At 37.4% G+C, this 72,089-nt stretch overlaps 3 protein-coding genes and 1 long non-coding RNA gene across 7 annotated transcripts; 1 reads left to right on the top strand and 3 right to left on the bottom strand.

The window, feature by feature from the left end:
- Positions 1-18,256: 18,256 nt before the first annotated feature.
- LOC107766706 (ADP-ribosylation factor 2) lies at positions 18,257-22,383 on the bottom strand. 2 transcript variants are annotated; one of them, XM_016585545.2, is made up of 7 exons: positions 22,202-22,383; positions 21,238-21,407; positions 20,361-20,431; positions 20,034-20,153; positions 18,791-18,909; positions 18,633-18,714; positions 18,257-18,518 (listed from the first exon to the last, which is right to left on the bottom strand). In XM_016585545.2, exons 1-7 carry the CDS (start codon positions 22,366-22,368, stop codon positions 18,513-18,515), a joined length of 735 nt encoding a protein of 244 aa, XP_016441031.2. In that variant the 5' UTR covers positions 22,369-22,383; the 3' UTR covers positions 18,257-18,512. The 2 variants fall into 2 exon arrangements, with proteins under 2 accessions (XP_016441031.2, XP_016441030.1); XM_016585544.2 differs by having other exon boundaries at positions 22,230-22,366.
- Positions 22,384-25,033: 2,650 nt separating this feature from the next.
- On the bottom strand, positions 25,034-29,011 carry LOC107766707 (1,4-dihydroxy-2-naphthoyl-CoA synthase, peroxisomal). The gene is made up of 9 exons (XM_016585546.2): positions 28,523-29,011; positions 27,786-27,908; positions 27,068-27,169; positions 26,848-26,886; positions 26,643-26,741; positions 26,280-26,327; positions 26,015-26,110; positions 25,626-25,748; positions 25,034-25,373 (listed from the first exon to the last, which is right to left on the bottom strand). Exons 1-9 carry the CDS (start codon positions 28,808-28,810, stop codon positions 25,257-25,259), a joined length of 1,035 nt encoding a protein of 344 aa, XP_016441032.1. The 5' UTR covers positions 28,811-29,011; the 3' UTR covers positions 25,034-25,256.
- Positions 29,012-38,678: 9,667 nt separating this feature from the next.
- LOC107802166 (uncharacterized) lies at positions 38,679-45,070 on the top strand. Of its 3 annotated transcripts, none has more exons than XR_001651780.2 (5): positions 38,679-38,842; positions 38,951-39,025; positions 39,888-40,242; positions 43,668-43,808; positions 44,400-44,538. It is a non-coding gene; the product is annotated as an uncharacterized LOC107802166 (long non-coding RNA). The 3 variants fall into 3 exon arrangements; XR_001651779.2 differs by having other exon boundaries at positions 38,680-38,842; positions 44,254-44,530; XR_012706501.1 differs by having other exon boundaries at positions 38,691-38,842; positions 39,888-42,007; positions 43,668-45,070.
- LOC107802165 (polygalacturonase At1g48100-like) lies at positions 41,057-44,866 on the bottom strand. The gene is made up of 7 exons (XM_016625614.2): positions 44,537-44,866; positions 43,643-43,774; positions 43,027-43,254; positions 42,893-42,940; positions 42,615-42,822; positions 41,791-41,981; positions 41,057-41,666 (listed from the first exon to the last, which is right to left on the bottom strand). The coding sequence occupies exons 1-7, from the start codon at positions 44,864-44,866 to the stop codon at positions 41,274-41,276; spliced, it is 1,530 nt and encodes a 509-aa protein (XP_016481100.2). The 3' UTR covers positions 41,057-41,273.
- Positions 45,071-72,089: the final 27,019 nt, after the last annotated feature.

Here is a 72,089-nt window from a genome sequence, read left to right on the forward strand (position 1 = left end):
AATAAATCGAAGTAAGTATTATGGTATAGTATGACCTACCTAGATGCAATAAAGGAATAAGGATAGATAATCGAGGCTATGAAACAAAATATAGCAATAATCGCAAGTTCGACAAAGTACCAAGCTAAGAACTTCATTACACTTATAGATGCCTAGAGGAACATCTTGTCATAATTCTGTATATGTTCACAAAGTGAGGCCTGGAGATGGGCTAAAAGCTGGAGGAAAAAGGAGAGAAGAGTCGCATAGGCGCACATACAAGGACAGATTCGTATAGGTTGCATGACAAAGGTTGCAACAGTTACGAGATTGGAAGAATTCCGACCATAAGTTGTGATATGAGAAAGAGGCCTAAAGGGGGGAATACCATGGCCTTTAGATTTATTCACAAGACGGTTTGCTAGATGCCAAGGACAGTATTAAAGTATTCATAAAATCTATAGGTTATGATACTGATAAGCGCACCATTCAACATTCGAGGAAGAATGTTCCAAAGGGGGGAATGATGTTACACCCCATGTTTTTGTACGTAAGAGTACGTCATAAGTCAATTGATGTAAACTCATAAATGAGATCATCTTTGAAGGTACATAAAATGAGTCAATCATATTACCTTGAAGGTTACAAATATTAAGATCATGAATAATAAGTACCAATAGGGTTGGAAGGCTTAGAAGCTAAACGAATTGAAGAAAATAAGATTCGTCGAAAGTCGACAAATTGGAAATGTTATAACATGTACTTTTGGGGTGAGCTAGGGCGCTTAACATGATAAGTAGGTTATGTTATCAGTTATTTTAGTCGTATGATAGTCGAGTGTTACGTTTTGCAGTCAAGCAAGTTGTAGAACAAAAGTTGGCAAAGGTCATTACAAGTTACATTCATAAATGTGCTGAAATTTTGGTCAAATATAGCTAAGATTTTCTCTTAAAATTGTAATTACAGGATGATCCACATATAAAATTGAAGATCTACAATTCTAGTTTACAACGCATTAAATCGTTCATCGATATGATATTGGAGTAGAGAGATATTTGCGTTTTCGCGAGACTGCGCAAGCAGCTCCCTATGGGATCCACTTAGGCACTTGAGAATATCTTGATATATATGTGATGCCTAAAGCCCGTTTTAACTCTTTATTTTTCACTCAAATTTCTCTCATGATCCAAGACCCAAACCAAGGGCAAACAACACAATCAAGTGTCGGAACTCCCGTGGCGCTATTGAGTTTCTTGTTCTTCTTGTGGTTGCTAATTTTGGTGTGGTTCCAGCTCGTGTGGGGGGCTGTTTAAAGTGGTTTAAGTTCTTTAAAATAATCTTCCAAGGTTTTCATATAAACCCTATGTGATTTCAAGTCTTCCAAAGTGATTCTAGTGCAGAGAAACCTAAATTGATTGCTAGTTTCGCTTCTTTGTTCTTGTGACTGTGTTAGAAGGATATTTCGTGGTGAAGTAAGCTCAAATTGGAGTTTTTATATCTGTTTAAAGGTAGGCAACCTATAACTCTACATTTATTTGAGTTTATCTAAGTTACATCTAAGTCGTTGAAGCTAGAACTTGTAAGATATCCATCGAAATTCTTGTTAGAAATTTTATTGATTGTTGGACTATTTGGGAGGTGTTCTTGCAGCGTTTTATGGCTGAAAAATTTATGGAATAACCTGAGTCTATTTTGTTGTTATTATAAAAAAATTCCAAAATATAAATAAGAGGGAAAGGGTTCAAAATATAGTATTATTAGTCATGAATAGAGTTTGCCGCTCGATGTGTTATTGTGTTGGTTTTGTTCTATATAGCTACTGGTTGTTGTTTGGGCTGTTTGGTGACTTTTAGTAACTTATGGGATGTAGTTAAAAACATGGAAGGTGCAATCCATTTTTTTGTAGAATATTGGTTTCGAAATATGAGAGTTACAACGCTTATATGATGACAACGAAGTCGGTTTACTCATTGTAGACGTAAGAATATCATATTGAGCTTGGTTGACGATTGGAGAGAAGATTGCAAAGGTATGTTAAGGATAAACTCTTCCTTCATTTTCGCATGATCTCATAACTACATGCGTTTGATAACGAGACATAAAGAGAAGTTTCTACTCCTTAATTTATGTACATTATCCTAGCCTCATAAGTTATAGTATTCTCCCTTATCGGGACTTTATATTCAGTTAAGTATTGTCTTCTTTCAGTCAAGAGAGTAGAATATATATATATATATATATATATATATATATATATATATATATATATATATATATATATATATATATATATATATATATATATATATATATATATATACACACACACACACACACACACACACACACACACACACACACACACCTATTAGGCAGTATTATAGTATTTTCACCACCATCGAGCTATAATCAGTGGGCGGGCCCTTATTGGGCAACCTCAGATCAGATGGTAAGTTATATACGAGCCTACTATGGCCGAGCGCCTATGAGCAAGCCCAGAATGGCCAAGATACAGAGCCTAGTATGACTGAGGGCCTATGAGCGAGCCTACTACGGTAGAGCAGTTATACGTACCGAGCCTTATAGGGTCGGACAACTATTTTACTTAATATATTGAGAGGGTTGAGTCAATATCAGTAGGTAAGCATATCTTCAGATTATCTTTGACTCCCAGTTACTTTCAGTTATTATATTATCAGCTCAGTTTCAGCTTTCAGTTATTTTATTGCCTTACATACTCGGTACATTATTTTGTACTAACATCCCTTTTGCTAGGGACGCTGCATTTCATGCCTGTAGGTCCTGATTGACAGCTGGATAGACCTTTGTGATGACCCAAAATGTCATCTTTAAATTTAATAATTAATTATGTGTTCTAAGACCTCGAAAAGCACTATTTATCATTCATCGACTTGTGTGCACAGTCCGTAAAATTTTCCAGAAAGTTTTTATGTGAAAAATGAATTAAAATGTGAATTAGAGCTTTAAAACTCAACTGAGTTGACTTTGGTCAACATTTTGAGCAAACGGACTCGGATCAGTGTTTTGACAGTTTCAGTAGGTCTGTATCGTGATTTGGGACTTGGGCATATTCCCGGAATTTAATTCCGAGATCCCTAGCCCGGGATATGCAATTTTAATGAAAAATTAAAAGTTTAAGTTCAAATAGTGACCGGATATTGAATTATGTGCAAACGACCCCAGAATAGAATTTTGATGATTCCAACAGCTCCATATGGTAATTTTGGACTTAGGAGCGTGATCGAAATTTTATTTGGAAGTCCGTAGTGAAATTAGGCTTGAAATGGCTAAAATAGGAATTTAAGTTTGGAAGTTTGACCGGGAGTTGACTTTTTGATATCGGGGTCGGAATCCAGTTCTGAAAATTTTAACAGCTCTGTTATGTCATTTATGACTTGTGTACAAAATTTGAGGTCAATCAGACTTGATTTGATAGGTTTCGACATCGAATGTAGAAGTTGGAAATTCTTGAGTTTCATTAAGCTTGAATTGGGGTGTGATTTATGATTTTAGCGTTGTTTGACTTGATTTGAGGTTTCAAATAAGTTCGTATGATGTTTTAGGACTTGTTGGTGTATTGGGTTGAGGTCCCGAGGACCTCGGGTGCGTTTCGGATGGTTAACGGATCAAAAGTGGGACTTAGCCGCTGCAATTTTTCTGCTGGAAATGCTGTCAAAATCGGGCTCCCTGTCAAAATCGGGCTCCCTGTCAAAAATCGGACTCCCTGTCAAAATCGGATTGCCTGTCAAAATCGGGTTGCCTGTCAAAAATAGGACTCCCTGTCAAAATCGGGCTGCCTGTCAAAATCGGGTTGCCTGTCAAAATCGGGCTCCCTGTCAAAAATCGGACTCCCTATCAAAATCGGACTCCCTGACAAATCGGGCTCCCTGACAAATCGAGCACCCTGACAAATCGAGCTCCCTGACAAATCGGACTCCCTGACAAATCGAGCTCCCTGACAAATCGGGCTCCCTGACAAATCGAGCTCCCTGACAAATCGCGCTCCCTGACAAATCGGGCTCCCTGACAAATTTAGCTCCCTGACAATCGGGCTCCCTGACAAATCGGGCTCCCTGGCAAATCGGGCTCCGTGACAGATCAGTTAGTTATAAAAACAAGGGACTTCGTCCCATTTGCCATTTTTGACGAATTGGAGATTGAGGAGAGGCGATTTTGATATATTTTCAAGGAAAAATATTTGGGTATGTGATTCTAACTCGGATTTGATTGATATACACGAATATATCATTATTTTCACCATTTAATTAGTGTTTTGAGATAGAAATGTGGGAAAATTTTAGAAATCTCATAAAAAAGAATTTTTGAGATTTCGGTGTCGATCCGGAGTCGGATTTGAGTGAAACTGGTATGTTGGACTCGTAATTGAATGGGTTCGGATTTTGTGAGTTTCGCTGGATTCCGAGATGTGGGCCCCACGGGCGATTTTTGAGCTAATTTCGGATTTTATTGAACAATATAGTATTTTCTTATGAAATTGATTTCTATAATTTTTGTTGATTGTATCGAATTAATTATGACTAGATACAAGTCGATCGGAGTCGAAAAATCGAGGAAAAAGCATAATACTTGATTAAATTGGAGCAAGTCGAGTTAGTGACTTGTCTAACCTTGTGTGGGGAAAATTTCCCTTAGGATTGGTATTGATGTGATTATTGAAATGTGTTGAAAGTCGTGTGCACGAGGTGACGAGTGTGTACACGGGCTAAATTGCGAAAGATTATATTTTTAAATTGTGTAGATCACTGTTGCGCATTTATTAAATTATTTTATCTTGTTATATTCTTCATCATTGATCTGAGATATATACTTCAAATTTGTTTGATCTTTTCTTACTAATTATTTTACCTGTTTAGTTGAAACTTGGTTTCTTTTATTCTGTGCATTATTTGAAGGTTGATTTTTTTTAAATTAAATATTATTAATATGAAGTATTTGACATTTTTAAACTTGATATTGAAGCAACGTATTAAAGATTTTAAAATATTATTTTCCTAAATTATATTCTTTATCATTGATCTGAGATATATACTTCAAATTTGTTTGACCTTTTCCTACTAATTGTTTTACATGTTTAGTTAAAACTTGGTTTCTTTTATTCTGTGCATTATTTGAAGGTTGATTTTCTTTAAATTAAATATTACTAATATGAAGTATTTGACATTTTTAAACTTATTGAAGCAACGTATTAAAGATTTTAAAATATTATTTTACTGAATTATTTACTCCTGAATATTTTTGTAAGATTTTTGTACTCATTGTGATGGAGCCGTGAACTCTTTATTATGGAAAATTATTATTGATGATTTATTTTGGCATGAGCCGTGAGCTCTTTATTATGGAAAAATATTATTGATGATTTATTTTGGCATGAGTCGTGAGCTCTTTATTGTGAAAAAATATTGTTGTTGAATTATTTTGGCAAGTTAAATTATTTGAGCACTTGAGGTGCAAATTGTGATATATTGTGATATTGATACGCATGCGGTGGTATAAGGTCTGGGTATTGAAACGCATGCGGTGAGATAAGGGTGGCTTGATACGCGTGGCTAGTAGGGGAAACTACTAAAAGTCATGCGGTGTGATAAGGATGGCTAAAACGCGGGATGCTATTTCGGAAAAAATATTTTCTTTCAAATAAATTGTGAAGGCTCCCGCGGTGAGATAAGTAAATGAGATATTGTGAATTTATTTATGATTTGGGACTACGAGGCGGTACCTCGGGAGTGCCCTTGTTGATATTGATTTATGGCTGCAGTTGCCTTTGATTATTGTTGTGATTTTCTTAAAGTTGAAAAGAATTCTGTTTTGTTTTCACGAGGTATTTATTTGCCATTATTTGGTGTAATTAAATGTGACATACTACTTGATTCATTTCCATTATCATTTTATCTTATAATATTATTTAAATATTTTACCATGCCATTATTTATTCTCCAGTCTGACCTGACCTCGTCACTACTCTACCGAGGTTAGGCTTGGCACTTACTGGGTACCGCTGTGGTGTACTCATACTACGCTTCTGCACATCTTTTTGTGCAGATCCAGGTACATCTTATCAGACCAGGCATCAGTAAACTAGTTGTACGAGGAGACTTCGAGGTATATCTGCCAGCGTCCGCAGACTCCGGAGTCCCCTTCTATCTTACTATGTTGTCTTCCTTATTTGCTTTAGACTCTGATGTATAGAGATATAGAGAATAAATTCTTAGAAGCTTGTGACTTATTTCTACCGGGTTTTGGGAGTTAAAATTATTTGAATTGTAGTTTATTTATTTCAGATATTTAATATTATTCCGCATTGATAGGCTTACCTAGTCTTAGAGACTAGGTGCCATCACGACATCCTACAGAGGGAATTTGGGGTCGTGACAACCTTCCCAGTAGACAAAGTCAAATATCAGCTTGGTTGGTAAGCTCCACTTCCTCGGAGTTACCAGGTTTAGACCTTGGAGTCCATTTTATATATACAGATTTGATGGGTAGGTCGAGGCCCTGTCCCGACCATGATATATTTCAGTTATCTCTAGAGGTTTGTAAACGAGTCTTGTTTATTTTGTATATTAGTATTGTGGCCTTTCCAGCCTCGTGTACATGTTCAGTTTTGTATTGCTAGTTGTAGACATTCATGGCGGCCTCGTCGGCCTGTACAGTTATGTGTATGAGCTTTTGGGTATGTTTACCCCTTAAATGAGAGAGACGTTATTTTCAGATGATTCAGAATATGGTCTCGTCGGCCTTGATTGGTATTGTTAGTTTAAAGGTAGGCCTCGTCAGCCTATGTTGAGGGTTACCCCTCTAGAGTTCACAGTTAAAGAGTGGTACGCTTGGGCCGAGTATGGTACCGGGTGCCGGCCACGCCTCCCCAGGTTTTGGGGCGTGACACTGTCGCGTTTTTCCTTAATTTCTTTTACTTGTATTTTATATGTGCTTTGATTATTTTGCTGTTTTATCACATGATTTCTCTTTGTGCTATTTATTTACTTTGCTTTCTGTTGCTAGCTTTATATTGATATTCTGCACAGGTTACTTGATTAGTGAGTGTCTTGACTTGAACCTCATCACTACTCCACCGAGGTTAGTCTTGATACTTACTGGGTACAGATCGTGGTATACTCATACTACACTTCTGTATATTTTTGTGTAGATCCAGATATTGGAGCTAGCAAATTCAGGCAGAGTTAGCTTCTTGATCGCGAGGATTCAAGATAGAGTTGTTTGGTCATCGCAATCGCTTGGAGTCCTTTCCTTTGGTTTATATTATCAATTCTCTATCAGAACAGTATTGTATCTTTGTTTTGAGATATTTATATGTATTCAGTTAGAGTTCGTGACTCTGTACTACCTAGTCTTGGGGATTTGTTGTGATTATCTCCATGTTGTCTTGTATCACCTTTACTTCCCGCTTTTATATTTAAACGCATCTTCATAATATCATGCATAATTGGTTTAGATATTGTCCGTGATCTTCTTACCTAGTTTTAGAGACTAGGTGCCATCACAATCCTTATGGTGGGATTTTGGGCCGTGACATGCCTAGGAACTGTAGCAGGTGAGGAGTCCAATGAAAAATGGCCACGTGTTCTGGCGTATTGAGTATGGACTGCGCACGAGTCGCATCGGTCCTAGAAATTGAGTTTTGTTGAAACTCTTTCTTACTAAGGAAGAAATCTCTATAAAATTGGTCCCTACCAAGAAAAGAATATTACCGCTTGTCGAGCATTCGTCATCGAATCGCCCGAAAAGTTGGGGGACTAACTGTGTGGGTAAACATTACCCTTTCCAACTGGCATGGCCAAAAGGTTTCACGCGGCAACTAAGGCCTAGATGTCAAGCAATGGGACCCAATTCTGAGTTCGGAAGGTGCTGAGATCATGGTCATTGAATGGACAAATACTCGAAGGGTGGATGATATTATTCGAAGACCCAGTCAACCTTATCCACAAATCGTGGATGTCAATGTTATGTCAAAACGGAAGCCATTATCGGAGGTCGCGCTCCCCACTACCTAATTCACTGGCGTGCTGGCTTGAAACTTGAAATGGCAGTTCACCTCTTATCACTATAAAAGCCGCCCCAATGCTCCAAAGCAGGGGCATCAAAAACACGAAAAAAAACTCCCTTTATAACAAAATATCATCTTATGCTAGCCTTTTTCAGATTAAACTTTGTAATCCAGTCATATTCTTGATTGGAGATTGCTCAGAACTGGAAATAAAGAAGAATTTTCTCTGTTGCACTATTCTTTTTAAATCTATTTTGCTACTTCTTTTTTGTATTGACTTATTATCCGCAACCGCTTCGAATCAAACAAATTATTAGTAGCCCTTAAAAAATATATATTTAATTGTTTAATCTCAAAATCAGTTTTTGGATCAAACAATTATGCTCTTCTTTACCCAATAATTCACACAACAAAAATAAATAAAAATATTATATTTGACATCGTTCAAAAATTACATACAACTTTCTAGTGAAGTAAACTATAGAACATTAGCAACAAAATACCAGTGAGAATTGTGGAGTGGGAATTTATTAGTGGGAAGCAAGTGTTCTAAAGTTCAAAATGTTACAACTAAACATTAGTTTGAAACTTTGAGCTACAAGTAATTTCACGAAATAGCATCCTGAAGTTCAAAGCACTACAACTAAACTTCAAAATACTGAAGCACTATAACTAATTTCGGGATGCTACATCCCGAAGTTTTGAACTATTACAAGTGAACTTTAGAACACAGTATCTTGAAGTTCAAAGTACAATAATTAAACTTAATGATATTGTGTCCTGAAGTTTCAAGCTTTATGACTAAACTTCAAGATGCTTAGTCCTAAAGTCTAAAGTACTATAACTAAATTTCAGGACGTTGTGTCCTAAGTTCGTATTGTTACCAGTGAATTTCAGCATACCGTGTCTTAAAATCCAAAGCACCACAACTAAACTTTAGGACGTCTAACTACCATAAGTGAACTTTGTCCCAAATTTCAAATTGTTAGTTCTTGATCTGAGGATGAAATGATGTGCTCAACTCAACCCGCGTACCCAACTCACGCTGAACTGCCCTCCAAAAATGCGAGGTAAACTGCGCACCTCGATCATAAATGATACACACGGGCACACCGTGAAGACGGACGATCTCACGAATATAAATCTCTGCCAACCTCTCTGAGGAATAGGTAACTGCCATAGGAATGAAATGCGCTGACTTAGTCAGCCTGTCCACAATGACCCAAACTGCATCGAACTTCCTCTGAGTCCGTGGGAGTCCAACAACAAAATTCATAGTGATACGCTCCCACTTCCACTCAAGAATTTCTAACCTCTGAAGTAAACCACCAGGTCTCTGATGCTCACACTTTACCTGCTGGCAATTTAGGTACTGAGCTACATAGGCAACTATGTCCTTCTTCATTCACCTCCACCAATAATGCTACCTCAAGTCCTGATACATCTTGGTGGCGCCCGGATGAATAGAATACCGAAAACTGTGGGACTCTTCAAGGATTAACTCACAAGTCCATCCACATTAGGCACACAAATACGACCCTGCATCCTCAAAACTCCGTCATCTCCAACAGTAACTTGCTTGGCACCACCGTGCCGCACTGTGTCTCTAAGGACAAGTAAATGTGGATCGTCATCCTGCCGATATCTGATGCGCTCAAACAAAGAAGACCGAGTGACTGTACAAGCTAGAACACGGCTGGGCTCAGAAACATCTGACCTCACAAACTGGTTGGCCAAGGCCTGAACATCCAATGCAAGCGGTCTCTCACCAACTGGAATATATGCAAGGCTACCCATACTGACTGACTTTCTACTCAAAGCGTCGGCCAACATGTTGGCCTTCCCCGGATGATACAATATGGTGATATCATAGTCTTTCAATAGCTCCAGCCACCATTTGAAAAAAATACCACCACCACCACCACCACCACCACCACCACCACCCCCTCAAACCTAAGACACTAAATAACTCTAGCAATTGGTAGTGAATTTCAAATATTTTACAAGTAAAATTCTAGCATAGGTGCTGAAGTTCGAAAAACTCTCTACAAGTGAAATTTCAATACACGATATTGGACTTTAGAGCTTTTAAAGGTAAAACTCCTGCACACTATACTGGAGTTCAAATCTTTATAGGTTCAAACTCAAGCAACAATTATTGGAGTTCAAATCTTTATACGTTCAAACTCCAGCCACGATTAATAAAGTTGAATATTACTAGCAGGGGCGGAGCTAGAGCTTTGGACACGGGTTCGGCCGAACCCAGTAGCTTTGGTCAAAATTCTATATTTTCCTTTAAAAATTTATTGAATATGTACAAATTATTAATTTAGAACCCAGTAACTTAGAATGAATAAAATTCCGAACCCATTAGTTTCAAATCCTAGCTCCTCCTCTGATTACTAGAGGCAGAAGCGAGAAGACCATCAAATAGGAGATTGAAAAAGTGTGCACTAGAAGCGGCCTCCATCACGTAATTTATCGACGTTGTTTTCTCCAGCACCGGCGCCATATTTGTAGAAGTGAGAGGCTATCAAATCGGAGACCGAAAAATGTGCACCAGAAGCTACCTCCATTGTGTAATCTATTGTCGTTGTTTCCTCCGGCATCAGCACCAAATTTGCTTCTTCTTTTCTGCTTAAAAATCATAGAATAGTGATGAACATGGGAAGGTCAAAAATAATTTAGTAATTTATTGGCAGAGGATTTATATGCAAATCCCAGTAATTATTGCATGTGTTTAAACCTATAAAGGTTTGAATCCTAGTAATCGTTGTTGGGATTTGAACCTATAAAGAAACTCCAGTAATTATTGTTGGAGTTTAAACTCAAGTATAGCGTATTGCGGTTTCACTTGGAAAAAGAATTTAAACTCTAGCAATGATAGCAGGAGTTGTTAAGTGTTTTAATTAGGGACTAAATATCATTAATCAGAGCAGTGGCTACTTTATTAATACATTTAAAAAGCTGAATAAATTCTAATAGCCGGCCCAAAAAGTGGCTAACCCAATTCCCATATATATATATTATAATAGAAACTTATTTACTTATTTTCTCTAGGTTTTGTAGTTTCCAATAAGTATCTATTTTTTTCTTACAAATTGTATACATTCCCTCTTAAAAGGCTCCCACCCCATTATTAGTGCTTTCAATCAAGGGATTCAATTACATCCTTTCCTTTCTTTTCTCTCCTCTCCTCTCTCCTTCTTTTTTTTTCTTTCCCTAATTTCTTCAGTTTGTATACCTAACACACTCATCCACAAATTGGTGCATTCGAAGATCAAAAATACATATGATTATCGAGCATAAATACATACAATTAGTATAAGTATAATTCTCGAGCATTTGATACATTAGCGAGATTCGATATCAATTCAACGTTGAATTATCTTCTTCTCTAAAATTCTATGACAGCATTAGCGATCATGTTTTAAAATAATCAAAAATGATTACTTTTTGTATGTTGATATTTTCTCAAAAAGGAATCTTATACAATTTTAAAGATCCATCGCAAAAATCACAAGGAATTTGAAAATTTTCTACCTATCATGTTTCTACTCTGAAAAAACTGATACAATATTGTATTATACTTGTATTAATATTGTATCAAGTATTGTTTCATATATTAATGCATCAGATACAATTCTGATACAAATTTGATACAATCCTGAAAAGAATTACGACATAATTATGATACGATTCTGATACAACTTAAAATCAATTCTAAACTTAAACTGATACAATATTGTATTATACTTGTATTAGTATTATATCAGGTATTGTTTTAGGTATTGATGTATCAGATGCAAGTTAGATACAATTGTGATATAACTATGATACAATTAAGATACAATCGTGATACAATTCTACAATATTGTGATACAATTTCTTCAGCTTCTTCATGTTTCAATCTGAAATTTTACCTAAAGTCAACTCTAAAATTAAGTAATGATATGGTACTATATTATACTTATATTAGTATTATATCGGGTATTATTTTAGATATTGATGTATCAGATACAATTCATATACAAAGCTGATACAATTATCATACAATCGGGATACAATTCAAAAATGTCTTCTTATTTGAGTTTAGATCTGAAGTTTCACCTAAAATCAACTCTAAACTTAACCAGTCTCCTTCAAAATTGAGATATAAATTTCAAAAAATATTCTCAATCGTTTGCAGAACACTCAATCTAAATAAATCACAAATTCGTAAAACCATAATATTGAATTCAAAGCTTCAAAATTTTTTTAATCGCTGTCAATGGTGAACCCTCTGTTGCTACAAATTTAGAGATAATGTCAATGGATTTGTCAATGGTTGAAGTTTTTTAATGATTGTTGGTGGAATTGATTTAGAAAAACATATGATGCTACAATTTTAGAGAGATAGTCACTTGATTTGTATGAAAGAGAGAGGTTTTGGTTGATTTGCATGAAAGAGAGAATGATTTTGAAATCTTTGAAATTGGAAAGAAAACCGTGCTTGTACGAGGGCAATTAAGTTGGCAGACGTGGGGAATAGGAAGGGGGAGGGTTACAATTACAATTAATCCCTAAATTTAAGGGATCCTTCTTTTATCATGGTTTTGTATATATATAGTAAACATAGATACACAATATAATTTTTAAGAAACCTACAAAAAAATGGTAAATAAGTTTCTAATATAATATATCTAGGTAAAAAATTCATTCCTCATCAATCCTATAACCCACCACTTAACCTTCGCCTGACCCATTACCCAGGTAGTTTAAATCAACTGACCCCTTTCTTCTTTCGTACTGCCCATGGAAATAGAGCAGTGAAAAAGGAAACATTATAAAAATTATTTCCAATTGTATGAGGTTTACAGAGACGGCCCATGAGATATTTTTGTTTACTGGAGAGGTGGGTTTTTATGTAATACAAATAAGAGATTTTTACTTTTGTATACACTATTTGAAACTTTATTACCCTCCCTACTGATTTTTACCTTCCGTACTACTTATTTGCACTATTTTATTTTAGTTTTAGCTCAAAAATACTTAAAGGTATTTCCGAAAACTGATAAAATGTGCTTACTTGCATGAGCATTAGAAAAAGAGCCAAAACGATGAAATTCAACTCAAGAAGGAGTATTTTTGGACAAGGACTAAAACCAAGCAAAAAGAGTAAAGTGCGGACCGCATAATATTGAGTGCGGCCGCAGACTATGAAGGACCTCTGACAGAATTCCTTTGCAAAGTGCGGACCGCATAATTATTGTACGGATGCAGGAGATGATGTTCAGAGAGATGGAGTTTTTAGTCCATGAAGAAGTGCAGACCGCACTATTATTGTGCGGCCGCAGAATTCAAGAGTGCGGCTGCACTCAAAAATGTGCAGTCCGCAGAAGTCCCTCCTGTCAAACTCAAATTCAAGAGTGCGGCCGCACTCAGAAATATGTGGTCCGCAGAGTCTGAAGACGTGCGACCGCAACCCAGAACGGCCACAGAAGTCCATCCTGTCAAGCCTAGCTTCAAAGTGCGGACCGCACACAGAATTGTGCGGCCGCAGAACCTCCGCAGGGGTAATTTTGTCGGATAATTTTATCTGATAATCTCTAGCTAGGGTTGTGACCCAACCCTAGTGTGGGTACCTAATGGGTGTTTGATTTAGGGCTTATTTAAGATTGGGTGTATGATATTTAACCTAGTTCTTGCTTGAATTGAGGAATTAATGGTTACAAACATTGATTCATGCCTAATTGACTTAGTCTCTACTTGAGAAATCGAGACTAAGTCTAGGAAAACTTGGCTAACAAGAATTTGGGGTGAACTCAAGAAATTGATAGCCCCAATTAAAGGGTTGAATCTAGAGATAGTAAGACCCGACTTGAGCATATATCAACAATTTTGTGAATTACCCATTTGGACTTGAGAAAGCCAAATTGAGCAAAATCACTCTAACTACCGAGAGGTATCGAGTGGGTAATCGCGTCTTGATTGCTATATTACTGTCCGACCAACGAAACATGCTCTAAAGCCTACAGCCCGTTAGGTAATCATCTAGGTGGAAGTCACAGCCCTAGATCTTTTATAAACTTGAAAAACAACAACACCAAAAATATCGTTCTATAGCTTTACATTTACAAACAATAGCATAAATTTTAGAAGTAGAATGAAACAACCAAGTATGTGGAAGTGCATTTTAGGCACGTCAGACACCTAGTCTAAGTATATACCCAATCCAATATAAGCTCTCTGGGGAATCGACCCCGACTCAAAGTTGGGTAATTATAATTGCATCGACCGCTTCACAATCCCAATCAGTGGTGTGAATTTGGGCGACATTACCTACTCAAGTTTCAATTTAATTACATAGGCATATACAATTTACCAATTATATACACTTTAAAAATTAAATGAGTATCCCTTTATATTAGGAATTGAATAAGGAATCAATTATTTCTCATCCTTATTCTCTCTCTCTCTCTCTCTCTCTCTCTCTCTCTCTCTCTCTCTCTCTCTCTCTCTCTCTCTCTCTCTCTCTCTCTCTCTCTCTCTCTCCATGTCTCTCAATCCCTAATTCCAATAATGTAGAGCAAAGGGAAAGAGAGCAGCAATTCCACGCTTATTGAAATTCCAGTAATATAGAGCTAAGGTGTTGCACAATTGATGTTCAAATTCCAGTAATGTTGTACAATTGGTATTCAAATTAAAATTGTCAATCAATAAATTTTGAAGGTGTTTGACTCTCCACCATTGATACCCATTAAAAAGCTTTGAATTCGAATTTGGATTTTCAAAAACCATTATATATTTTGATTGGGTGTTGTTGCAAATAATTGGAAATATTGTTTGGAGTTTATATCTCAATTTTGAGGGTATTTGGTTAAGATTAGACTTGATTTTGGCTGAATTTAAGATTGAAGAAGAAGAAGAAGAAGAAGAAGAAGAAGAAGAAGAAGAAGAAGAAGAAGAAGAAGTAAAAAGCTTTGAAACTTTGAATTCGAATTTGGGTTTTCAAAAATCATTATTTGTTTGGATTGGGTATTGTTGCAAATAATTGAGAATATTGTTTGGAGTTTATATCTCATTTTTTAGGGTGTTTGGTGAAGATTAGACTTAATTTTGGCTGAATTTCATATTGAAACTCGTCGAAGAAGAAGAAGAAGAAGAAGAAGAAGAAGAAGTAAAAAGCTTTGAAGCTTTGAATTCGAATTTGGATTTTCAAAAACCATTATTTGTTTGGATTGGGTGTTGTTGCAAATAATTGAGAATATTGTTTAGAGTTTATATCTCAATTTTGAGGGTGTTTGGTGAAGATTAGACTTGATTTTGGCTGAATTTCAGATTGAAACTCGAAGAAGAAGAAGAACTCGAAGAAGAAGAAGAAGAAGAAGAAGAAGATGATGATGATGATGATGATGATGATGATGAAGAAGAAGAAGAAGAAGAAGAAGTTATCAATACAATCTTTTTACATAAAGTTATTGATATATATCAAAATTGTATTAAGAGAGTAAGTTTTGGTTGGAATTTTAGAGAGGAAGAAGCACACACCACAGACGAAATATATACAAATCATATACAAAATAAATACAAAGACATATTGTATAAAAATTGTATAAAAATTGTATAAAAATTGTATGATATTGTAGTTGTCTATAACTGGGTATAAATAATGTATGAAAGTTGTAGGTAAGTTTTAAATAAGTTGTATAATATATAATTAGATGTATGAAATTTATTTTTACTATATATAAATCAGATACAAAATATACAAAAGACATATTGTATAAAAAATATATTTAAGTTATATGATATTGTAGTTGTATATAACTGGGTAGAAATAATATATGAAAGTTGCAGATAAGTTGTAAATAAGTTGTATAATATATATTTAGTTGTATGAAATTTATTTTTACTATGTATAAATCAGATACAAAATATACAAAAGACATATTGTATAAAATTTGTATTAAAATATCAAATATTGAACGCAGAAAATTCTACTAGTACTTTTATTTATTAATTTTAAAACAAAGGAAGATAAAAGAAAAGAAATGATCAAACAAATAGGGGGCTACTGATCCAGCATATCTCTTATTATTGATTTTGTTCAGTTATTTTCCAGGCAAGACTAACCAGTATGGCCCCTACCCTTAGATATAGTGTCAATAAAGTTACATAAATGTTAGTGTCAATAGAGTTTAGACACTTGAATTTATTTGATAGTTCCACTTCAATGGGATTGTCTGGCATCAGTGATTATGCGTGACAAAGGGGAAATGAGAAATCTCACTTTCTTAAATAAAAAAAAACATCTTCACATCAGAAGATTAAAAGAAAAATATAGAAGAAAGGGGAACTAACCGAAAGGAAAAGCAATTTTTTTTTACTCTCTTTTCAGAATATAATTAATATTACTAGTACTTTACAATAGATTAAAATTTTGGTGTCGAGATTTAAAAAGTTCTCAATCTCCTAGAGTAATATCTTGAAAAGGGTGGAAGGTCCGGATAGAAGAGGGGAGAGAGGAGAGAAAAAAGGAAAATGGTATAACTAAATCTCTTGATTGAAGACACTAATAATAGATTGTGAACCTTTTAAGGTGGAATGTATATATTTTGTAGCTAAAACGTGTTTAGGTCGGGTAAATACAAAAATTTGGATATTTTTCATAATAAGGTTTCAAATAGCGTATAAGAACGAAAAAATCCGAACAAATAATACACATGGCCGACAAGAAATTGCCACGTGGCGAAGTTAAAGTCTACCAAGTTAGGTCTGTTAGATATAGGAGTAAATTTGAGCACAAAAAAAGTTAGGGGCATTTATAGTCCAAAAGTTTAACGAAAGGTATTTTAAGCCATTTTTTATACGTTATGGGCGTTTTTAGCTCTTTTCCGTACTTTTAAGGAGATTTTGGTTGGGATTTAGATTCGTCTCTCTACAAAATTTATCACTAATTTATACAATGTTTCATTGCTATTATCCTATTCCTCATAAATGATAAATGATGAGTACTTACATAAGTTATGAGTATAGCTATTTACTATTTTATGCGGGTACAATATAAAATAAGAAGGAAGAGCAATACATGAATTAAAAACACAAAAATGACCCACAAAATTGTAAAGAAAATTTTATTTTGCTTAAAAAGTAAAGATAATATGCAATGTATACTAATATGTATTAGATCAAACTAAATATTGAATAGGAGATAATCCCTACATTATAATACATATTACTAATCCCTGCATTATAACCTCTACATAACTTGTCTCTAAAACAAACAACCCCTAGAAAGTACGTGACAATCCTTAGCCTCATTGGTACTTAACACACATATGGAGTAGTTAAGAATGCTCCATAAACGTATTCTTCCCAATGCATACTGAACCATACCACAAAAGAACTCTGGATCCATTAACTAAACCACAGCTAAAGTTGTGTGTGTGTGTGTTATGGTGAAAGAAGTTAAACTTTGGCGTCCAAGAATATCAATGACTTTTTGGTACATGTTATTTTGGAAACGAAAGATCAAACTTGAGAGGATATACAAACACATATTTCTCATAAGATGGACACAAAACGCATGCCTCCCACCACAATACCCTTTTCTTTACCTCCTATCACAGTAGCTCAACGGGAAGTTCTCTTATGGTAAGTGCAAAGTTCAAACCACAAGTCCTAAGGTATAGTACTCTTGGCTAAGTGCAAAACGTCACGGTTCAGATGCCCCCCTCCCTAACAGTTACTGTGATCATTTAACTGACACAAGAAAAAGAAGGGAGTAGAGGGTGCATGGAAGAAGGGTGCTGCAATTAGAAGGATGTTTCTGATCATTGCGAATGGATATGCTATTGAGAAGATGCACATGGGTTTCACTGGAAAGGAACCCTCTAGAAAGCATTCTTGACAAGACCAACCCTACCAAGAAACACCTTCATATCCAGGATTAGATGGTTTGACAAAATTTTAAATTTGATTCCTACTAGAAGAAACTAGTTTAACTTGGGTGCTACAAGGAAGACTCAAGCCTTTCAACTTCGTACCTTCCTTAATATGTCGTCTTCTTCGCGTACATATTAATGTTTGTAGATTTATAGTAGTACCTTTTCTCCTAATTCCCGATTTTCATTGCTGCTCAAATCACCATCCTCTATCAGGATCTCACATAAACTCTGCCCAACAGAGAGAAATGCAAACAGGAACTCACCAAAAAAATAAAAAAAGAGAAAAGAAAGGGAACCACAAGGCTTTAATCATTAACAAATGCTATGTCATATGAAAGCTAGTCTTTGTTATACAAATTTATGAAAATATACCTAAAACAGACAGCAATTACATATATTCCACCATCGTCTTACACAGTCATTACAAAAAGCCCTATCAAGACGCAAAATGCTTTTAAGGAGATGTTCATAACCACACTGACTTGAGAAGAAAAAATTAACTAGATAAAAAAAACCCGCCTGCATCCAGGATCAACCCGCAATAACAAATCTGCATCACTTTAGGCCTGTAAAAAGAGGTGGTGACAAAATAATCAGAGGCAACCTATGATTCCCCTTACCCCACCCAAAAAAATAAAGCAGCATATATTCCAACAGCTTTATAAATATGATATAACTACCTTGTTAGCGATGTTGTTAGAAAGCCAATCAAGTCCCTCATAAAGCCCCTCTCCAGATGTTGCACAAGTGCTCTGGATGTACCTGACACAGCAAAGAACCAATTTAGGAAGTCTTCAAAAGAATGCAAAGGAGTCACAAGCACTAGCAAAGCGCTTACCAGTGACGCTGCCTGAGGGAGTGCAGTCCAAGCTTATCAGTTATTTCAGCAGCATTCATTGCATTAGGAAGATCTTGTTTGTTAGCAAAAACTAGCAGCACAGCATCCCGAAGTTCATCCTGGGACAAAGAGTAAATGACAAAATGTAAACCACAGGTCACTCAAGAAAGTATAACTCAAATTATGAGATCTCCAAGTTCATCTTGCTCTTGTTATCTAATATATAATGAGAAGTAGCAATGAATGCAAAAACAGAAGACAGATAATAATGGCAAGTATGAGCTGCAGCCTGTAGGCAGCAAGAAAATTTCAAACTAGGTGGTTTTCTCATAGATTGCTACCTCCCGTACTGTCCCTTGCCTATTTTATCTGTGTTCTTGAAAAGAACAAAAATAAAAAGGAATGTAACATGCACATTGGGTGATGCAAAGCACAGTGAGACAAACTTCAACTACTCTGATATTTGCTTAAATGGCAAGTTGAAGGAAAATTTCTCTCTTCCCAAACCCATTCTTACAATTCCGAATATCTTCTAGATACATTACCAACTCATTAGCGGAGAATCTGAAATCTGAAATACGAGAAAGAAACAACCTGATGAACCACTTCAATTACTATTTCATTTCACCAACAAAAACATCTTAAAAAGTAAGAAACAAGGTCGATGAACTTTTAGTTCAATTATCATTACTTTCACCAATAATGACATCCTAAAAAGTAATGAATCAAAGAAAAGGCAAACAGCATGAGGAATATTGGGTAGTGAATCACACACTGGAACAGCACCTTTGGTTCATTTGAACTTAAGAGAATTGAATTGGATTAGATGCAATCTAATATTGTCAAAAACTATTTAGCATTTTTTACCCACCTTCACCCCCTCCTGGGGGGTGGGATCAATAGTGGTTTCCGACTTTCCAACCTTTGGTTACTCGAACCCCAACCTTATGGTTGGAGTAAAGGGCTCTATTACTAGAGCAAGCCTACATTGGCTTTAAGCCTTCTTTAAATTTGGATCAAAGTCACTTACCTTTTCTCTGCTAATATTGGAATTTACTTATATTGGTACTCGACTTTCTTGATAAGGATATGGGTACTCGATTATAATGAAAAACTGATATTCACAGAGAATTCTGTCAAAGCGGATCCAAGTACATTTACAATCAATCATCTTCTAGACGCCAGATGTTTACTTTCTGGAAACAATAATAACCATGAACACAGTGTGGGCAAGGATCATTACCTCATTCAACATCCTATGCAATTCATCTCTTGCTTCTACGACACGGTCTCTATCATTACTATCAACCACAAAGATGAGACCCTGAGTGTTCTGGAAGTAGTGCCTCCACAATGGACGGATCTGCCAAAATGAACCACAAAAGAAATTAGAACTACCAGATAATTGACCAAAATCTTCAGTCCATGTGAAAGAATAAAGCTACCAGCAAATACGAAAAAAGATGTATCAGACAGAAGCAGAGGTAAGGCTTATTTTTTGCTTATCGTATAAACAAAGGCCAAATCAACACAACTTACTGCCTTTGGGGAAAAAAAGAAGAGATTATACCTTGTCCTGACCCCCGACATCCCAAACAGTGAAGCTGATGTTCTTGTACTCAACAGTCTCCACATTGAAACCTGAAAATTGCCGATTATTACTGATAGCTTATCCAAGCGGTAAAGTATTATTTGCAAATCAGTGTACACTTTCTATAAGATGACAAGTATATCTCTCAGTACAAGTTATGTTTTCAATAGAAAAACAGACACTATTATCTAAATGTTAGCATCGTAAAAATTATCATACAGAATAAATTAACAATCATTATGAGTCTGCATGACAAACTGTCACTGATAAACTTTCAGATGTTTTAAGCACCAGTTAGTTGCTAAGACTACTCACCATACAGAACAACCAAAGCAGAGAGAGGCAGACGATAGGAGGGATAGGTTATTACCAACTAAACTTTTGCAGCAAACAACAGCAGGAAGAAGGATTTATAATGCTGCATACCTTCATTCATATTATTTATTTACTTAATCAAAATAATAAGTTGGTTAATCTTTCGAGTGTCACATAAGTGATATAAGAGAGGGCAGTTCAAGTGGAAATCTCCCTCCACCCCCAACCTTGATATTGGGGGTTCGAGCCACCACAAGCAAAGTGGGAACAGGCCACTATTGACTCCTAGGGAGAGGGTTGGGGTGGGAACATGTGGTTTACCAATAAAAAAAGGTTGCAGAACATAAGTCGACCCGTAACAATAAGATTTGGCACTAATCGATACAAATCATGCAACATACCCAATCATATCCTCGACCAGAGACCAACTCAAAGTGATAAAGTAAATATTATGCCTAACAACTGCATATGGGAAACAGGCAAAAGGTGCACACAAAGATCATTATGGAAAGAACTTTGCTCTATGCAGTGATCTACATACCAATGGTGGGAATGGTAGTGACGATCTCTCCCAGCTTCAACTTGTACAATATGGTAGTCTTACCAGCTGCATCAAGACCAACCATTAGAATGCGCATTTCCTTCTTGGCAAAAAGCCGACTGAAGAGCTTGGTGAATGTCAGCCCCATTTCGCTTCCTTGTTGATGATCCCTATACACCATAATATTACACAATCAAATCATATAACTTAAATCCATGGTCGCCTTCAAAATTCAGGTTCATATGCTGATTCATACCAAGTTGGAGCTATTCTATACATGGATCTGAATGACAAGGCAAAATGATCACATTGACACGACCAAAATAAACTTTTAAAAGCTCAAACTTAAGTTTACACGATTCAACCCCGATACATTATAATTTTCAAGCTGCAATGACTCAATTTTCAGATCATGCACAGAAACACACAAGAAAATGCATCAGTGGCTGTGAACCTCTAAATCTGAGATAGGTAACCACAAATCACAGAAGCACCAATTGCGCACAAAAAATGTAGCCAAAAAATCTCTATCAAAATTGAATCTTAACATTAAATTGAACAGATTATAGCGTAAAATCAATCAGAAACTTTCTCAAATCCATACAAAACGACTTTTCCTATAGACCAAATCAAAACAATGAGTCAATATTCAGATCATAAAGAAAACACAAATTCACACAAAAAAATGAAACAAAAAAACGAATCAACAGCTACGAACCGCTAAATCTGAGATCAATAACCTCAAATCACACAAATATCAGCCGCCTACAACAAATTACAAATGCGGCCCCAAATTCTCGAAATATCTGAATCTTTTATCATTAGATTGAATACGTTAGAGCCTAAAATCAACCGCGAACAGTCTCAAATCCAAAACACGAGTTTAACAGCGAATTTATCGAAAAAATAAAAATAAACAAAAAATTGTAACTATAAAAGTATGAAACTGAACAAAAAAACGAACCTAAGGTTGATGAAATACGAAGATCTACCTGAAAAGAGCTTTTGGAGGAGGGATCTAATGAGAGGAGAAACCTGAGAATAACGCTGAAAAATATGTAGAGAGCGGAAAGGAATTTGATTGCAATAAATAAAGGAAAGGAGATCTTTTTTATGGTACCAAAATGGCATTTAGAATTTGATGAAATGACGAGAATGCCACTCTATTCTAACGGTGGGTGCGTTTTGCACCGTCAGTCTGTTTCATGTACGTTGGCAAGTGCAATCAGATACTGACGCGTGTTAATGCTTAAATTTCTGGTTAAAGAAAGGGATTGTTAATTTAATTAGTTCTTAGGTTTAGCTTTGATTTTGGTTTGTTACAGTGTAGCAATTTTTACATGAGAAATAGTTTAGTCCCTTTTCAGCATTTTCTACGTAATATTATACTTTGGATTGGAAAACTTTCCGATAGGAAGCATTTTAGTTCTTTGTTGGAGTTACGAGTTATCCGGGTGACTCCAAATTAATCATGTAATGGTTAAACCAAAAAAATACATTATAGTAATCTCTCTCATGAGAATATATATTGATGTTTTCAATAGTATAAATATTTAATATGTATTGTAATTTGATCGGTATTTTGGTTTTAACATGTTATAATCCTTCCTTTTATGTTAAATTTCTTACCTTATATAGGTTGCAATTGACTTTTGAATGACTTGATCGTTCAAATATTACAACCACCTAAACTCTTGATTATTGGCATGTTTATTTGAGCATTATAACCATATAGACCCTCACTATATTTGTGTATTTCGTTTAGTTTGCAAATTACTAAATAGAAGGTGGATTTTTTCCATGGGATTTGAGAGGTTGGGCTAACTAATTTAGAAAATACCTTTGGTTTATGAAAAGAAACCTATGGTACTAAGCAAATGAAAACTAACAAGAGAAATTTCCTTAGTCAGCTTTCTTTGCTACAAAGGTTTTGAATCAGTCGACATCAACTGTACTTCTTATGTAGTAGTAATTGTTTATGTTATCATTCTCTTTTAGTAAAAAGATATCATTAAAATAATACTCCTATACAGAGTTTGGATTTTAAAGGAAAACGGTTGTCATTCACTGTTTTCCGCCGGCATTGACAAGTCGAATAACTTTCCATTCTCCGCCATCCGAAGCTTCTATGCATAAGTATGAACTACCAACAATTTTCAGAAAGTATTAATGTTTAGTGACTATTAACTTCTTATAGTTATTATATATATAATTACTTTTTATAGTTACTATTTAGTTGTTACGCGACTGTATTCATGAATAAAGTAGCGGCATTCGCCTAAAAAATAAGAAAGTCCAGTTGTTTAATAACGAAGAGAGAAGCGTGTATCACTCCTAATTTAACACAACAAAATCAATTCTACAAAATTTCGTTGCTATTGTGTTGTATTCCATGTATTTGCACGACTGTATTTATAAATACAGTGAGGTAATCCGCCTAAAAATAGGGATTACAACTGTTTAATTATGTATTCCATGTATTCGCGCGACTATATTTATAAATACGGTGAGGTAATCCTCCTAAAAATAGTGATTACGTGTGTTTTATAACGAAAAATGCAATATTGAATTGTCTTCAATTTTACTATATTGAATTCGGCTGTATTCAAACAACAAATAAATTAAGAAATAGAGTGTATACCGTTCTATTCAATTCGACTGTATACATTGTATTCAATTCACAGATATTCATTATTCACTATTATATATTATTTTCAATTACTGTATTCAAACAACAAAAAATCACAAAAATAGTGATATTCGGTTGTATTAAAAAAATATAGACCTTCGGAATACATAAATACATGCGAAAAAATAATGTATTTATACAAAAATATAATGTATTTGAGTGTATTTGTATCTTTGTACGCGACTCAATAGCAAAGAAGAGACGAAAATTCGCCGGAGATGGCGCTTTTCGGCCAACTGTATATATTGTATTAAAACTAAAAATGAAGACGAACAAAAACTCGCCCCTCAAATCTTCTCCGGCATGGATATTTTATATGCTGACTATGAACCTTCAGATGTGGATATCTTATATGCGGAGGGTGTTACTTCTTCCAATGGACTTTCATGTGTGGATTTCTCATTCCCAGATTCATAAGATTATACTAATAATCTTGACAGCAATGATCATCCTAATTCTATGCTCAGATTTGAAAAGAAAAAATTAATATTTGGTTTACTCACCCTTGCACTGTTATGCCTTTGAAGGGGAAGCACTTTTACCTCATTGACTTACTACTGTCTCACTAATGTGGATTCGCATGGCTGGTGCGTCAATCTCGGGTTCATGATAAGTAATTGATATGAGAAAGAGATTTGAGGGAGAAAAGAGAGGATTAAGAATCTTGCTGATAGAAAGAGAGGGAAGAGAGAGATAAAGAACATAATTAGCGTAATTCACTACTCAATGGTAGGGTATAAAATAAATACATATTTTGCTATAAAATAGAAAAGGTAGCTATAAGTAATAATATTTCTAAATTGTTTTAGTTTATAATAAATAGGGTGTTTTAGTTTGTTATAAGAGTTAAAATTTCCTATAAACTTTCGGCTCCTCATGTTACAGTTGTAACTTTAAGCTTTGGACCATTCTATTAGCATGCTATTTTTGCTACAAATCTACAATAAAAGAAGGTCGAGATCCATCTGGTTGGTGATCCACAGCCTTATTATTGTAATGTAGCTTTTGGATGAAAGGAGTAGTCTCAATCTTGTAGGTATTGTAGTCTATTTGTGAGACAAAGAGCAGAGTCCAAAATTCGTTTGCCAGTCACAAACTGCGGGGTTCTCCAATCGAATCAGCATTCCTATATGACAAACTACGCCTCAATCCCGAGTAAGTTGAGATTGGTTACATGAATTCTCAATAACAATGTCACTCCATTTCGACTGTTTTATTCCAAATAATTTCCATACGAATAAACAAATAAAAAGAAAATTTTATTACTATGGCGTAATTAGTACACCATCATAAGGAATGCACTAACAGATTACAAGAACAACAATGGAACTCAAGGCAGCCGGGGAAACTTTGAGAAATCTGGTCGTCTGCGTTCATTATATGCATTTTTGCCTTCGCTGCCTTCTTCAGTTCCATAAAATAGAAGAGTGGCATCTCCCCCAAGGCCCTGAGTTAATTTTAAAGAATGAAAATGTGTATCATAAGTATTTGCCTAGTAGGAACATATATCTGGATGTCCAGAATTATCGAGATTTATGTTTTGTGCTTTGCTTTATACAATGAAGAGAGAAATGCATAGAATAGAGAAGGACGGCTAAGGAAAATGAAAAGTAAATAACTGGGTAAAGTTTGCTAGCTCTAATATGAGAACATTTTGAAATATAAGGGAAAAGTGGAAAATATTTGATGTTGAATATACCTGAAGTCCAGCATGTCCATCATCAACTGCATTGAGAGCTGATTTTAGCACCCGTATTGCTGTAGGACTATTTCTTAAGATCTCTCTACACCATTTTATTGTTTCTGGTTCCAACTTGTCTAACTGTAGAAGGAAACAAGACATTGCATTAGAAAACTCCAATGCATTTCCTATGACGGAGGAAGTAAAACTTTCTCTAAGCTTAAGGAGACCTATAAATTTGTTGGGAGGAGTATAATTTTGAGCTAACTGGCAAGTATGTTGTGGTAAAATGGAATGGACAAGGAAATGGAATGCTAATTTTGATTAATTTTCCTCTTGCTTCTCTATGGTTGTTACACTAATGGTAGCTCTTAGGGTTAAGGAAGTAGTGTCAGTGATATACTCACTGGAACAACAGTATTCACAAGTCCCATTTTCTCTGCTTCAGAGGCAGTGTAGAACCTTGTCAAAAACCACATTTCACGAGCTTTTTTCGGCCCAACCTGTTCAGCCAGCAAAAGATTAAACCAATATCAATGAGTTAACTTAATTGTGATTGAGATGCGCTTTGCGTGTTTTTACACCAATACTTGATCAAGAAGTTCTATCGACATGAAAATAAAAAGACCAATCTGTTATCCATAAAGGAAAAAACCAAGATTAGATGCTCACCAAACGAGACATAATTGAACTTCCATAACCAGCATCAAAACTTCCTACCTGCAATTTGCAAAAGAATCAGATCTCATGAATCCTTGTCTGGCATCAGATTTTAACTTTATGTAGATTATTCGTGCAGAAAGGGCCTCAAAGTGTAACACAAAGGAAAAAGAACAAGAATAAAGTCAAGAAGGCTATAGTAATAAGAATAGGAATAACAAGAAGTCAATTGACTATGTAAATGAGCTGGGATATTCATTCAACATAGAACATCGCTTTATTCCAAACAGTACTTGAATACATGCTCATTTACTGATTTACTAATAAATGTATTCTCAAGTACACATGTAAAAAAGATGTAACTGATAAAAGCACCTTTGGGCCTGTCTGACCAAATATAGCATTTTCTGCTGCAATTGTTAGATCGCAAACCATATGCAAGATATGTCCGCCTCCAACAGCATAACCTGCAACCTTAGTCGCAAGAAATGCAAAAGAGATATCCGAAGATAATTGAATTATGTGATAAATGGGGTCACAAAATTAAAGCACTTAACAGGAGAAAGAAAGAGATCCTTACCATTGCGATTACTGGTTTTGGAAGACGGCGAATTTGCACCTATGCAGGAAAGAAGCAGAATAAGGTAAACTCGAAAAATACATCAAGTGAAGCTAAGAATGGGATACATCAAAAACTTAATATCAGTATCCTTTTATTTGTTTATAGTCCTAAAACTAACTATCTATCTTAAGGAAAAAATGTTTTGAAATAACTTAAAGAACATGAAAGATTAGGTTACCTGTAAATCTAAAACATTGAGGCGACCAAAACTTTCAAAATCAGCATAACCATCCTTACTTCTCAATGCCTGATCACCACCACTACAAAAAGCCTTTGTACCCTGCATCAAGTCATTCTTGAGAACAAAGCATGTGGCACAGCTAAACAGACACAATCTACTGAAGTTAACACGCTATAAAAAGATATCTAGAAAGTGATTTAATAAGGTATAAAGAAGGTTTTCTTATTTATTTATTCCAACAAAATAAGCCAAAAGAGTAAGTCAAACTTGATACCTCGTCCAGGAAAAGACTCTGTAAAACCAATTAGTAGTTCTTCACTATAGGATTACCTACCAGTAGATGATTCAGACAGAAGATGATGAAGCAAATCAAAAGAGAAGTTAGTCCAAATGCATAGCAAAGAAGCAAAAACCATCACCTGAAGGGGTCAGTCCTAGTCGACAACAAATTCAATTAACTACTTTTACACTCCTATTACATCTTTTAAGAGAGTCTTGAAAGGAACAGAACAATTATAAATCAATTTACAGTCTTTCATCTCAGTCACCAAGTACTATCACAGGGTAAGGCTGGAAGCGAATACTTGATAATATGAGAAATTAGTAAATTGGACTCAAGTTCATTCCTCCACATGTGAAACTGAAATCATTTCACTAACTTTGAATTTCATAGCTTTTTGAGTTTGTACATGATATGTTTTTCTTTTATACTTACCTTTCCTGTGAGGATGATGACTCCCACTGAACCGTCATCCCTGGCATCGTTAAATGCACGAATAAGCTCCTTAATGGTGTGTGGTCGAAAAGCATTTCTTCTATCCGGTCTATTGATGGTTATCTACGAGATGAAAGGTAAACAACATGAGTTAAATTAAAGCTCCAATATTCCAGCCTCTGAGTTTCTTACATTATCACTTCAGGTCATCCCTAAGTAGTAATAGCAACAAAGAGGCCTCAGCACCAGCTACTAGTTGCTAATAGTAAAAAAGAGATGCAATGAAAAGCAAGAACCTAATGTTGCTAACAGTAATAGAGAAAAGCGCCCATGACTGAGTAGCATTGCAGCTAAATACTTTATTTGTCTCAATTTATGTGGCACAATTTTCTTCTTAGTGTGTCCCACAAAGAATGTTATATTTCTATATTAGAAATAATTTAACTTTAAAATTTTCATGTTACCTTAATGAGTCAAATGCTTAAAGCTTGTTTCATACAACAAATTTCAGAAGTCCTTATTATTTCTTTTTTAAAATTTTGTGCCTCTCGAACGGACACATAAATTGGAACGAAGTGATTAGCTTTAATTTACTTAATTTCCCACCTTAAATGAACTTACTACTATTCAGTTTCCTCCGGTAACATTGCAAAGGGTGCTAACCAGTCAATAAACATTATCAACAATAGAAAACAAAGTAGGTAACATTTTCTGATAAATGTTAAAAGGAAAAAAACCTTAGCAATGGGTTCAGCAACAGCTTTCTGATAAATGATATCAGTAAAATCCTTTCCATTCTCATCAGAAGGAATGAGCCTCCAAAGGGGCTCGTGGGTTGGGACTTGACCATGAACTCTATGGTAATTATTATCATTAATGGAAGAGCTACACCCAATTGAAGAAACAACATGTTGAGCTGAAGAAGAAGAAGAAGAAGAAGAAGAAGAAGCAGGCAAAAGATGGTTTGCAACTGATGCCACTCTCCTCCTCAAGGTGTTAAGATCCTTCTCTGACATTCTTGACATCGTTAAAGCTTCTAGACGAGTTTCGTGTGTTATAACTCAGTTGCCTATCTGAATCACCCCTTCACTTGGCTTGGTTGGTTATATAATGGAGTTGTACAGTTAGACAATATATGATCAGTTGATGGGGGTGTTTTTGATTGATTGGATAAGATGAGATAAGATAATTGGGTTTTGTCAGATTTTTTGGAGCCAAAATGGCATAAATTTTTACTACCTAGCCTATGTTTTTTATTAAAGAACCTAGGTGTAGTGTTGAATAAGCAAAGTTTTCTTTTTCCACATTAGTAACATCAACTAGTTCGAGATAGAGATATAGTATCTAATTACTTGATTGATTAATCATTTGATTGTGACCGGATAAATAGGGATTCTTCCGGAACTCATTTGTGGTTCTTTTTGATAAAAAGAACGAAAATGCGGGTAAAAAAAAGAGTTACTTAACTATGTATAACCCTCTTTTATAGAGCGTTATACCTTAACGAACGTTTTGGACGTTAAGGTATAGCGCTCTTTAAAAGAGCGTTATACATATATAACGCCATTATAAACCGTGTTTATACATAGCGCGATTTATAAAAGCTCTAGATGTATAGCGTTGTTATATACCGTGCTATACATAGATAAAAACGGTCCCCTTCCCTTCTTCCCCACGATTAAAACCAGTCCCCTTCCTCTTTTTTTTAAAAATCTGAAGCGCTCCCCCCCCAAAAAAAACAAATTTCTCCAAAGAAAATTCGAGTGGACCCCACCCGTCACACAAAACGACAAGATTGTAGGTCCCACATTGTAGCCAAGCCTTCTATTGTTGTGATTTGCTTGTTTCGGACTCAAATTTTTAATTTATCAACTTTCCGAAAAACATAAATCGAGGTATTCCGATTTAGTTTATGTCGAAACTCGTATAAATAATGCATATTAGTTGTTTTGAATGTGTTTTCATGTTATTTTATATATTTTTCGATTAAACTAGTATGTTATTTTTATCCGAACTAAGATATTAGTGTTCTAAAAAAATATGTAAAAATTGAGAAATCATTATTATTTGTTAATAAAAATATTTAATAAATTTCTTTTACTGTTTTATATGTATTTTCGTGAATATTTTGTGATTAAATTTATTGTTGTTTTTATCTAGTTTAGATTATTTATTTGCTTAAAGACTAGTAATATAGTGCACTTTCAGCGTAGTAAAATGTAGAGCCTTTTAGCGTAGTATCCATGTAGTTTAAGTATCTCTTATATTGATAGATCAAACACAAACTCTGTCCAATTTATAAAAATTAATTATTTAATTTACAAAACAAACATATAAAATTATGAAACTAACATGTAAAATATTAAAATTGACACACATAAGAATTCAGGATAGCTTGGTGCTACTGGGCCTCAAATATCGAGCCTGGACCCATATGTGAATACTTTATCCAATTAAATATTATATAATTATAAAAATTAATTATTTAATTTACAAAACAAATATATAAAATTATGAAACTAACATGTAAAATAATAAAACTAACACATACAAGAATTTGGGATAACTTGGTGCTACTGGGCCTCAAATATCGAGCCTGGACCCATATGTGAATACTTTGTCCAATTAAATATTGTATAATTATAAAAAATAATTATTTAATTTACAAAACAAACATACAAAATTATGAAACTAACATGTAAAATAATAAAATTGACACATACAAGAATTCAAGATAGCTTGGTGCTACTGGCCTCAAATATCGAGCCTGAAACCCATAAGTGAATACTATGTCCAATTAAATATTATATAATTATAAAAATTAATTATTTAATTTATAAAACAAACATATAAAATTATGAAACTAACATGTAAAATAATAAAACTAACACATACAGGAATTCAGGATAGCTTGGTGCTACCGGGCCTCAAATATCGAGCCTGGAACCCATAAGTGAATACTCTGTCCAATTAAATATTGTATAATTATAAAAATTAATTATTTAATTTACAGAACAAACATACAATTAATGTTGTTTAATTTACAATAGACGACATGGACGTGCCGCTTATGCATCCCGGATCTTTCTGCGATGAGCTATAAGTGTTACAGGGCGATCATAGGTCCGCCCACGTATGGGAGGGAGAGTTATTGGCCCAGACACTCCGCGCCAGGAGAGTGGATGACATGCGGGATTTTATGAAGGACACAGATCTCCATCCCCGTGTAGTCCAGCGCCTGCGGGTTATGGGCTTTTACAGGATTTGGGAGATCGGGCGGCTGCAGCTCGACTGGTATTTGGTCACGGTCCTGATAGAGCGGTGGCGACCGGAGACGCACACATTCCACCTGCCCATTGGCGAGGCCACCATCATGCTGCAGGACGTGTAGGTTTTATATGGGCTGCCCGTTGTTGGACTGCCAGTTGCACTGCCTCAGTCCATGAGAGAGATGACGCGTGGGCAGTATTTGGACATGCTGCAGCAGCTCACTGGTTTCAGGCCACAGGATGAGACTGCACACTCAGGGGCCAGTCGCATGAGTTTGACAGCTATTCGACAGCATTTGGAGATATTGCACCCCGACATCACTGCGAGACAGATGATCTGCATATTCACCGGTATACGAGGTTGTTGCTGCTCCTTATGTTTGGAGGGTTCTTGTTCCCGAACATTTCGGGGAACCTAGTCAGCTTGAGATTTCTTCATCATCTTCAGCGGCTAGATGATTTACCTCTGTATAGCTGGGGTGCTTTTGTTCTCGCCTACTTGTACAGGCAGATGTTTCGGGCGAGCATGGGCACCCAATATGACGTATGCGGATTTTTTCCACTGCTACAGGTGACAACATATTCGAATACTCTATCCATTATAACATATCTAGTAAACATTTATCTTAAATTTTACGTCAACTTTGTATGTTAGGTTTGGGCTTGAGAGCGGTTCCTGCAGTTGCAGCTACCTCTACCACTATTACCTCCAGATGTACCACCTCTGTTTCTCCCTCTAGCTAGGAGGTGGGTTCTCTGGCAGGGATACGTACATATCTATGAGGCTCGACATAATCTCCCCCTTTGCATGGATTTGTTAGATATACTGGAGGGCGCACAGGTAAATGTATGCCTAAGTTTACTTGGTATAACTTCATATGTGTTGCGCATACTCACGTTTTCTGTTGTTATTTAATAGTTCATCTGGACGCCATACAATGAGGACTTGATAGGTGGCCTGCCCGATTATTGCTCGGCCGACCGGCTGATTTGGAGCACTTCCGTCCCGCTGATGTGCCTCGATATTGTGGAGCATCATGTCACGGAGCGGGTACTTCGCCAGTTTGGCCGTCCACAGCTTGTACCGAGAGGGCCCATATGGGAGCCCACACATTATCAACAGGATGATTGTTCCAGGGTGGACGACCATATGTGGCATGGCTAGAGGCGCAGGTCGATACTTGGGACCGGCATGCTGACCTGATTCATCCCTCATCCCCCTTTATAGAGCCGAACGGATACTATTTATGAGTATATGCCCTAGTACCGCCGCGTTACCCGACTTTTCATCGGGAATCCCATTCATCAAGCTAGCGGTCGGTATGTTCCATACGTCGGGCGGCACGAGGCCCTGATATGTATTCTGGTACTATTACTTATATAACTGTAACATAGTGTTCTATAGTTTATATTTTATACGTTGTGAAGGCTATTGGCCTACATATAGTCTACCAGGTGGGATTGAAGATGCAGCAGCATGCCAGCGAGGGAGAGACCGCTTTGCACGATTATGGCCGGCAGGTTGCAGAGGTGGCTGCCCGGACACTGCAGCGAGCCCGAAAGGATCAGCGCTTAGGACATGACCCTGCTTATGTGGCGCCAGAGCAATACCAGCGAGGTAGGGGTGTCCCACGAGGTAGGGGTGTCCCACGAGGTAGGAGTGCCTCACGAGGTAGGGGTGCCCCACGAGGCAGGGCTGCCCCACGGGGTCGTGGTAGGCGACGAGGAGGTGGTCCCCAGCAAGGGGGCATTGAGGCCCATGTTGATGATGTTGATGCTGATCTGTCGGGTGACCTTAATGAGCCGGACGAGTATCCCAGCAGCATGTCGTCATACACCCTTGGGCTACAGCTCACTCCAGGGACTTCACAGGTGACCCCGTCGGGTCCATTATTGATCACGGGCATAGACATTACCGGAGAGCATTGGGATGCATACTTCCCAAGCCTATCGACCGTTGCTGAGGATCGGCCGACCCGAGATGTGGATAGTGGGCGCCGGCTGAGTTATGGCTCATCATCAAGGAGTGCTGGGGAGCTTTCACAGGTGCATGTATGTTTTTATTAGTATTTACTTTAAATTTGATTCTTCTTTTCTCATTTATTTTTCATAAATAACTTTATTAATTTTCTTATTAAGTCTTCATCCTCGCCCGTCACGGAGGCCGCTTTGTGCGATGCTGACCTGACTGTGACGGATGATTATATTTAGGAGCCCGACGAGATCGTGGTGAGATAATTTAAATTGTTGTGACTTAATATATATTTTCCTATACTAAGCTGACTTATTCTTCTGTAGGTTACTATTGGACCGACGACCCCTTCTACCGATCCTGCCAGCACTAGTGATGATCATGTTGCAGCACATCCTGCTATAAAGAGGCGACGTAATGAGGATGATCCTGATAGCGTAGCCGGACGGGATGGGATGCGCCTCAGGCCAGTGGCTACATTGAAGCACACAGGTTGTGGAATACATTGATTTTTTTTTTGTATTTGATGTAAATATTATTTTATGTAAATAATAGCAATAATTTTTATTATTTTCGTTATATGCGCATTATGTATATATTTTCTGTGTTCTTCGTTATTTTAATACTGCAACACAAACACAAACACAACAACTTAACATAATTTAAATTCGGCACATATAATGAAAATACATGACATGGAAAGCATAAAGATAAAATACAACAATCAACACATACATTGGTTTGTTTAGTCAACTATTCTCTTCTTCAACCACTCAAATTGATCTAACAACTTATTTTTTTCTTCTTCCACCTCCTTTAGTTTCTCCTTCAACGCCGCAATTTCTCGTTTATACATAACCTCATCACGTTCGTATCTTTTGTTCAAATCATGAATATACTGCAAAGTTTGTTTGTAGCATTCCTACTTACATGGTTCATCAATCCATATCTCAAAATTGCAAAAAGGTTTGTCGAAAATCCTATAAAACTTGTTCACACACATCCAGTATCAGCGCCCAACTTCACCATCATCCCAACAGTCCGCCATCATACATTTTTTGCCGCATTGGCACCTTGATACATAAAGGCATTCAGACATTTGTTAAAGCAAAAAAAAACCTTGCTTTTATGGAGAGTTTTGCTATTGGTTATTGTTAAGCGCAGAAAATAACTAGAATGTGCCCGTTATTTATAGGCAAAACAACACACATAATATAGTATTTAACCGCGCTATGCTAACACATAACATAGTATTTAACCGCGCTATGCTTCACGTGTTAAAGGTTCTTTCGGATACAAAATAGTTTTTTCGCAGGCGGACAGCTTTTCAGTTCGACAAGACAACACACATAACATAGTATTTAACCGCGCTATGCTTCGCGTATTAATGATTCTTTCGAATACAAAACAGCTTTTTCGCAGGCGGGCAGCTTTTCAGTACGACAAGACAATACACATAATGTAGTATTTAACCGCGCTATGCTAACACATAACATAGTATTTAACCGCGCTATGCTTCCCGTGTTAAAGATTCTTTCGGATACAAAACAGCTTTTTCGCAGGCGGGCAACTTTTCAGTTCGACAAGACAACACACATAAGGTAGTATTTAACCGCGTTATGCTAACATATAACGTAGTATTTAACCACGCTATGCTTCACGTGTTAAATATTCTTTCGGATACAAAATAGCTTTTTCGCAGGCGAGCAGCTTTTTAGTTCGACAAGATAACACACATAATGTAATATTTAACCCTGCTATGATTCGCGTGTTAAAAATTCTTTCGGATACAAAACAGCATTTTCGCAAGCAGGCAACTTTTCAGTTCGACAAGACAACACACATAACGTAGTATTTAACTGCGCTATGCTAACACATAACGTAGTATTTAACCGCGTTATACTAACACATAATATAGTATTTAACCGCGCTATATATATTCACATATTTATCAAAAATCTTCCTCCTCTGACAGTGTAGTTTTCTAATAATAATTTTAGCATGAAATTCGAAGGTCTACTAAAAAAATTTTCGTTTTTTAATCCAATACTATTTTTGATTACATGAACGGGAGGGAGATATTCATTAATTTACTCAACTGAAAAATGGACCATTATCAATAAGATTTAACAACAATGGAAACATAATTTTATTTGATACATCTTGCAACATAAACAAGTACATACACTTATTACAACTACATTACGAAACCCAGTTACTATGTGTATCCTTGATAGTTGGGCGCATTAGAAGAACTCCCACCAGGAGCTGGATTACCACCGCCACCCAAACCAGCCGAAGGACATTTTCGACGGTCATGTCCTGTTTGCGAGTATATACCACATTTGCGCGCATAAACGGTATCGCTAACATTCATTTGGTTCTGTATACGCGTCTTCTTCTGCACCTGTATTAGACGCAAAAACTCATTGTTACACACCAATTTAAATGGTTTCGGCGGCCAATAATGCTCAACACTCACTGCTGCAACTGCCTGTTTAAGTATGCAACAACACTATATTGTTTATCAACGTAGTTGGTTGGCCCATAAACCAACATGGTGAAAGCACCCGATGACATGTGAGCATGGCATGTGGTAGATGGACCATTTCCCACAAGAGCATAACCTTGTAGATTCATTTATGGTATGTACATTATTCCCCCGGTTTTGATGGATAGCGGTGCAAACTTCAAAAATATTTCTGTCCTGATCATACTGTAAAAATGAATGCCAATGTGCTCGCCGCCTGTATTTCTCAAATCTCTTTATCGGCAGTGGCATAAATGCAACACCACTTTCCATCAATGATGTTGCAGCTGCAGCCCTTTCAACAAACCTCTCCGCCATCTGCTTGAACGACATGCGCACCATGGTAGTGACATGCAATCCTCTTGCCGACTTCAATAACCTGTTGAAAGACTCTGACACATTTGTAGTCAGAGTTCCCCATCTTCTTCCACCATCCGCATGCAAAGTCCACTTGTCAAGCTCATGTCGCATCAACCAAAGATAGGCTCTCTCATCTTCCTGCCTGATATATTCCATGTGCCTCCGGAATTTATGCTCTTGGTGGTATGTTGCTTCCATCCACATCAAATTATGCAGATCCTTGTTGGGATGTGCCTTCTGGAAATTGGCCTTCAGGTGCCTCACACAATAATGGTGGTAGGCATAAGGTTCTTGCCATGCAGGCAAATTCTCTACAGAACTTAAGATACCACCATGCCGATCAGATATTAGACAAATACCGGAATGCTGTTTGACAACGTGCTCTTTCAAATGGTTCAAAAACAGCGTCCACGTCTCTTGGCTTTCATTGGCACAAATAACAAAAGCTAGCAGAAATATTTGTCCATTAGCATCTACTGCAACGGCGATCAACGACTTGATATCATACTTTCCATAGACATGAGTGCCGTCTATTGATATTACCGGCCGGCAATGCGAAAAACCATCAATTACTGGTTTAAATGCCTAGAACACGTAGTTGAATATATATTATGGTCTTCCCGGACTCCGCTCAAGCTTTCATTCAACAACCGTCCCGGGGTTAAAGTGTTGCAGTGCGGCCATGTACTTGGGTAGAGCTGAAAATGACTTATCCCAGTTACCATAAACAATTTCAAATGCACGTTTGCGCCTGAGAAATGCCTTTCTTTTTGTAATGGTATGGCCATATTCCTGGTGGACTGGTGTAATGCACTCTTTGATTTTATACCTTATGGACGCTTCAAGGTGTGGAATAAGGACAAGAGAAATCAAGTCAATATCCAAGTTGTAGTGATTCCCATTGAATATGTCCATTTCACATCTGTGGGTGGGAATATATTTACCCACTTTCCATAAACCTGTGTTCTTCTTGCTCGCACGCAGCATCCAATGACAACCCGTAAACCATCTGCGGCAAACAACCTTGTATACATCCGGACTTGACTCCCATACCGTCATCTCACGACACTCTTTTACGCTGTACATTTTTGCCGCCCTGTTTAGGTGCGCTTTATTAGAAAAAAATATGCCCTTTGCCAGCACCGTTGGTCTAGAATCATCCCACATTGATGTCTAAATTTCATCAAAATCCCTTGTGAGAGCATCCACATCCGACATACTTGAAAAATGATCAAGGTAGAGAATCTTCCTTGAATGAAATGACACTTGAGACTCGTATGCTTTTGGTCTAACGGGGGGTGGAGCATACTCCCTCGTCAAATCAAGTCCTTCATTCTCTTCCTCCTCATCACCATCCTCACGAGGGAAGGGTGTGTCATCTCCGGAATCATCGGCATTGTTGTCATAATCACTGTTCTCTTCCCCACTCTATGCATCTGCCAAATCTCGATTTAATATGTCGTCTTCGGGCAATTGAGACAGGATAGGTGGTTCAACTTGCTCGTTTTTACTGCACAAACAACAAAATAATAAGTTACTCAAATTAATAAATACTTTTCATATAGCTGTATCACTTCACTTACAAGTCGTAATGTGTTGACATTCCTTGATGGACATTATCGTTTTGGTGATGACTCCCGGATGGACCACCATGATCCAACACACTAGAACTACGCATATTCCAACTAGGCGTGGGTTCATAACTTGTAAAAGTCATATCTGGTCGGTACCCCCTGTGGAATATATGAGTGTTAATACAAATTCAATACAACAAAAATATACATCGTAACATTAAGGAAAATTGAAGTTTACCACTCGTCTTGTGGATTATGTAAAGCATGAGAGAAATTATTTTCTCGTTCCGCATTCGCCCGTGGTGATAAGTTTAAATCACGCAAAACTCTTTCAGCCGGAACCTGTCCGGCAAAAACTGCTCCAGAATAACCACCCGACGACTGAGGGTTATCCCTACTATGCTCAACCTCATTATTGCGAACGTCTTCGGCCTTGACGTACATTTCCAATATTTTTATCACAAGAAATTCCCGGTATTCATCCGTAGTCCTCAAAAAATCCCTCAAAATTTCATCATCGTCGATGTTAAACTCAGCGTAACAAGCAACCCCTTGCGGAGTGACGGAATACGGATATCTTCCGGTTACTTTAAGGTTCACCGAACGTATCTTCACACTCATTTTTTTTACATAACAACGATACCAATGTATCGTACTCCATTGTAAGTGGCAACTTAACATGACACTGTGGAGATAAACTGTAGCTCACAATGTTATTCGCCACCACAACCTCACCCCCCAATATAATGAACCCTTACTTTTCGCTCTTCAGACATTATAAAAAAATGCTTGAAAATTTAACAAGAAGAAAAATTTTAACAGGAGTTACGAATATTTTTGAATGGATTTTTGTAGAATCCTAATGCCTTTAAATAAGGCAATGCCTAGCTTGGGGTCGGGGGGTTTTTTTTTTTTTTTTTTTTTTTTAGGTATAACGCTCTTTTAAAGGGCGTTATACCCATTTGAATTATTATTATGTCAGTTAAATGCAAAAGACTTATTGGTGGGCCCACAAAACAGGTATAACGCTCTTTAAAAAAGCGCTATACATATAACGCCTTTAATAACAACGTTACAGATGCATAACATTTTTTTAAAGAGCGCTATACCTCAATGTTCAAAACGTTAGTTAATATATAGCGCTCTTTAAAAGACTGTTATACACAAATAAGTCACTCCTTTTTTTTCTTATTTCCGTCAAAAATAACCACATTTAGGTTGTGGATTCTTCTTGAAAACGGCTTTATTCAATGAAAAATGCTTAAATTACTAATGTACGAAGAGTACTACTGGAAAATTGGGTACGGTGACTGCGATATCTCTGCCTAGGGTTCAACCAACGGAATGCTGGGGTAATTTTCTCATCTCTTTTCTCCATTCTTTGTCATTTTGGACTCAAATTAATGTACTTCACTTTTTATCGTTGGCTAATAATACTTACCTTTTAAAATACTCCATAGAGAGAGATAGTGGGAACTCAAAAGAGCAAGGGCATAATTTCTAAAAGCAAAAACAAAGCAAATCATGTTGCAGTGGTAAGAGACTCTGCAGTTACTTTCATGCCGACACCTTTTCTTATGCTTTCCTTTTATCTTTTTTTTGATGGTTTAATTCTTCTCCCACAAATTTTAGTAATTTAGTTGCACATACAGCAATACTTTGGAAAATAAGACCTGGGATTTGTTTCCATGATCAAAAAGGCCCTTTATATAATGATTTTATAAATTGATAATTTGACAAGTAAAAGTCCAAATTGTCCTGAATGTGAGAAGTAAGTCTTAAGTGTGAAGACTAGAAAGCTTGTAGCTCATCTAGCCACATTTTTCTACTCTATTTTGCTACATCTCCCTTTTTGTTAATTTTACTTAGGTAAGTCCTAAAACCCTTGATTTAAATTCTAAAGCAGAAAAAGGGAGTGTAAATATGCACGCGACTGACGCGTTGAGTCTTCCATAATTTCTAGTTTTTATTCAATAATTTGAATGGCAGATCTAATTTTTTAATTGGTTACGGATACAGTCAAGGAGACGAGGCTTAAGGCAGTATTACAAATGATGTAGTTGAAAATGATTCCTAGCTTCATGTGATCATACATATGATGGAGGGAGAGTACGTATAACATATTTGTTGCCCAATTATTTGCTTTGCTAACTTTGATGGGATCTGAATTTTCTCAAGAATATCTCATGACAGCTAATAATAAAGTTATACCATCAATTCTTAAGATGATGATTTTGATGCTAGTCCAATAATTATGCTTAAGGTGATGCACCTTATTTGATTCCAGTTTGTTAGTTAACTACCTTAATCCATGGTATTGGTGTGCTATAATTTATTTTCTTGGTAACTTGTGGGTTTGAGATTTTAGTTAACTGCTAGATTTTGTCTGGTCTCCAGGTCCTGGTTTTATGAATTTATAAAGCTTTTTGCTGGGATCAACCATTGGTTCTTTAACGAAGATGTGCATTTGAGATTTCAATTGTCCTGTCGGAGATTTTTGTGCATCGAAATGTGACCAGCTGTAGCTGTTGAAAAGAGTATGCTGCATATGTGCTAATGTCTGTGGTTTGTTAACATTCTTGAAAACATAGAGATGCTGAGGTCCACCAGACTTTCCTCACTAAGTGTCTTATAGAAACATATGTTGATCGCAAGTATTATACTTGCTTTTTCTGGCTTCATGAATTAAACCTCAAAAAGAAGAAGAAGAATACACATCAATTACCTCTTTTTCCAGGTCTATCTTCAAAAGGTATCAGTCTCTATTTAACTTTTAAGAGCTTGTGGCCAGAAGAATTCATCAGTAGCCGTTTGGATGTGGTCTTAACCATAATTTAGGGGGAAAATGTGTGTTGATGAAAAGTGATTCATATGTGTGGTGCGCTAATGATGATTTGATTGTTGTAAAGGTTGTGAAAAGTTGTCTGTGAACAAAAAGATAAAAGACTTCACATCAGATATACACTTTATCAGTTTGCACACTATAACCAGATCCTGAATGCATGATGGCATTGTTGATTGCATGCCGTATGTTTTTTTTTTCCCACTGGATGTGATGGGGTTTAGGTATATCCCTAGCTCCAAAATATCAAAAGGCAGTATGTGATAATGATGAAGGGGATGTAATACACAATATCATTTTGAAGTTATTGAATTAGACAGATTCTAAATTGCTTGGAAACCGAACTGCATAAACCATATGTGTGAGTTTCATTTCTGCTTCCCTACACTTACTTCGGAGGTCCGCTGTTGGACTTATTCATCTAACTTTTCTTTTGTTATTTACACTGGTTTCAAAAATTTCTGCCATTTGTCAACATATTTTACTTTTTTTTTTTTTTTAAAAACTTTCGAAGGTTATAATTCTTTACATGGTTGCAAAGTATCCTAAGTTCTTTTCATTTGGTCGTCTAACAGAACATCCTTTTTGAAGTGTAACAGATAAAATATCCTGAGTAGTAAATCCTTGTGCTTTAGGTCGTCATTGGTATTGTCCGGAATGTTGATTTTTCTATAGAGTACTCATTTCAGTTAGACTCATATAAGCTGACAATCTGTGAAGTGCCTTTTCACTTTACTATAGAAATCCTTACTATTAAAAATAATTCAATACCAGCTCACACAGTAATCCTACTAAAAAGAAAAAAATTCTATACTCTTATAATGCATTAAGAATATGCAATCATTCTTTATATGGTGTAATAGGGGTCAGCAAAACTATGCCAGCCACACAAAAGAAAACACCAAAATATATATATAAATATAGGTAATAGTCTTACTATACTAGCATTGATCATGATCTCCCTGAATTCTGTTGCTCGATGGTTTGCCGACTTGTAAACAATCAATTGGCGGTAGAGTAGGAGTATACAACTCCCCGAACGTCTGCCAACAATATGGATCATACATGTGGTAACGCTCTTGTATTGGCTTTAGTTGGATATCCGTCAAGGTCACGTCTTGACATGGCATACTGTCACTGCATGCTAAATGCACTGGTTTTACTGTATATGTTCCTCTAATTCTTTCAAAGTTGATTCCTGATAAAGCCACTGCAGACGTCTGGTTCTTACATTTGCTCTTGTCGCAATAGAACTGATCAATTACAATTGGTAGTTGGACTTCTGAAACTTGAATGTTTGAGAAAAACACTCCTTGTACTGACCCTGACCCTCCCTGCAGTAGTAGAATCGAACATTAATGTTGGTTGTAGAAAACACTTGAACTCAAATTCCTGAAATCTGGTTAGTAAAAAATGTTTACTGGATGTTGAGACAACTAAACATTTGCCTGGCCATACCTGCCACGTCTTAATCCTGACACCATTCATTGTGTTTTGCATAACAACATCTTTGACCGTAATGTTTGAAACACAAGCCTTTGTGTTGTCTTTCCCCAGACTTCCAATGCTGATTCCATGTCCTGGTCCACAATTTATGTTGTGTACATACACATTGGTGCATCCAGTTTGTATGGAGACACAGTCATCTCCTGTACAAATTAAAAATAGTTTGTCGGTAAGTATATTTAGCGTGTACTAACATTTAAATTAAAGAACTATTATGTGCTTGGCTTGTTTGATGTTCATATTGTCTATGCTATCATAAAGTTCTCATCTAGGTTTGGATCTTCTTTTGAGCATTTTTGGCATCTATAGATAAATAATGCAATAGGACTGAAATAAATGATAAAGATGCAATAGAACTGAAATAATTGACAAAAGACAAATTTCCTATGTGTGGGGTTACAAGTCTCACCCTATATTGAACTTGCTCTTTTACTATCTGGACAAGATCAGTTTTTGCAGGTAGGGTCTTAAAGCTTGTGGTGCTCAAAGTATAAATAACAGATAGGCAGTTGCTAGGTGTTGAAATGTTAGTGGTTAAAATTCAAGAATGTGGTCCTTATGGAATTATCAAAGTGGATAATATTCTGGCATCTTCTCTCATTTATCAGTTATGTTAGTTGTAAAAAATTTCACTCAATGGTGAGAGAATTCTTTTACACATAGGGGTGATTGAGCTCTTAATTTTTGAAGAAATAGTTGCCTCAAGCCTTTTGGACTGGTTTGTAGTATTTAGTTGAACTGGTTGATATAAAAACTAAATTCAATGTAGGAATTACCACAAGCAATGTTGGAACTGCGGATTAGCACGTCTTTGGAGTTCTGTAAATGGATTCCATCTGTATTAGGACTATCACCAGGAGATGAGACAGTGAAATTGTATACTGTTACCCCTATGCAGTTGTCAAATTTGAGATGGCATTGTTGACTATTCTGAATTGTGATGCCTGTTACAGTAACATTAAAACTCCCATAGAATCGAAGTGCCTGCATTTTAACACATTAGTTTAGTATCAAATGAACATTTAAATGGCTCAGAATTTGAAGTGGTCCTTACCGTTGGCTTAATGCTTGGCATTTTTCCACCACCAAGTGAGCTATTTAGCTGCCACACAAATTTTGGAAAGAGTATTAGAAAGAAACAGAGATCGGAAACTCTGTTTAATGGATAAGAAATTGTGAGATAATTACAGGAATTGGAGGATATCTCAATGATGTCTTGTTTAATGGAATGATTAGTTTTAATTCGTCATCTAGAGGATCATCATATGGGGTATCTTGCCACCAAACTGCACCTCTCCCATCAATTAACCCGCTTCCTTTAACTGTAATCCCAACCAATTTGGTAAATTCAAGCCATTGCATAAGACCTGAACCCCAAGATTTGGCATCTACTGGAGCAATTATTGTTCCATCAAGCTGCAAAACAGAGCATTTTCATCACTAATGCTTCAAATTTAATACTACACAAAGTCCCTAATCTGCAATTTCAAGACTGACACACATAATGGTTCTTGAATGCTGCCTGATGTATTTTAATTAATATCAAAATTATGATTTAAAATCGTGTAATTCGCGAGGACAGAGCATAGAGGTAATTTTGTATATGCATTTGCAAAAGAGGACAGAATTATAGACCTTTTGATAAGCCTCCAGTTTTAGACTATATTATATGGACTTGTTCACAGATATGTATGCAATTATTTTTTAAATAATCTGTAGTGTACTTGAAATATGTCAAGGTAGACTAAAGATCTAAGTAACATAGGTTTTTGCATATATGCAGATAATCTATATCTTTACTAACCTGAAAAACAATGTTGTGCTGACAGTATGGACCTGAGAATGAAATTGGTCCTACAAGGAATACATATTGTGACGGAACGACAATCGTCGAAGCTTCCACTTTACAAGCAGCTGCCCATGCAGCCTGAAATGCCTGTGGTTACAACACAAGAATTAAAGATTTCATGGTTAGTAATGTAAATATATGCATTTTTACCTTATTTTTTTGTTTCTCTTGATTTGATTACTTGTTATATAAATTTTCATAACATATTCAGTTGTAAGTTAGTGTGAACTATCCCTAACGAGAATCATTTGAGTGGGAGCCACCTCATTTCTCAATGACACTGCCTGCAATATTGTCTTATCTTATTTGTTGTATTAGTTTTTTCCTATTATATATATGTTACAGTTACACCCAAAGATTGTTCAATAGTAATAAAGCAAGGAATTGTCACAGTTACCTACCTTTTTGTCCTGTAAACATGAAATTATTTATGTGAATTCCCAGGACTCTTTCATCAACTTTATTTACAATGTCTAATTGCTGACCCGTGAGACCCTCTTATTGAACTGGAAACTTTTTCTTTCTTGAACGTGATAAAGAACAAACTAATAAGTGCCAATTTGCAGCATCTACGAGCTGACATAATAGGAATTGCAAAAAATTTAGCCTATAGTTTGTTGCTAAATTGGAGTGTGGTAGAGAGCCAATTCTAGGCCTCTAAGCAGAAACCAAAAGTATTCATGACTGAAACCCGACAATTGCCTAATACCAGATACTTTATTCACTCACTACACTTGGTGCAATTAGTCACTCTACTAGTAGATAAAGCTCAATGGACAATGATGATACGTGAAAGTTAGCCTGGAACTTTCTAGCTAGTGTCATGGCAGGTGAAAATTGGGAGTTTACCTTAGTGTCATCAGTCTTGCCATCTCCAGTGGCACCGAAACTTCTTACATCGAAGATGGTGGACGAAGGCACATCGTCGTAGCCTTTTCTTGGCGGGTTCGTTGGCATACTTGGTGGAGACGAGTGTTTTGGCTTCGACTTGCTCCCATTATTATGATGGTGATTGCTACCATGAGACTTTTCTTTCTTCTTGTACAAAGAAGCAGAGGAAGTTGTTGTTTGTCTCCAATGCCTGCCTCTTCTTGCATAACAAGTCTCTACATTTGATGACCAAACAAGAAATGCTACTATGAACATAAATGTGAAGCTCCTAAAACTAAATCCTCCCATTTTTGTCTTCAAAGGATGTTGGAAGAGAGAAGCAATGTAGGGAGGAGAGTGCCCTTTGTTTTAACTTAGCCAACAGAGGAGCTTCTGCTGGTTTATATAGGAAGGAATATGCAACTGTACATGCATACGCAAAGTTTTTGTGCTAGGCATTTATGTCATTCATTCTTGGTCCCCTATCTCTTTTATTAATTAACTTCCTTTTCTTGATGTGATTTTGTTTGGCTGAATTTTTTTTTTGTTACCCTTTCACATCCACCCTCTTTGGCATATGGAGTAAAAAAAAGAAAACTGTTGTTTTATGGCCATGCAAAATAATGTAGCATTATCTGTTAAGTTTTGCCATTTACATAAACATCTAAAAGGGAATTGCAAAATTTAATTTAGATATGCCATTATATTGTTCACCAGTCACATTTAGGATTTTGTTTTCTTGTGTTTAAGCACGTAAGGCATTTCCTTTTTCTTGTGTGTACCTTGTGTCTTTTCATGAGAAATGATTAGAAAATAATGTTATGAGTTGGTATTATTACTAGTACTAGTATGATAGTAGCAATTATATTGTTAAGGTTAGTACTATTGTTGTTTTTACCAGAATAACTATTTATTCTTGTTTCTTCTTTTTCATTATAAAAGCCAAAAAGACGCACGTGATTGGGTATATAAGTGGTCAAGGGCACTGATTATAACAGCTCTTTAGGATCACATGCAACGTTCACGGGCTTAAGTTTTTGTACACCTTTGTCTTCCCTAGCAACAGTCCCTCCCCTGAATCCCTCCTATAGCCTTAGCCTCCTCTTCTTCTTTCTTTCTTCTCACTTTATCAATCAATTAATTAACTATACTCCGACTTCGATTTCAAATTAGTTATATGAATTACTCTGTATTAAATTTGTTCATCAACTATTGACGTATCACTTGATACGTACAGATGATTTTTGTTTTTCCGTCGGACCATTTTCTTGATCTTCGATTGAGCAATGAACACGAGTAGATCGGCAGTTAGGGAAGAGAAGATCGGCTATTCACAAATTAAGAAAAAAATGAACTTCATAAGCAGAGGCGGGCAATGAGTACGTGCAATATAATAAGTAAAAGGGCACTCAGGCACTAGATATATATATATTAAACTTAGCCACAAGAACAAAAGATAAGCGAGTCAAGTGATAATCTTTAGCTCCTACTGATTTATCATTAATTTGTAAGTGTATGAAGGAAAAATACATGAATTCCTTATATGCATAGTTGGTAAATGAGATCATATATGATTGTGGCCTGGAGGGAAAATACAACGCCCATGGTTTTGTGCTAAGGTTTTATATGTGAATCAGTAGTAGTATAAGGTTTGTGTACAGTACTAAATATGATAGTATACACTTAGCGAATTGTCCAAACTGACTATAATTTAGTCCACAAAATATCAGTGTACGTAAAAAAGGATCACATGCTTTAGCTCTTTATGGAATGGTGGGTTTAGAATAAACTGTGGGGGCTGTAGTGTAGGGTCTGGAATTCATGAACGTCACAATAGAATGTAGGTATTTCTGCACTTTTTATGTGAACAGAAACTGCCCTGATTGTGACCAAAGAATTATTACCATGATCAAAGGGTAGGTTTGAGTTTTCAATAACATTAAACTCTAAATTCTTATTTTTCACTTTTTTCATGATTGTCCAACTAAACTTTTTCTCTACTTCTTTTCTTACCTTTGCATGAGTTCTTGCTTCTTTCAAAACATATGCGGAGCCAGGATATTAACTCTATGAGATATAAATTCTAGGATAGTTACATCAGTAATTGAGTTTTAAATTTAATTTATATATATATTTAATAAATTTCTTAATACAAATATAATATTTAGACTAAAATTATTGAGTATGGTCGAACTTGTAGCTCAACTTCTAGCTCTACCCCTGCCTGTCTTCAATGTCCGTAAAAGGACCAAAACTTGTAACCTTGCTATTATTCTCCTTTAAGATTTACAAAAAATGTAGGAGGCGTATAGGAGCGGGTAAGCTATCAATAAGTATGGATTTGTAGTTTGAAAAAGAATGTCAGTAAATTGTTAAGAGTCAGAGTGTAATATTAAAGTATTTATATCGTGTGTATAAAACCTTACAAAAATTTGAAAAAATTATGCTAGATGTATTTGTTTTATATTGTTTGGTTATATGTTTGTGTTTGCTTATATCTATATCTTATAGTATATCATTTTTTTTTCTCACACATATATGTGAAGGTAGGAGGAACTTGTATGTCCACATCACCCTACCTGTTAAGTTAAGACATACAGATAGGCAGTATTTAGAACCACACCTCAATTTACCACCCAACAAGTTTTGTCTTTTGCACTTTGACCTCTCTTATCCGTCATTTTCTTACAACAAGCACCAACCCTCTCGCATCTCTTTCTATCTACCTGGAGGCTGAACATTACACATTGCAATGGGTGATACATGACACTTGGTTTTCATGTGAATTTGTTCCCAAAAATACTTGACCATTTTTTTTTAATAAAAAAGAAGCATTTATTAATACATCTCTTTCAAATTCGTTATTACTGCACAAATTAGTAGAGTGGTAATTAAGTAAGAATTATATATGTCTAATAGAAACATATACAAAGAATAATCTAGACTGATATGGACCAAAATTGGGGTAATGTTTTAAAGTCTATTGTCACATTTTACATGAAAAAGGGGATCGGAAGAAAAGAACCTAAAAAATCAAAAAGGGGAATAAAAGAACCTAAAGAAAATATTTTAAAATTTGTGGTGTAAAACAAGTCATAGATATGTATTTATAACTATAAATTATCTCATTAAGGATAAAATGACAACTTTAAAGTTGTTTCTGGATATAAAATATTGTTCTTCTTAGAACAAATTTAAAAAAAATAGTGTTAGCATAAATTAGGATAGAAAGAGTATGATTTATGAAAATACAAAGATTTAAAAAAAAAAAAAAGGATAGAGAGAGGGAGAGAGATCCCCATATTTAAAAGAAAAGAAAAGAATGTCCAACTAAAAGCCTACTAAATTTTACAACTAGATGCACGTGATCGATCATACATCCATTCAAAATACCCTTTTGTAATCAATAATTAGATCCCATTTATGGCCCCATGATTTTTCCCTGTTTCATATACATTATATATTTGGGGAGATTTTATTATTCTGTAAAGGTCATCTGACAGGAATTAATACTTAAATTAAAGTCATTTCCCTCTTTCTTCACGTAATTAATAACTGTGGAAGCTGGAAATCCACCTGTATTAACGTCCAAATGACAATAGATTATATATTTGAATCTGTACAAATAATTCTATATATTAATAATCTAAGAACAGACAATATTATTTAAAGACCTGCTTTGCTAAATAACTTAAAGACTCGCTCTGTTAAAAAAAAAAAGAAAGAAAATCAAGAGCCTTTTTCCCAATGAGTGTTTAATATCAACAATTTATTGTGTGTTCAGGTACTCAATTTAAAATATGTCTTGAATCGAATATCTAAATAAAATGTACCGACAAGTTTAAGGGTTTTCTTTGATCTGTCATGATGATGATTACTCTGACGTTTTCATTTGTTAAAAGTCAATTGTTGGATGAATAAAATAAAGGAAAATAATCCGATTTTCTTTTCCAATTGAATGAGTAAAAATGGGATATTTGGAAAAGCAAAGAAGAGATTTGATGAGTAGCAAGTAGGACCTTAATAAGCCGTCTTTTAGTGGAAGCTGGCTCGTGAACTTTATTTTGATACCTCCCGTGAACTCCATGCAACAGCAACATTATAATTCAGCTAGCCTAGCTGGGGAATTTTAGTATATATATGATTGGCTTTCATTAATTGCACCCTTCTTTTCTCTTCCTTTTTGTATGCAATATTAATGCAATTGACATATGGCGGCCAAGCATTACTTTTTCGATACATACCTTATCCTATACCTGTTAATCGGGCCGGCCTGACCCGTTTACAACCCGGTTCGATCTGGGTCAGCTCGATTACTGTAGCGTTTGGGGACGGGCTGGGACGGGTTGGGCGGGGAGCGGGTTTTAGATGAAAATTTTTTGGATACCGGTTATACCTGTTAATCGGGCTGGGCTGGCCCGTTTACAACCCGGTTCGACTCGGTTCAGTCCGGTACTATAGCGTTTGGGGACGGGATGGGACGGGTTGGGCGGGGAGCGGGATTTAGACGAAAAGTTTTTGGATACCGGTGCACCGGAACCCGCTTAGCCCGGTAACCCGTTAACGGATTTTTAACGGACCACAACCCGGTCCATCCCGGTTTCCGTTACAATTTGTTTTTTTTTTAATTTTCTGGACCGTTGCCAACAGTCAAATTCAAAAATGACCGTTGGCCAACGACCCTTTTTGCATAAATGGCCATTTCGACCTACCCCTTAAGAAAATAGTTTCCCCCCTAATATTTGATAAATTATAATTTTAACCTTTTAAAAACTATAAATAGCCCCCTTCTTCATTTTTCCTCACAATTCACTCTCTTACTACTCTAATTCTCTCTCAATTCTCTCTTGATAATATTGATTATTGTTCTTAAATTCTCAATTACTTATAATTTCAAGTTTCATCAAATATTTAGTTTAGCCATTATAAAATTATTATTATTAAATATCAAGTATTCAAGTGAAGTGTGGTATCAAGTATCAACTATCAAGTATCGGTCTATCAATTGAAGTTTGATTTTTAATATCAAATTTAGTGCGGCATCCGGAATCCCGGTACACTCGTTCCATCTCTTTCTCTTCTTTGGTGTACACTTATTTTATTATTTAGAATTATTAATTTAATTTCTTAATTTAATTTACATAATGGATATATTTAGAGCAGCCAAAAAAGCGTGCACTAGTAGAGGTGGTGGTAAGAAAACTTCTATAAAATCAAGATATGGTACTAGTTTTTCTAGTAGCTTTACACATATTTCTGAAAGTTCACCTGAAAATTTAAATGTAGATTATGAGCGACTTCAAGAAAATTATGGTATAGATGATGATTTAGATGATAATTTAGATGATATTCAATCACGTAATAATCTTGAAACACCACCAGCTACACCTGGTAGTCAAACTCAAAATATTAGGAGTGGAGGTCGTGGTAATACAAGTAGGCCTCCCCTCCCTATTAAGAGGAATCAGAGATTAAGAAGTAAGTGTTGGAATTTTTTTGAAAAACTAGAAGACGATAAACATTGTGTAAGATGTCAATTTTGTAAGGAATTTATAAACATGAGACCGGTAAGGGAGGGGGAACGGGCCAACTTCGTAGGTGCATGGTAGAGCACCACCCTCTTGATTGGGGAGTAGATGAGGAAGATGGGGAAAAAAAACTTAACCCGGGTACTGGGGGGGTTAATGGGTAAATACGATATTAAAAAAGATTGGGAAGAATTAGCTAAAATGATTGTTTTAGGTTGTTTATCTTTTAGTTTTGCTGCTTCACCATATCTTGTAACTTATATTCAAAGAATTTATAACCCTTTGTTTAAAGGTATTCCTAGAAGTACTTGTAGAGTTAATATCTTTAGGTTTTTTCGACAATATCAGACATATATACGTTATTTGTTCGCCAGTCTTTCTTGTAGAGGTTTTCTTACTTCTGATATTGGTCGTGTTGTAAATGGAAATCATTATTTGACTATTACATACCATTGGATAGATAATAATTTTTGTATGCAAAAATGTATTATTGCTTTTAAATATGATGAAGATCAAAGTCAAACTGGTGCATTTATAAGTAATACTATCCATGAAGTTGCTATATTTTATAATCTTGCAGAAAAGTTTTGTGTATGTCATTTGATAATGCTTCTAACAACAATGCTGCTATTACAATATTAAAATTGCATCTACACCCATCACTTCCTGAAATATTTCATGTTAGATGTGCATGTTATATTTATAACTTGATTGTGAAGAGTGACCTTGAATTATTTAGAGATGATATCACTTAAGTTAGAAGAGCTGTTGGTTTAATTCAAAGAAATAATAGAAGTTCTAGATTAAATGCATTTAGGAAAAAATGTGTACACTATAGACTAAAACCAAAACTCATGCCTGAAGAAATAGTTATTAGGTGGAATTATTCTTATTTATTCTTAAAATATTGTTATAAATATAGAATGCCTATAACTGAAGTTGCTAATTCTCATTGTACCGATTCTAGCCGTTTGTTAACATCTAGAACTTGGGATGTCATTGAAGAGTTATAAAATTTTTACAAAAATTTTATGTGGCTACACTTGAGTTTTTTGGAGCTTATTATCCTACTATTGCAAATGGTTTAGTTCATATTGCTGAAATTTCTCTTTTACTACATAATTTGAAGAAGAAAGAAGGACATACTTTTGTTGTTGAATCTATGCTAGATAAGTTTAAAAGATATTTCTACCCATTTCCCCCTATTTACCTAATTGGTGATATTTTAAACCCTTCTATCAAAATGGCCACTTGTCGCTAATTAATCATTGCTTTATATTCTTATATGGATATTGGAGCAACTGAAACTACTGATATTGACACTTGTATTTCTGATCTACACAAATATTTACAAACTTTATATAATTACTATGCTAACATTGTTGATGCTTCTTCTGCTGTAGATGCAAATATTCCTTCAAGTTTAGTTTCAACATCTGGGACCGGTGCTTTGGATGATAATGATGGTGTTGAAGATTATTTAATTTGGTCTACACTAGGAGAGCATCAACAAACCAGTAGCAGGAATATTGATGAACTCCAATTCTACTTGCAAAAGTCAGCAGAGCCCCGCACAAAGAAATTTCTACTGATGGGTTGATAGAGGAGCAACTCAAATCAATTTCCTGTTCTTTCGGCCATGGCCCGAGACGTGCTAAATTTACCGATTTCAACAGTCACATCAGAGAGCATATTTAGCCAAGCAAGAGAGCAACTAGGAGATACCCATCATTCATTGGACAACAACGCTTTGAAAATTCTAGTGTACTTCAGAGATTGGATAAGATCAGAACGGCGAAATCAAGGGCGTGACGAGGTAGATGAATCGGAGGATCAAGAAATTGGAGATATAATGATTTATGGTTCTGATTCAACCAATACCGAAAATCAAGAACTTCATGTTGACATGGATGAACTTACAAAAATGATACAAAGCATGTGATGTACTATTTCTTATTTTTTTATAATTGTTGTAAACTTTTAATTTGCAAGTTCAAAAATAAAAAAATAAAAAAAGAACTTGCAAATTAATTTGAAGTATTATATATTATTCAATAAAAATATCAAATGAAAGCTTTCAGAGCTTGATCCTTACACATTGCCTATTGGTTTTATTAAATAATATTTTAGCCACTTACTTTCAAATTTTAATTTTAAAATTCAAATTTCACATTTAAAACTTTAAACTTCAAAGTTTAATTCTAAGCCTTAAAAGTTTGCAAACACTTAAGTATCAATAACATTGAATAAGAAAAAGAAAATTTACTTTAAAAAAAAAATAACTCGGCCCGGTACGGACCCGTTAAGCCCGAACCCAGACGGACCCAAAAAAATTCGAAAATGTACAACTCGCTAACAGCCCGCTAACCAGCCCGGAACGTTAAACGGACGGGCTGATTTTTTTCGTATACAGCCTGTCCCAGCCCGCCCATTAAACACCCATACCTTATCCTATTATTATAAGCACTCAATTTTTTTTTATGCTTTACAATTCCAATCACAATAAACGAGTCATGTTATAGATAAAATAATATGAATAAATACAATACAAGAGATATAGCCAAAAAATTTGGGGAAGAGAGAAATTTTATTTCTATTAAAATGAATGTACAAAATAAATTGATTTAGCTCCCGATTTATAGAAGAACGAAGCTGCTTGCGCCCTATATTTGCAAAGCTACTTGCAAGTTATTTGTAAACCACTAATTGTAAGCTACTTTAGGAAGCTGCTTGCAGCTACTTGTAAACTTCTTCGGGAAGCTACTTGTAAAATTATTTACAAGCTATTTGTGCAATCTAGCTACTTATAAGCTTCCTCATAAAGTGTAGGAGTAATGATAGGCATCCACAATGTAGGATATTCATAATGTCTATGAGCTACTTGCAAGCTACTTGTTTGATTGTAAATTTCTTCAGGACACTGTAAGAGTAATAATGGATCCACAATTTAGTGTACTCATAACAATGAGTTAGAATTCAAATTTTAATAAGTTATTCTTGGTTTATGTTATGTGTTGGTATATTTGTGTATCTATGTGTGTAAGAGAGAGAGCACTTTTCTTGCTTATGTGTAGATCATGTCAAAGGATTTTATGGGTGTTTACAAACTTGTTTTTACTTTTATGATCTTATCTCTTTTTTTACACGGGGGAAATTTATTTTTACACACATAAGAGATCTAAAAAGGACATTTTCTTAATTTCAACATTGTAAATGGCCATGAAAGTCCATTCCCTATGCATGGATCATCAAGGTTCCTAGCAGGTGGATTTTCTCAGTGTGACCCATCTAAAGTTATACTCTCGTTGTTTTAATTTATGTGTGTTATTTGATTATGTACGAAATTTATGAAAGTAAAAGAGATCTTTGAATCTTGTGATCTTAAATTAAATATGAGTATGACTTTTTAAATCTTGTGATGATACACATGCTATGTAGGATGTTGGAATTAAAAAAGAATACTAAATTTTAAAAGTGACATATTTTTATAAGTAGGTTAAAAACATAACACACATAAACTGAAACTGAATACATATCAAACTTTTAAAGTTTTCCAAGAATGATTTGACCTTGTGCACTCCATGGGGAAGAATAGACACAGCGGACAAGAACCCCGATTCCACTTGGAGTGCTAGGGTTCAATTCACTCTTCCCCAAATTGTCATATGAAAGTTGTTAAACGAAAAACAAAGGAAAGGAAGAAGAAAAAACAGTACATTTCTAAACTTTTATTAGGTCTTGAGATTGAATTTAAATAGAGAAACATGATCCTTAAGAATTTATATAGTTAATTTTAATTTATTTGAAATTGAGATTTACTAAATATTATTTTTATCAAAACATTTATTACTCATCCGGTCCATAATAAGTGATCATTTTATCTTTTTATTTTGGTCCAAAATAAATGTCCATTTCTATAATCAAGAAGGAATTAATTTTATCTTTCTAAAATTTGCCTTTATTTATATATTCCAATGTGTCAAGGTAACAATTAATTAAAGTTAATTTAATGAATACATCTTTTTTTATCTAGGAATTCGTATTTCTTTAATGGATGTGCCAAAAGTAAAATGATATAAATAGACCAGAGGGAGTAACTATTAGAATGATGCAAATTTCGTTTATGTAGAAAAGCAAGAGAGCTCCTAGCCACCTAAGATTGAGAGGGAGTAACAATGAGAGTATGGTAATATGACAAGAGGGCTGTAATAATTTTGATTACAAAACTAATTAATCATGCATGATTATCTAGTATTATTTCCTCTATATCCTCTTTAAAGATATCTTGTACAACTCAAAAAATACTTCAACTCCTTTCCTACAATTTTTTTAATTCCTAACCTAAATCCTTAATTTGCTAGATTTGTACGGATTGTTTTCTTTGTACAACGGAATACCTTGATTCTTGTCTGGTCAAGGTTCTTAATTTTTCTCTTCCTCTTTAATGCTATATTACCAATAATAATAATGATGATTATTATTGTAAATTGTTTAATTTTTTAAATCCGTGTTCTATAAAATACTGATCTTGATGAAGATGCTGCAGACATACATAACGAGTTGGTGGTCATCTACTTGCCAACTTTTATCGTATTGGATATATTTATCTTAGATTCTCAATTTGGTGCTTTAATTTAATTTTTCTGACAGTAACAGCTTAAAACTAACAATGAAATAGAAATTCGTTAAGAAGCATTTTTCTATATGAATTTTTACTAAAGGTCAAGTGACCAAAAGTTAATCAATTACCTGTAATTCCATTTATTAAATAGTTGTACTAGAACTGATGCAAAAGGTTAAAAATATAAACAGCAAGTTAATGTAGTTTAATAGAATTATTTTAAGTTTTGCATATGAAGAGATCCATTACATGTATGCCGGTACAGTTATAAAGGTACTGCAAAGTACATTTACTTTGGTTGTATCCATAATGTTTGTATCGAAAATTATGAAGAAACGAGTAGATTCATTAATCTTCTACTCTCTTTGTCCCAATGTTTGACAATTTTCGATTCTTGATTCAAGTTAAGTCTTAAGTAAATTATTGGATGGGTTGGAATGGATGGATCCATCCACCCTTAATCAAAGGTTGAGTCTTTGGATGGAAAAACCCTTCATTGAAAGGCTCCTTCATTAACGGCCCTACACGAAGCAAAGCTGGATAAATTGAGCCAATGGGTTATGAACACCCTGACCCTATAATTAAACAAAAAAAAATATATTTTAAAATATAATATTATTTATTATTTGATATGAGAAATATTATAACTTTTAATACTTTTCATGTAGTTTTCGAAATTTAAATTTAATTTCCTCTGAGCTTAGTCAAATGATCCTCGTGCCTCACAAATAGAAAGCACTTTTTGCATTATGTTGTAGGCAGTATATAGCAATTTTGCAATTTTGACAAGCTAATTCGTTTTTGTAACAAAAGGGAATATATATAGTTGGTTCTCCGAAGGGATAAGGGAGGCCTAATACGCATGTTTTGGCATTTCCTCTTTTTCGCCTAGCCATACATTGGATATATCATGATGGAAAATTATTTGGCTTTATCGTAATTAATACTGTTATAATCGTTATTTACTTTTTCTTCTTTTGAAATCGGTTACAAGTCTAGATAGTGACTAACCACCAGTCATTTTTATCCATAAGTTTTCGAGTTATTTTCATTAATAAAGTGTTTAGAATTTTTTACTGAAGTATAACGTCAGAGTAGCTGATCTTAACCCTCAACTGTAAGAATTAATCATATTATGGACTTAAAATTGAATGATAAACCATTGAATTGAGAAGCTGATCAATAAAACGTACAAATGCCGGGACTGTCTTTCGTCACACGCGCACACACACGCGTGCGTGTATATATATATATATATATATATATATATATATATATATATATATATATATATATATATAGGTGAAACCGAGCTCATGATGCATCCTAACCTCCGACAAAATAAGCCAAGTTCGAGACATGACGATAAGAGACTGAAATCGAGCCAAAGTCCCACCGGACTAGAACCCGGTGGCATGACGCCTGCCTTCGAGAACATCAAGGCCATGATCCCGGAACCGATCCTAGCCTCGAGCGACTTCGAAGAACATTGTCAGACAATCCAGCATAGCCAACAGAAGGCCGAAATATCCGGACCGACCGAATATTACGGCGGGGATCTCGGTACATATCGATAAGGAGCCGGCAATCAGTGAATCAGAAGATTTTTTTACCTTTTATAGAGTTGTACCTAAAATAAGACTCCCCTACTATATAAAGGGGGTCTAATAATTCATTTTGACACATTGTAATACGCACTCAAAAGCAATACATTATTATTTTCTCTGTCTTTAAGCTCTTGTTCTTCTGTTTATCGACACCGGACGTGGTGAGCCCGACTGAGGGCAATTGTTCTATCAAGGTTGAAATTATCCAACTCGTGTGGTTTGAACTTATCTTATCTTTATTTATTCAATAGCAACTTAATTTATCGCTTTGTGTCAAGTTAATCCGCGTATCTTTAAAACCACTTATAAATTTAATTGTTATCCGATTTTGAGGGTAAACAGTTTGGCACCCACCGTGGGGCTAAGGATAATAGCGTCAATTTGATATGTAACACACCCTATTTTACACTTGTTCTTTGATGTGTCTTTGATTCCAGGTTAAAATCAAAATGTCAAACCCATAGTCTGCCCCTCTAAACACGGATACGGAGTCCAGCCACCATGGGGAAAACAACAATGCTGTACCCATTAACGAGGTGCCCCCCGTCTATCTCGGCGGAGTCCCGGTGGCGGATCTCATCGACACCAGTTCGTATGTGGCTATCAACACAAATTTGCCTACCAATCCCGAGAACATCATACACAGGGAAGTACGATCAATTGCCCATAATACGCACGACAATGAAAAAGATGGGATCAACTTGCGAGTGATCTTCGAAATGTTACAGGCTCATCAGGCGGTGATAGCCTAGTTGCAGAACCAAAGACGAGCGCCGAGCAAGGTTGAGCCCGAGTCATCCCGGGAAGTCACCCACAGAAATGAACCAATCACGTAGAGGCCGAATGAAAATGAATTAGGGACTAACCCCGAGATCATAAGAATGCTCGAGGAATTGATAAAACGGATAGAATCGGGGGAGAAGAAAATCGAAGCCAATGACAAAAAGGTTTAAACCTACAATTCCAGGGTCGACCAAATCCCAGGAGCACCTCCAATATTGAAGAGTCTGGATTCTAAGAAGTTTGTTCAAAAACCTTTTCATCCGAGTGCAGCGACGAAACCGATCCCGAAAAATTTTCGCATGCCCGAAATTCCTAAGTACAACGGAACGACCGACCCAAATGAGCATGTGACCTCCATACATGCGCCATTAAAGGGAACGACTTGGAAGATGACGAGATCGAATCTGTCATGCTGAAAAAGTTCGGGGAAACTCTATCTAATGGAGCTATGATATGGTATCACAACCTACCTCCTAATTCTATTGACTCGTTTGCTATGCTTGCAGATTCATTCGTAAAAGCACACGCTGGGGCTATCAAGGTCGAGACTAGGAAGTCAGACCTTTTCAAACTGAAGCAGAGGGATAACGAGATGCTCAGGGAATTCGTGTCCCGGTTCCAAATAGAACATATGGACTTGCCTTCGGTCGCGGATGATTGGGCCGTTCAGGCCTTCACCCAGGGACTCAATGCTCGAAGCTTGCTGGCTTCGCAATAGTTGAAGCAAAATCTGGTGGAATACCCGGCTGTCACTTAGGCCGACATGCATAATCGGTATCAATCAAAAATTAGGGTCGAAGATGATCAACTCGAGGCCCCTTTCGGGTCCGTTTATCCCGTCAGATCAGTTGACAGAGTCAGGAGAGACATTGACCGTGAACCGCGGTAGAACATGGATTGGTATCAGCCATACAATAGAGACCAAATAGGTGGTGGATCTGGGCGAAACTACGTGAAAAGTGAAAGAAGAAGTGACCGAGGTCAATACAACCAAGGACTCATGAGCAAAAACGGTTTCTACAGGCCCATCAGGCCGAAAGAAGCGCCAAGACTATCAGAGTACAACTTTAACGTCAACGCCGCTTCCATCGTATCCGCCATTGGACGTATCAGAGATACCAAATGGCCTCGACCTTTACAGTCCGATCCAGCCCAAAGGAATCCTAAACTAATGTGCAAATATCATGGCACTTACGGTCACATGATAGAAGATTGTCGACAACTGAGAGAGGAAATAGCCCGACTATTCAATAACGGGCATCTCTGAGAGTTCCTGAGCGACCGAGCCAAGAACCACTTTAGGAACAGAGATTCTGGTAAACAAACCGAATAGAGGAACCTCATCACGTCATCAAAATGATCATCGGTAGGGTCGATGTTCCACAGGGGCCGATGCTGAAGTGCACCAAAGTATCTATCACAAGAAAAAAGTGAACTCGGGATTATGTGCCGGAGGGAACCTTGTCTTTCAACGACGAAGATGCTAAAGGGATCGTACAGCCCCACAATGATGCACTGGTAATATCAATACTTATAAAATCTTGAGTTAAGCGTGTATTGATTGATCCAGATAGCTTGACCAACATCATCAGATCGAGGGTCGTGGAACAACTCGGCCTGCAAGATCAGATTGTGCCCACGGTCCGAGTCCTAAACGGGTTCAACATGGCATGTGAGACCACTAAAGAAGAGATAACATTACCGGTGAATACCACCGAGACCGTTCAGGAAACAAAGTTCTATGTGATCGAAGGGGACATGAGGTATAATGCTTTGTTCAGGAGATCATGGATTCACAACATGAGGGTCGTACCCTCGACTCTGCACCAGGTGTTGAAGTTCCTGACCCCGGGAGGAATAAAAATAGTTTACGGAGAACAACCAGCCGCAAAAGAGATGTTCGCAGTCGACGAAGTGGTCCCGATATCCACACTTTCGACACCGAAGGAGCTGGGTCCAGTCACCAAGGGAGAAACCAAATAGCAACTACTGACACCGACTCCGTCCCAACCGGAGAAGCAGGAGATGGGCGAGGACAACGACTATGGGGTTCCCAGGTCTTTCGTAGCTCCCGATGATTCCGACGCTACCAAATCGACGGTCGAGGAACTAGAGTAAGTCGTATTGATCGAACACTTGCCCGATCGAAAGGTATATCTGGGCACGGGGTTGAATCCCGAGCTCAGGAAAAAAACTCATTCAATTTCTTCTAGCTAACGAAGATTGTTTTGCTTGGTCCCACCTTGATATGACTGGGATCCCGTCGGAAATAACCACTCACAGACTAATCTTGGACCCAAAGTTCCACCCGGTCAAGCAGAAGAGGAGACCCCAGTCTGAGGTCAAACATGCTTTCATCAAGGACGAGGTATCTAAACTCCTTAAAATAGGATCCATCTGGGAGGTAAAATACCCGGACTGGCTAGCAAACGTAGTAGTAGTCCCCAAAAAGGGGAACAAATTAAGAATGTATGTGGATTATAAAGATCTGAATAAAGCGTGTCCCAAGGACTCTTTCCCTTTGCCTATCATCGATCGCATGATCGATGCGACTGCCAGCCACGAGATCCTATGTTTTCTCGACGCCTATTCTGGGCACAATCAAATTCGGATGGACTCGGGTGATCATGAAAAAACTTCCTTCATCACCAAGTACGACACCTACTGCTATAACGTGATGCTGTTCGGACTAAAAAATGCCGGCACCACTTACCAACGCCTAGTAAATCGGATGTTCGAAGAACAAATAGGAAAATCAATGAAGGTTTACATTAACGATATATTGGTTAAGTCCCTACGAGAAGAGGACCATTTGAAACATTTGCAGGAAACCTTCAGCATATTGAAGAAATATAATATGAAGCTGAACCCAGAGAAATGTGCATTTGGAGTCCGATCCGGTAAATTCCTTGGATTCATGGGATCGAGATCAACCCCGATAAGATCAAGGTCATCAAAGATATCACTGTTGTGGACAATGTGAAGGCCGTGCAAAGGTTAACCGGATGTATAGCTGCCTTGGGATGATTTATCTCGAGGTCATCCTACAAGAGCCGCCATTTCTTCTTACTGTTGAAGAAAAAAAATAACTTCTCATGGACCTCGGAGTGACAACGGGCCTTGGAGGAGCTTAAGCGATATCTATCAAGCCCGCCGCTGCTTCACACGCCGAAGACAGACGAACAACTATACCTATACTTGGCAGTATCGGAGATAACGGTAAGTGGAGTCCTAGTCCGGGAGGAGAAAGGTACACAATTTCCAATTTACTATGTTAGTAGGACTCTCGGTGAAGATGAAACTAGGTACCCTCACCAAGAAAAGTTGGCGCTCGCTTTGCTAAGCGCCTCTAGGAAGCTAAAACCGTACTTTCAATGTCATCCCATATGTGTCGTAACCACTTACCTAATGAGGAATGCAATGCATAAACCCGAGCTCTCGGGACGGTTGGCCAAATGGGTCGTAGAGATCAGTGGGTATGACCTCGAATATCGGCCTCAGACCGCCATTAAGTCTCAAATTTTGGCAAACTTTGTGGCCAACTTTACGCCGACCCTAATACCTGAGGTCGAGAGAGAGTTGTTGTTGAAATCGGGGACCTCTTCGGGAATCTGGACCCTCTTTACGGACGACGCCTCCAACGAGAAGGGGTCCGGACTTGGAATTGTATTGAAACTGCCCGCAGGTAATATAGTTAGACAATCTATCAGGACTGTAAAATTAACTAACAACGAAGCCGAGTATGAGGCCATGATTGTAGGTCTTGAACTGGCCAAAATCTTGGGGGCAGAGGTGGTCGAAGCTAAGTGCGATTCCCTCCTCGTGGTGAACCAAGTCAATGGGACCTTCGAAGTCAGAGAGGAACGAATGCAAAGGTACCTGGATAAACTGCAGGTAACGTTACATCGGTTTAAAGAATGGACTCTACAACACGTGCCTCGGGATCAAAACAATGAGGCGGATACCCTAGATAACTTGGGGTCGTCGATCAATGACGACGGGTTCAACTCGGGGGCGGTCGTGAAACTCATGAGATCGGTAGTGGAAGAAGGTCACACCGAGATAAACTCAACAAGACTGACTTGGGACTGGAGAAACAAATATATGGAATATCTTAAGACCAGAAAACTACCTTCAGACCTAAAGTAATCGAGGACTCTGCGTACGAAGGCGGCCCGATTTAGCTTGTTCGAAGACGGTACATTATTCCGGAGAACGTTCGATGGCCCACTCGCAATATGTCTAGCACCCGGAGACACCGACTATGTTCTGAGGGAAATCCACGAAGGCACATGTGGATATCATTTGGGCGCCGAATCATTAGTTCAGAAAATAATCATAGCCGGCTACTATTGGATCGACATGGAAAAGGATGCGAAGGAGTTCGTATGAAAATACGACGGGTGTCAAAGGCATGATCCGATGATTCATCATCCCAGGGAGCTACTACGTTTGGTTTTGTCCCCCTGGCTGTTCATGAAATGAGGAATAGACATCGTCGGCCCCCTTCTATGGGCACCCGGTAAGGCTCAATTTATATTGTTTATGACTGACTATTTTTCTAAGTGGGTGGAAGCCCAGGCATTTGAGAAAGTCAGGGAGAAAGAAGTCATTGATTTCATCTAGGACCACATAATATGTCGGTTCGGAATGCCGGTCGAGATCGAATGTGACAATGGGAAGTAGTTCATCGGCAACAAAGTAAGCAAGTTTCTCGAAGATCATAAGATCAAAAAATCCCGTCAACATCATATTACCCTAGTGGAAACGGTCAAGCAGAGTCCACGAACAAAACCATACTCCAAAACCTCAAAAAGAGATTGACCGAAGCCAAAGGAAAATGGAAAGAAATCTTGCCTGAAGTCCTATGGGCTTACTGTACGACATCGAAGTCCAGTATCAAAGCTACCCCGTTCTCGTTGGTTTACGGCACCGAAGCTCTAATACCGATCGAAGTTGGAGAACCGAGTCTCAGGTTCCGATATGCAACGAAGGAATCAAACAACGAGACCATGAATACGAGTGTGGAACTGTTAGATGAAAGGGGTGAAGCCTCCCTCGTCCGGATGGCAGCCCAAAAATGACGGATCGAGAGGTATTGCAATCGAAGGGCCAACCTTAGACACTTAAATGTTGGGGACTTATTGTTGAGGAAGGTCACATTGAACACCCAAAACCCGAACGAAGGAAAGCTGGGACCAAACTTGGAAGGTCCGTATCAAATTATCGAGATCAACAGAAAAGGGTCGTACAAACTTGGAGCAATGAATGATGAATGACTACCGAACAACTGGAATGCAACTCACTTGAAACCATACTACTGCTAAGGTATGACCCCGATCACTTCTTTTATTTATCTACATTTTGGACTAACACTTGCAGGCAGTCGTCGAAGAATAACACAATTTTAGGCCTGAAAGCACACGTTGCACTCTTTTTTCCTTGAACCGGTTTTGTCCCAAATGGGTTTTCCGGTAAGGTTTTTAACGAGGCAACAGTGGATCATGCTAACTTAGAATCGAAGAGCGGCTGTCAACAGTATTCGAGGCTTTTCAATAATTGTCCTCGAACACTGGGGGGCATCACTCTTGGAAAACGATTTTGGCAAGGAAAGAAACTTTGTGTTCGAATAGTCTAGGCTCGATCGATATGGTTTACTGTAAGGGCCAAACGGTCGAATGAAACATTCCCACATAGACCACCCAAGCCCAGACATAAATCTTGAACACATGTGTAACTTTGTATATTACACACAAAATTGAAAGGAAGTTTCTACCTTGAGGATAAATATTTTGCCCCTTAGAAATCCGTCTTTGTTACAATTAATCCCCCGAAGACATCGAGCATAAGGGCCACCTCACTCGGGGACTGCCACTCAGGGCAGGTTCGGACATCCCAGGATAATAAAGTCCGGGGACACAAAGCTTATTTGGCAGTGCTCGAACTTTAAAGGTTACAGCCACCCCCATTCGATTATGGTTATCTCGGTTAAGCCCGAATGACTCAGGGTAACAATCCCACTGGGAAACACCCAAACTAAAAAGACTACGTCCATACTAAAATGGCTCAGAGACGTCCGAGACCCGTAACAAAAAACAAGGCCTTTAAGATTTGCAAAATCGGTTCAAAATGCTACCCTCGGCAAATTATAATCTAAAACGTTCTAAGTATTTTGGGGAAAGTTTCCGGTCATACCGAGCCCCCCATGAATCGTAAACAAAATAATATCAAAATAAAGGCCTGTTCGAACCTCCGGGCAAGACCTAAATATTACATGCTAAGGCATTTCGATATCTTTGCAATCATAAAGAACAAAGCAAAAGGAAACAAGCTTAAAAACCGTCGAAGGAAAAAAAGATCCATATATATATATATATATATATATATATATATATATATATATATATATATAAAGATCTTTACAAAGGCCAAACGGCCTCAGACATAAAACAAAGAGAGTACAAAAGCACAAAAATACAAAAACAAAGAAAAATATACAAGGCACTTAGAAGGCCTGGCCTCCAGCGGAGCCCACCTTGTCACCTACACCATTAGAGTCTTCTCCGCCCCCGGATCCGTCCGAACCCTCAGAGTCTTTTTCATCCTCGGGATACGCCAAATTCTTAGCCTCGGCTTTGAACCCCTTAGCACTTTTGACCTCGGCCGATGAATTAAAACCCCGAGCATGAATTTCTTCGAGGGCCTCCCTTCAGGACTACTTCTTCACGTATTCGATGTTACCTTTCAGCCGGTCCTGGGCTGCCTCGGCATCGGCCTTATACTGGGCCACCATCTCGTCGGCATTAGCTTTGGTCACTTCAACCACCGACTTGGCCGCTTTGAGCTCCTTGGCAAGAGTCTCTCGATCGGAAGCGGCCAGGCTTAGCTAAGACTGAAGATCCTCAACTTTTTGGGATCGAGCCTCAGCCTTCTCCTTCGCCGCCCAAAGCTAAGCCTCTGCCGAGGCCAACTATGCCCGGAAGTCTCCTTTTCTAAGGCCAGGCGGTCCATCCTGCCTCTCCACTCTTCGGCCTCGACCTTGACTGCATCCATCTCGACTTGGAGTTGGTCGATTTGATTAATCTTCTGCTGGACCTGCGGGTTCCGACCATTGGTCATAGTGTCTAGCTCATTGTCACTAACTTCAAATATCTTTACCTGTTCAACCAGTAAGCCACTTCCAATTCACCTGCGTGTTATTTCCGAGCCACTTCCAATTCAGCTCGAAGGCTCTTAGCCTCTCCTTCACGCTGCTCGCTGAGAAGTTTGTAGGTATCTCTCTTCTCAGTAAGCCCTCTAACTTCGGCTTCGAGATAGTTCAACTCATCTCGATACCGGAGAAACGTTTCATGGTGAAGCACCGAGGCTTACAAATACAAAGAAGAATATTAGGATTATCAATGAATTAGTTCAAGTATAAGAGGAGAAATTGAAATCATCAAGAGTTGTCTAAAGTTACCCGGTTCAGTGCCTGTTATGCTACATTGAACAGGCATGGCGCGTCTACCTTGTTCATTTTGGCTTGGTCTTCCTCAGTCACCAGGCACCGAAGGTAACTGACCACCCCTAGGGGGGAAGAAAGAACCCGGGCATCCTCCGGAACGGAGATGATGATTGATTGCTTCCGGTCAGGATCCACGCTCGGAGCAGGGAACCGGTTGATCAATTTTGGGCTCGAGGTAGGGCCACTTGCTCCCTAAGATGGACACTTCTTCGGTATCTCCAAGTCACCCAATCCGGTGACTCCTCCGTGGCAGTTGAATCCACGCCATCAAAAAAGCTGCGGAAAGGTTTGTCCGCCCCATGGTAGTTGAATCCACACCGTTTAGGCCTCGTTGTACATAGACTCGGTAAACGAGGGTGACTCGGTGATGTCTATCACAATGAGTGCCTCCTTCGGGGCATTGCCCACATCCTGGGAAGCCTCGGTCCCGGTCTCCTCATTGACTTCTTTAGTTTGAAGCAGATCGACCTCACGGTTCTCTGGTTCGGAGGCCCCCTGCCCTTCAAGATGCGATGGCACGCGGGCCACCAGAATATAGGGTTATTCTTCTTCTTCTTCGAATTCATCTCTCAGACGATAGAGTGAATTTGAAGACGGTGCTCGGGCACTAGTGACTTGCGCACCAGCATTTTTCTTGTTTTTTTTCCTTCGAGCTCGGGGAAGTCGGAGCCCTTTTTCTTTTCTTCTCTTCGGCTTATCTCGGAGCAGGGGAATAGGTAGGTAAGTCCTCACCACCGGCTGGAGGCCTCAGATCGACGTCTTTAGATAAGCCTGCAAAAAGAAGTAAACGGAGTGCAGGCTTAATATTAAAAGAGGAATCCTAATACTACCTACTCGGGAAAGAAGTGTCACCATGTGAACGGCCCTCCCAACGACCCTTCAAGAGCTTGTGCCACGAGCGCTCGGAATATGGCATATGTGATACGATACCCTCGACCCACTCCTTGAGTCGAGGGACAGCATTCGGGACCCGAGCAACGGCTGCACCACCACAAAGTATCGGTAAGAAAGAGAGAAGTAAGTGTAAAATAGACATTCGAAAGTAAATCATACTTACGTGAGGTATTTCACTTTTCGGGGAATGGCCTACACTCGGCTGTGATTAAGTCCAAAATCCTCACTCAGACAAAATGGCCTTACCAGCCCTCATCCCGATCCTCATCAATACTTTAGAACATGGCTTTACTGGCCCGACGCACAAGCTTTTTCAGCCCCCCGGAAGATTTGGAGACTGTATAAGCAAAGAAGATGGTCGATGGTGAACGAGCGCCCATCGATTTTGTTCACAAAGAACCGGAGGAGGATCACGATTCTCCAGAGTGAAGGATGAATCTGACCGAGGTATACCTCGTACCTCTTACAGAAATCTATGATGTACGGGTCCATCGAGCCCATTGTAAAGGGATAAGTGTAAACACTTAGGTATACCTCGACATGGGTGATAATGGCTTCATCGGGGTCGGGGATCACTATGTCCTTATCGGCTTGTTACAGTCTTTTCGGACCGTAGAGAGAACTTCTTCAATGATCGAGCAGATGTATCTCGAGACCTCCTCATACCGGCCTTGTACGGAGGAAGGTTTTTCAACCTTAAAATCGGCATTGACCGAACATCTCCCGGGGATGAACATTTTTAAAGGAGGTTCAGGTACTGGTTCGTCGACGACAGTGCGCGAAACAGTCTCCTCGGCCTCGGTAGCCGTCCATAAAGTAGAAGGGGTTTCTTTCCGGGGAACAGTTTTTGAAGTCTTTGCCATTTCTTTAAAAAATGTAGAAAAATCTTAGAAAGGTGGAGAAAGAAAGGAATTTGAAAGATTGGACTTGATGTCTTAAGATGAAGACGGGTAAAATTTCTTGCGAAGGATCTCAAGAAATCTGAGTAAAAGTGCTAGAAAGTATTGTAATCTTAAAGGTACGAGGGTAGAATGTTTGTATGTAAAGTTAGAATGAACAAAGAATGGGGTATTTATAGTATTTCAGTGGCGTTTCGCATCCAGGGAAGGCCGACCGACGGCTGACATACATTTAATGACATTAAGACTTGACTGGCGAGGCGTTTCAGTTGTTTTTGTTGTTTCTGTCACGGTGCATCGAAACAAGAATCGGAAGCTCATGTCGTTTCTCGTCATTTACTCTCCGAAAAATGAGGGGACTATCTGTATACGGGTGAAACCGAGCTCATGATGTATCCTAACCTCCGACAAGATAAGCCATGTTCGATACATGACGATAAGGGACCAAAATCGAGCCATAGTCCCACCGGACTAGAACCCGGAGCATGACGCCTGCCTTCGAGAATATCGAGACCATGATTCTGGAATCGATCCTAGCCTCGAGCGACTTCGAAGACAATGTCAGACAATTCAGCATAGCCAACAGAAGGCCGAAATATTCGGGACCGGCCGAATATTAAGGCGGGGATCTCGGTACGTATCGATAAAGAGCCGACAATCAGTAAATCAGAAGATTATTTACCTTTTATAGAGTTGTACCTAAAATTGGACTCCCCTACTATATAAAGGGGGTCTAATAATTCATTTTGGGACATTGTAATACGCACTCAAAAGCAATATATTATTATTTTCTATGTCTTTAAGCTCTTGTTCTTCTGTTTATCGACACCAAACATGGTGAGCCCAACTCGAGGGCAATTATTCTATCAAGGTTGAAATTATCCAACTCTTGTGGTGTGGACTTATCTTATCTTTATTTATTCAATAGCAGCTTAATTTATCGCTTTGTGTCAAGTTAATCCGCGTATCCTTAAAATTACTTACAAATTTAATTGTTATCCGATTTTAAGGGTAAACATAGTTATTATAATATTCCATCTTTTCTAGTTAAAGGATACACTTATTATTTGTAATTGTTCATAATACTTGACAGATAACTTTTATCACTTTCAAAAATTCAAAGTCATTTAACTACTTCGAATTTTGGTTTTTGTTGTAATGTTCTCTGTCCTTTGGTGATGGCATTAAAGGCTGGTTCACGGATCATTCTAGAACTTTGTATTTCCAGAAACAAAAGTTAAATTTATTTTAAAAAAAAAGAGAACCAGAAAAATAAGTAGAGCTTAAGAAGAAATAAAGGGGTGTCCCATCTTTAAGAAGAAACAAAGGGGTATCCTTGTTGGACATGTGAAACTTCAGTTGGACACGTTGTTTCTATTCTACTTATTGCATATGAATAATGAACATTGATCTCCCCCCTCCTTCTCTGCTATAACAGTCTCATTAATTAATAAGTCTAAGGACAACACCACACTAAATAAACTTTTTGACACCACATGTTTGTTTTTACGTTTTTTTCTTTTCTTTTAAGGTCAATGATACAGTGACAAAGTCAGAATTTAAATGTTTTCAGTTTTAATAATAATATATACTTAACGACGCTAGCCATACTTATTTTTCGTATATAATGGAGTTCGACCTCGAAACGTTAGGTTTTGTTGAACCTACAAATCGAATCTACCAATGTGGCGAAAGGCTAAATTAAAATTCATGCATGGCTCAGAAAATCCAATCGCAGTCTATTAATATGCAGTAAGCACAACACGAGCATTCACGGATTTGTTTGAGTACCCCATTTGGTACTCAAAAAACAGTCCAACAAAATGATATGAATACATTCTATCGATATCTTTTATATAATCCTTATTTACTTCACAGTTTACATATAGTATATTTTCTCACCTATCACTTTATAATGAGACAAGGTAAAATATTATTGAGTAAGATCGTGAATTAACTAGCATACAATCACACACAAAGCAAATAGAGAAGGAAGAAAATAGTGCAATGATTTAACGAGATTCGGCTAAACCTTGTCCTCGAAGCAGAAGCAGCATTTTTCACTATAAATAAAAAGAATAGCATAATATATAAATCTCAAGTAATCCCAAACTTATAAGAGAAATGCTTTCTAAATCCTAAAAGGACAATTATTTTCCTTTTCTAAATCTATTATAACAATGAATTTCCTAAACCTATACAGATTATGAGTTTCCTAAAAATAAAAGAAAATAAATTCAAAACATAAATAACAAATACATTCTACAAAATCTTAGTGTTTACCCGTAAAACGGTGCAATCGAATTTATTACGTGATTTATAGACAAGCGAATTGATTTGATCAAAAAAATGATAAATAAACTAGATTAAAAATCAGACTTAGTGATAAAAATCGAAGGAAATGACAAGCCTAGTTCCGGGAGCAATACCTCCGAGAGCAAAAATAAGAACAATATAAGGTAGCAAGTAAAGTTATTTTATTTAGCTTGAAAATGGAATGTAGCATAAGTTTTGCCAAGAATTTCGTGTCCTTACAACGGCTGTTGAAACTACTATTTATATCTATACCTAGAAAAATAAGATCCTAAGATCAAGCCCCTCTTAAATGACAATAAAGGGGCAGCCGTCTTTGGCTCCACGTGTCATGCTATCATTCCGATCATTTAATATGAACCAATTTTACTCTATACAGATAGTCCCCCTGCTTTTTGATGGCATATCTTTGTGTCACCGGGAAGTTGGTGAAGATCCTTTTCTTGGTGGAAAATCTTTTGAACAGTCTCTGACGCTTGATAAGACGCACGTTTCTTCGCATTTAATACCCCGAACACGTATTGCCCCAACGATTCAACAATATATTTGCCGGTTCTCGAGGTAATCATGACCATAATTTTTGCCGTCTATATCTTTACTTATACTCATCATTTTACCTCTTTCACCTTCACAATTTTCATAAGTCCATTATCTTCTCTGTACTTAACCTTCTTCTACTTTCATCTCTTTCCGATTTTCTTCAAAACTCCACCATCTTTTTACTATTATGGCTTCTTTTATGGAGTCTTTTGAGAACTCTGGTCTTCTCTTCGGTGGAGGCCCGAAGAGAAGCAAAGATAAAAAGGTAGATGTTGATACTGATCCTCCCACAGTAAGCACCATCATACCCAAACACTTGAGCACCGTCAATGATTTTCAAGAGAAGTTTGCCTCCGCGTCTTCATGGACTTTGGCCGTGAGTAGATATCTTTCTTCTATTCGTCCTTTCAGTATTACTTGTGAAGGAGGATTGCAACTGCCCAGACCTTAACATCATCGCTCCTGACTTGATAGAGCGAGTTACCTTTTCCAAGGAAGGTTTTACATATGTATATATGTATCCCTTCACCTTGGGTCTATTTTCTTTGAGCGGGGGACTTGACCCCATGATATTAGAGTTCTGCCATCGTTACTTGGTCTTGTTGGAAAAAGTGGGTCCCTTTGTATGGAGAGCGGTGGCTTGCCTACACCAGTTGTGCATGGAGATGGGAAAAATCCTAACACTAACATATATGATGTATCTCTATTTCCCCAAAATCTTCCGTGTGAGAGTAAAACATTTCAGTAAACATGGCTACCATGCCCTTCTCACCAGCGTGGATGATGATAGTGACCGTGGATGGATGGAGCGATTTGTCATCATTACTACCAGAGATATCATCCCGACCACAACTCCACCTTTCCCTGAATCATGGAACCGTTCACGTAAGTTTGTATTTTATTCATATCTTTCCTTAGTAAAAAAGAACCATTCCCTGTTATTATTGATATCTTTGTTCCCGTTATTTTAGCTACTTGGTGGACACCACCAAGGGTTCAAGTCCTGGACCAATAGGTTCAGAAGATTCTGAATATTACAATGCCAGAAACCCGTCGGTGGAAGGAGATGGCCCCCAAATATGGGTGGAAAGCCAAGAACCACGGTAAACTGATTCCTTCTTTCTTCTACCTCCGCATGAACATAAATTAACTCACTAACTACTTTTTTTGCTTGATTCAGGACTCCCGTAGGGCTCCGATACCTGCCTTGAAGTGGATGTTTTGGCCGATTCTGCAGAGGCTGTGAGATTGCTGCAAGATGTTCTCACTCGGAGCGGTGCCCTCGGATCTGCCTCCGGTGGAGGTGCTTCCTCTCGGAGTCTCCAACTAGAGAATAAGTAACCACAAAGGCGGTGTTCTTCCTTGGCTGGTGATAAAAATAAAAAAATAAAGAAGGTCGCGCCTGAGTCAGCCACGACCACTGTGGTCATAGATGATGATGGGTAAGCTAGTGATGAAGAGGCTTCCTTCAATGGAGACAATGATCTTCATTAGCTTAACTGAATTCTCAATCGTAAGAGCTTAGAACCCAAACCGAAGGTGAGGTCTGAGCGCTTTGGGGTGAAATGGAGATAGTAGAGAATGTTGATGAGCAACCAATAATCAGCACTGCCCCTATTACAAGTACTTTTCAATCTACAACACCATCAACTTCATCCCCCTCCACTCCATCTGTGCCTTTGCCACCAACATTTGCTACATCTCCTCCACCGGCCACAGATGCCCGAGAGGAGGGTGCTTCTCCTCCTTATTCTCCCGACCACGGGAATTTTGGAAAGAATTATTCACCCCATTCTCAAGATCCCCGAGGGAGGAAGAGTGTCACTCTCTTAGTCTCGAAGGGATGCCATCTGCTGTCCATGCCGGCGGATCTTGCCAATTACCTGAAGTCGCTGGCTTCAGAGAAGGATAAGAAAAAAATACACTCCCTTTCAGGGGAATGCATATTGAACAACAACATGCATAACGCGTCAGCGGTATTGTATTCGCTCTCTTACTGCTTGTTTTTTACTTATCTGCTATGACAAAATTTCTAACTTCAATACTTTTTTTGTAGACCAACTTCCTTGCTTCCAAAGGCCTTCAGAGATTGATCCTTGATAAAGAAGGACTTATGTTCGAACAGGATCAGCTGTTGGCCGAGAGGCACCAGTTTGCTGCTCGCCTGCCGGTGCTGGAGGCAAAGGCTGCTGAAGCGGGCGAGCTTGAGGCTCGGTTGCAGCTAAGTGAATAAGAAGTGATGGCCCTTAGCCAAGAAGCCACTCAATTAAATGTATAGTTTCAAGAGGCTAAGGCTAAATGGGCCGAGGTTCAAGATGATGTGCTCGCTGCTGCTGAGCGTGAGTCTACCTCCTTTGAAAAAGTAAATAATTTGGAGGCAGCCTTGAGCTCAAAAACCAAAGAGGCTGCTACTGCCGAGGAGAAAAGGGCTAGGATGGAAGAGAGGTTTAGGAAGATCATGGAGCAAAACTGGATTCACACCTCTACACTCCATGATCTTGATTCTAGCTTCAGCGCCATAAGTTCCAAGAGGGACGATCTTCAGGCCGAGGTTGACAGGCTTAAATCAGAGCTCCAGTTCCAAGGGGATTCTCTTGTATTCGAAAAGACATATGCTATGTATCATATGAGGAGAAAAACTTTGGAAGAAGCTAAAGCGGACATCGTTGATATTGATGATTGCACCGCCAAGGCCCGAGCACTGGAGTTAACTACTCGAGAATGCCTCCCTGCTCAACCTACCACATTTGACTCTTCGAGCACCAGTTTTGAATTTCTGGGAATCGAGGATGAAGCTGAAGAGAATGAAGATGAAGGTCCGGGGCCTGAACAGGCGGCTGATC

The sequence above is a fragment of the Nicotiana tabacum genome, chromosome 24 (assembly GCF_000715075.1).
Source record: "Nicotiana tabacum cultivar K326 chromosome 24, ASM71507v2, whole genome shotgun sequence".
Taxonomy (NCBI): domain Eukaryota; kingdom Viridiplantae; phylum Streptophyta; class Magnoliopsida; order Solanales; family Solanaceae; genus Nicotiana; species Nicotiana tabacum.

Excerpts from the sequence above, each read along its gene's own strand:
- LOC107802165 (XM_016625614.2), bottom strand. The coding sequence starts at position 44,866 with ATGGGAGGATTTAGTTTTAGGAGCTTCACATTTATGTTCATAGTAGCA. Across the intron at positions 43,775-44,536 it reads GCAAGACTGATGACACTAAG|GCATTTCAGGCTGCATGGGC; the intron begins GTAAACTCCCAA and ends TTGTAACCACAG. Across the intron at positions 42,823-42,892 it reads TGCCAAGCATTAAGCCAACG|GCACTTCGATTCTATGGGAG; the intron begins GTAAGGACCACT and ends GTTAAAATGCAG.
- LOC107766707 (XM_016585546.2), bottom strand. The coding sequence starts at position 28,810 with ATGTCAAGAATGTCAGAGAAGGATCTTAACACCTTGAGGAGGAGAGTG. Across the intron at positions 26,742-26,847 it reads CAAAACCAGTAATCGCAATG|GTTGCAGGTTATGCTGTTGG; the intron begins GTAAGGATCTCT and ends CTTGCGACTAAG. Across the intron at positions 25,374-25,625 it reads ATGGACATGCTGGACTTCAG|GGCCTTGGGGGAGATGCCAC; the intron begins GTATATTCAACA and ends AAATTAACTCAG.
- LOC107766706 (XM_016585545.2), bottom strand. The coding sequence starts at position 22,368 with ATGCCATTTTGGTACCATAAAAAAGATCTCCTTTCCTTTATTTATTGC. Across the intron at positions 20,432-21,237 it reads CACTACCATTCCCACCATTG|GTTTCAATGTGGAGACTGTT; the intron begins GTATGTAGATCA and ends GGCAATTTTCAG. Across the intron at positions 18,910-20,033 it reads TGCATAGGATGTTGAATGAG|GATGAACTTCGGGATGCTGT; the intron begins GTAATGATCCTT and ends TCTTTGTCCCAG.